The sequence below is a fragment of the Nicotiana attenuata genome, chromosome 11 (assembly GCF_001879085.1).
Source record: "Nicotiana attenuata strain UT chromosome 11, NIATTr2, whole genome shotgun sequence".
NCBI classification, from domain to species: Eukaryota; Viridiplantae; Streptophyta; class Magnoliopsida; order Solanales; family Solanaceae; genus Nicotiana; species Nicotiana attenuata.
This window is the reverse complement of record NC_031999.1, coordinates 54,433,294-54,492,831: the sequence shown is the minus strand read 5'-3', so window position 1 is coordinate 54,492,831 and position 59,538 is coordinate 54,433,294. Positions and strand designations below refer to the sequence as shown.

The 59,538-nt window shown below is 41.3% G+C and overlaps 2 protein-coding genes across 4 annotated transcripts; both read right to left on the bottom strand.

The window, feature by feature from the left end:
- LOC109234568 (zinc finger CCCH domain-containing protein 49-like) lies at positions 42,080-47,633 on the bottom strand. Its single transcript, XM_019400601.1, has 5 exons — positions 47,458-47,633; positions 47,220-47,345; positions 45,293-45,562; positions 44,509-44,732; positions 42,080-43,227 (listed from the first exon to the last, which is right to left on the bottom strand). The coding sequence occupies exons 2-5, from the start codon at positions 47,322-47,324 to the stop codon at positions 42,396-42,398; spliced, it is 1,431 nt and encodes a 476-aa protein (XP_019256146.1). The 5' UTR covers positions 47,325-47,345; positions 47,458-47,633; the 3' UTR covers positions 42,080-42,395.
- On the bottom strand, positions 52,129-56,830 carry LOC109234567 (50S ribosomal protein L22, chloroplastic-like). 3 transcript variants are annotated; one of them, XM_019400598.1, is made up of 7 exons: positions 56,723-56,806; positions 55,342-55,504; positions 55,059-55,141; positions 54,193-54,348; positions 53,263-53,373; positions 52,847-52,913; positions 52,129-52,765 (listed from the first exon to the last, which is right to left on the bottom strand). In XM_019400598.1, the coding sequence occupies exons 2-7, from the start codon at positions 55,457-55,459 to the stop codon at positions 52,485-52,487; spliced, it is 816 nt and encodes a 271-aa protein (XP_019256143.1). In that variant the 5' UTR covers positions 55,460-55,504; positions 56,723-56,806; the 3' UTR covers positions 52,129-52,484. The 3 variants fall into 3 exon arrangements, with proteins under 3 accessions (XP_019256143.1, XP_019256144.1, XP_019256145.1); XM_019400599.1 differs by having other exon boundaries at positions 55,342-55,499; positions 56,723-56,795; XM_019400600.1 differs by lacking the exon at positions 55,342-55,504 and having other exon boundaries at positions 56,723-56,830.

Below are 59,538 nucleotides of genomic sequence, written 5' to 3'. Positions count from 1 at the left end.
ATGTAAATTTCGGGTTTTCTCAAACATGTTCTCATGACCTTGAATTAGTTTTCTTTCTATCATGTATGTTTGTTTCTCATAAGTCTTTGGAAAAGACTTCTGAGCCTCTCTCAAGTGGTTTGCTTTCTCACCTCTATGTCTGATTCAATTCGAAAACCCTAGAATTTGGGGGTTTCTTGGCAATTTTGATTTGTGTGCGAGTTAGGGTTCTATTTTAGGACCCTGGACTCCCAGACTCGTTTTGAGTCTGCAAACTAGACTTATACCACTTTTGCTTATGATTCTGGACCTCTCTTTGATTAACTTCTCTTCCAAATAACTTGACAATCCTTTCTTGATTCACTTATTTGTGTGCTTTATATATGAAAAACTCCTCTTTCAAAAGGTTTACCAACTAATTGATTGATTCTGAAATCCTTTTAATAAGGCTGACAGATTGTCACTGATTTTCTTTGATCGAACTTCATTTACCTTTCCTGACTTGGTTCATTCTAATTGAACTTGTAATTTTGGTTTCATTGGCTGTTTGATTGACTCCCTTGCCATATTTAGCACAAACCGTGTACCAATGATTGTTTTCCTTAAATAACTCCTATGTATTTACCCTTCTTATGCTACTTTGAAAAGGTTTTAATTAAAACTCCTTTCCTTAACTGGCTTTTACCCGTTGAAATTAGAATCCCTTAACCAAAGGGAGATTGATTTCAATGTTATTTCCTTGCCTCTCTTACTTGTTTTCTGCACTATAAAAGGGACTGCCCTTCTGCACTTTTAAGAGGACGGACACACTACCAATCCTTAACTTCCAATTCAATACTTACACACTTGCAATACTGCTTTGAATTCAATACTCTTTCAACACTCTGCTTTGCTTGAAATCTTTGGGAACTACTTTGCTTGCAACTTGGCCTTTTCGAGATTACTGCTTTTACTTGTTTTCCCTGAGACCGGTATGTTCTGATTCAATTTTCTGCCTCACCCCCTATGTGTTTACTTTATAGTTTTAGCACTCTTGTTTACTTTGTTGTTCATGTTCAGTGATTAAACCATGTATGTTCTTTCCTTGCACCTGTTTCTATTGTGAATCCCTACCCCCTATTCCCTTTATGTGTTTGAGTTAAGGTTCTTGGCCTGGCAGTATCCAAATTACTGCCCAGGTCAGAACCTGGTCCTCAATGGATCCTAACTCCTCATATTTGGCTAACAGGCTGGTCAGGGGTGTGCCAGCACTCTTAATTGCTGGGCATGACCACCAGCCTGCCATGGCTTTCCCTAATTCCCCTCTATGCACTTACACTTACTCTTAGACTCTTAAGTTCTGCCCCCCTCCTATGAGCCCTGCTTTGGGACCTTGAGTTCCCTCTAAACTTGGACATTTGAGGGCTGGCCTTTCCACACTGCACCATGATCTAATTCTGCAATGCATTTGGGGTGTAAGCATTGCCCGGAGCCCCTTTGAGACTCTTGGGAACTTTGATACATCCCAAACATGAGAAAGGCTTTTGGAAATCTGATCCTGGAAGTTGGTTTATCTCATATTGTTGGATTTTGAGTCTGAATTAGGCTGTTTGGTTGTAGCTTGAGTTTCTGATGTAATTTTTTTTTACTTTTCTTGATTCACTCGGGTCTGTAATAATTTGTAATAACTATTGGGGATGGCTAGTGAAAAGGGATGGGAATGAATACATGCAAAGGGTAGATAACTTGCCTATAGGATTTTCTGATTCCTGCGTTCATATAGACATCATACTTATAGGTTACTTATAAATTCTTGCATTCACGTAGATAACTTGTTCATAAGGTTACTTATAAATTTCTACACTTCTGCATTCTCATCTTAGAAATTTTGCCTATAAGTTTTTTTTTTGCATTTCTGCATATAGAAATCCTGTCTCTAAGTTTCTGCATTTCCGCATATAGAAATCATGATCATAGGTTTTCTGCACTTCTGCATATACATGTCATTAGGCAAACTATCATAGGTCTAATAATAATCAACTTCATTCTAGATACCATGACTATAGGACTCTTGCATTTATGTAATCGTTTAAAACCAATAACGCTTAGAAATTATGTCTATAGGAGTAATCAACTGAATCAACTTCGTCTATTTCATCCATGAGTCTAAAATCAGCCACAAGGTCGTTTAAAATCTGCAGATCTTTTGTTTATAAAACCAATAATCTTTTCTTTAAAATCAGTACGCTCTGTTAGATATCATGTCTATAGGTCTCACCTAGGCAAACCATTAGTTGATTAATTAACTGTGTCAGTTTTGATAAACTACAACCAGACAAGGGTAATTCGGATTCCTCATCTGAGAAATATGGAATAAATCAGCCTGTCCTAACGCTTTAAATTTAATTCAGACCTAATCAATACTTGTAAGTCATGCTAGATAATTTGTTGCTTTGAATGAGGAGGCCTATTTGAGCCTTTAACTGCTATGTGCTTCCCCTTTTACTGCTTTATGTGTTTTTGTTTGTCGCACTAGGTTTTTTGTCTTTTTAAAACTCTGAAAAGCCAATCTCCTTTCCTTTTAGGATTAGTAGTCCCAACTGCCTCCGGGACTGATAGGATTGGGCCGGGTAATAGCATGCAATAAGTAACGAGACCATTCCGCGATTTAATACCTTAACGGGGTGGGAAAGGGTAGACATGGATATGATGACCACGCGATAACACCACGTGTATAAATGATTACCGGGTGTTGCGTGGGGTGATCCATGTTATTTATAAACCTAGGACCCCCTTCCCTCTTTACTTGTTTATTTTCTTTTTTTTTTCCAGAATTTTTATAAAAGCTATAAATTTTCAGTTCTTAAAACTCCTTCTTTTACTTCAATCCTTTAAAAGTCTCTTTTAGATATTTAATGTCCAGCACTGTTTTTTTCTCCGAACCTCCGCCTCTTTTACTCCTTTGTTTGATTATTTGTACCAATTATTTGACCCCCCTTTCTGCACTTATACATCTTTCCTTGTTGCAATCATTATGTGAAAGTTGTCTTGTTTGCTTACTTGTTGTTTCCATTCAAAGTCACAATTGTAGCATGGCCAGGAACCACACTAGTGGATCTTGGGGGGTGCCAAACACCTTCCCCCCGAGATAATTTCAAGCCCTTACCCATTCTCTGGTTCTTCTTCTCTTTTGAATTTCTTAGTGTCCTAATGCACTTAATCATTAGGTGGCGACTCTTCTAAATTGCAAACCCAATTTCCAAAAGGAAAAGAGTTGTCCGCCCAAATGTCATAAACCCGATTTCGCCTTTAGAAAAAGGGGGCATCGACACCACCCAGTCAGCTAGGGGTCGCCCTAGAGGGGGACGTCGATCATGCGGTGGTCAGTCCCGTTTCTATGCACTCCCAGCCAGATCTGATGCTATTGCTTCACATGCCGTGATCACAGGTATTGTCTCAATTTGCCACTGAGATGCCTCTGTATTATTTGATCCTGGTTCCACTTTTTCATATGTGTCATCATACTTTGCTCGTTATTTAGATATACCCCGTGAGTCTCTTGTTTCATTTGTTCGTGTATCTACTCCGTTGGGCGATACTATTATTGTGGACCGCGTATATCGGTCATGTGTGGTGTCTATTGGGGGTTTGGAGACTCGAGTGGACCTCTGTTGCTTTCTATGGTTGATTTTGATGTGATATTGGGCATGGATTGGTTATCTTCTTGTCGTGCTATTTTGGACTGTCATGCTAAGACAATGACGTTGGCTATGTCGGGTGTGCCACGAATTGAGTGGCGATGTTCGACGGATTATGTTCCCAGTAGGGTGATTTCATTTTTGAAGGCCCAACGGATAGTTGGGAAGGGTTGTCTTTCTTACTTGGCCTTCGTGAGGGATGTCAGTGCAAAGACTCCTACCATTGATTCACTCCCGGTATTGAGGGATTTTCCACACGTGTTTCCTGCAGACCTTCCGGGCATGCCACCGGACAGAGATATTGACTTTGGTATTGATTTGGTGCCGGGCACTCAACCCATTTCTATTCCACCGTATCGTATGGCACCGACGGAGTTGAAGGAGCAGCTTCAGGAACTCCGACGGTATATTGTGATGCTTCTCGAGTTGGTATTGGTGTGTGTTGATGCAGGAGGGTAGAGTAATTGCTTATGCATCTCGTCATTTGAAGCCCCATGAGAAGAACTACCCTGTTCACGATTTGGAGTTGGCTACCATTGTTCACGCGTTGAAAATTTGGAGGCATTATCTCTATGGTGTGTCTTGTGAGGTGTTTACTGATCATCGTAGCCTCCATCACTTGTTCAAACAAAAGGATCTCAATTTGAGGCAGCGGAGATGGTTGGAGCTGCTAACGGACTATGATATTACTATCTTGTACCATCCGGGGAAGGCCAATGTAGTGGTCGATGCCTTGAGTAGGAAGGCGGTGAGTATGGGCAGTTTGGCGTATATTCCTGTTGCGGAGAGACCTCTTGCAGTTGATGTTCAGGTCTTAGCCAATCGGTTTGAAAGGTTGAATATTTCGGAGCCCAGTCGGATCTTAGCTTGTGTGGTTTCTCGGTCTTCCTTATTTGATCGCATCAGAGAGCGCCAGTATGATGATCCTCATTTGCTTGTCCTCAAGGACAGAGTTTAGCACGACGATGCCAGAGATGTGACTATTGGTGATGACGGGGTATTGAGGATGCAGGGCCGGATATGTGTGCCCAATGTAGATGGGCTTCGGGAGTTGATTCTGGAGGAGGCCTATAGCTCGCGGTATCCCATCCATCCGGGTTTCGCGAAGATGTACCTGGATTTGAGATAGCACTACTGGTGGAGAAGAATGAAGAAAGATATAGTGGGATTTGTAGCTCGGTGTCTCAATCGTCAGCAGGTGAAATATGAGCATCAGAGACCGGGTGGCTTGCTTCAGCAGATATACATTCCAGAGTGGAAGTGGGAGCGGATCACCATGGATTTCGTAGTTGGACTCCCACGGACTTTGAGGAAGTTTGATGCTATTTGGGTGATTGTGGATCGACTGACCAAGTCCGCGCACTTCATTCCTGTGTGTAGGGCTGTTCATAAAAACCCGAAAAACTGAACCAAACCGAAAACCAAACCAAACCGACCAAAAAACCGATACTTTTTGGTTTTGAATTTTAAAAACCGATCAAATTTGGTTTGGTTTTGGTTTTAATAAAAAACAAAACTGAAAAAAACCCGAACCAAACCGACTAAAGGAGTAGCTATTTCAAATTTATTATTACACCTATATATATGTATATTTTTATTCAAAGTTTAAAATGGTAAATGTTAATAGTTTGCACTTTTAGTATAGTTCTTTACCTTTACATTCTAGTTTGATTGGTAGTTTACTTTTGTTAAGTGTAAGAATCTATTTCGTGTTAAAAATAATATATTTTTAATTGAGTCCTTAAATTATTAATCACTATTTGATTTAGTTATCATCAATATATTTTTGTAAACAATAGGTTTCTTAAATGGCAATTGATTTGATAGTGTTATGTTAAAAATTTGGTCGCCGGAATATGTGTTTGGTAGTGTATGTCTTATATTTAAGAAAAAATCGACAAATAACCGAAAAAACTGAGAAACCGACAAAACCCGACATAAATCGGATCGAGAAAAAACCGACTTAATTGGTTTGGTTTGGTTCTAATATTTGAAAAACCGACTTAGTTTTGTTTCTTTTAGGTGAAAAACCGATCCAAACCGTTGCATGAACACCCCTACCTGTGTGTACTACCTATTCTTCAGAGCGGTTAGCTGAGATTTATATCCGAGAGATTGTTTGCCTGCATGGTGTCCCAGTTTCCATCATTTCAGATAGAGGTACTCAGTTTACATCGCAGTTTTGGAGGGCCGTGCAGCGAGAGTTGGGTACTCAGGTTTAGTTGAGCACAACTTTTCACCCTCAGATGAACGGACAGTCCAAGCGCACTATTCAGATATTGGAGGACATGTTGCGCGGTTGTGTCATTGATTTTGGTGGTTCATGGGATCAGTTTCTACCGCTCGCGGAGTTTGCATATAACAACAGTTATTAGTCGAGTATTCAGATAGCTCCATATGAGGCTTTATATGGGAGACGGTGTAGATCTCCAGTAGGTTGGTTTGAGCCGGGCGAGGCCAGGCTTTTGGGTACAGACTTGGTTCAGGAGGCTTTGGACAAGGTGTAAGTGATCCAGGAGCGGCTTCGCACAGCGCAGTCGAGACAAAAGAGTTATGCTGACAGAAAGGTTCGTGATGTGTCTTACATGGTCGGGAGAAGGTTCTACTAAAGGTTTCACCCATGAAAGGTGTTATGAGATTTTGGAAGAAGGGCAAATTGAGCCCTCCGTTCATTGGGCCTTTTGAGGTGCTTCAGAGGATTGGGGAGGTGGCGTATGAGCTTGCCTTGCCACCTAGCTTGTCGAGTGTTTCATGTTTCTATGCTCCAGAAGCATATTGGTGACCCGTCTCATGTTTTGGATTTCAGCACGCTTTAGTAAGGCGGTGATTTGACTTATGATGTGGAGCCAGTAGCTATTTTGGAGCGACAGGTCCGAAAGTTGAGATCTAAGGATATAGCTTCAGTGAATGTGCAGTAGAGAGGTTGGCCCGTGGAGGAGGCCACCAGGGAGACCGAGCGGGAGATGCGGAGCAGATATCTTCACCTGTTTGAGGTTTCAGGTATGTTTCGTGATTCGTTCGAGGATGAACGTTTGTTTAAGAGGGGGAGGATGTAACGACCCAGCCGGTCGTTTCATGAGTTACAGTCCCGTTTCCCCCATTTCTGCTTCTTTATGTGTTGTTCAACTGTATTTCATCGTATCGTGTTGGTTGTTCAGTGTTCGGAGTAGTCTTGGAGTGGAATGAGACACTTAGTCTCTTATTTAGAAGCTTAAGTTGGAAAAGTCAACCGGATGTTGACTTGTGTGTAGAAGATCTCGAATGTAAATTTTGATGGTTCGGATAGCTTCGTTAGGTGATTTTGGACTTAGGAGCGTGTTCGGAATGTAATTTGGAGGTCCGTGATAGAATTAGGCTTGCATTGGCGAAAATGGAAATTTGGCGTATCCGGTCGGCAGTGGAAATCTTGATATTGGGGTCGGAATGGAATTTCGGAAATTGGAGTAGGTCTGTTATGTCATTTGTGACGTGTGTGAAAAATTTTAGGTCATTCGGGTGAGGTTTAATAGGTTTCGGCATCATTTGCGGAATTTGGAAGTTTGGAAATCCTTAGGTTTGAATCCGAGGGTGATTTGGTGTTTTGATGTTGTTTTGAGCGTTCCGAAGGTTTGAATAAGTTTGAATGGTGATATGTGACTTGTTGGCATGTTTGGTTGAGGTCCCGAAGGCCTCGAGTTGATTTTGGGAGGTTGTCGGATCAAGGATGGGATTTGGCGAAGTGCTGAAGATTGCCTTCAGCTGTCATAACAGCACCTGCGGAGTGGGGACCGCAGGTGTGAGGCCCGCAGAAGCGCATAAGTAGCCGCAGATGCGGCCATAGGTGAGAAGACATGGGACCGCACCTGCGAGATCGCAGATGCGGGGTTTCGACCGCAGAAGCGGTTTTTGAGGTTTAAGTGAAAACGCACCTGTGATAGATTTTCCGCAGGTGCGGCGTCGCAGAAGCGACTTCGGGACCGCAGATGCGAAAGTTCTGGGTAGAAAGTATATAAGGTCTCCTTCTCAAATTTCAGTTCATTTTCTACCATTTTTGGACGGCATTGGAGCTTTTGAGGGCGATTTTGAGGAGGAATTCAGGGGTCTATCTGCAAGGTGAGTGGCTTGAGCCCTAATACTTGTATATGTGATGATTTCCCGTTGATTAATCATGAAATTTGTAGAAAGTAGGGATTAAATTGGGGAATTAGGGCTTGAAATTGGAGAGTTTAATTTGAGGATTTGAGGGGTCATTCGACATCGGATTTTGATGGTTTTGGTATGTATAGACTCGTGAGTGCAAGGAGTCTCTAGTTTTGTAATTTTTATCGGATTTCGATATGTGGGCCCGGGGGCCGGGTTTGATCCAATTTGGGATTTTTGGTCTAATTTGATAATTTTCGTGTGGAATTTATTCCTTTAGCATATATTGATGATAATATACTGATTTTGGTTAGATTCGAAGCATTTGGAGGCCGAGTCGAGAGGCAAGGGCATCGCGGGTTAGAGTTTTGTCCGGTTTGAGGTAAGTAATGATTGTAAATCTTGTCCCGAGGGTATGAAACCCCGGATTTCACATCGTTTCACTATTTTGAGGTGACGCGCATGCTGGATGACGAGCGTGAGGCCGTGCACCATTGGGGATTGTGACTTGGTCCGTCTCGTAGCAACTATTAAGTTGCGTATTTGACTGAAAACTATTTGATACTTATGTGCTTTGGAAAGTATTACTATGTTTTGGTTGAATGCCATATTTGGTCCTCGTACCAAGCTGTTTGGACCCTTAGGGGCTTTTTACTACTATTCCTCACTGTTTTGAGTTAATAATTGTACTCAGTCATGCTATGTTTTACTGATTTCCTAACTCAATCTTATTTACTCCGTTTTGATGCATAAAATGATATTTTGGGCTGAGCACCCTGTTTTACTATTAGCCCGAGGGCTTGTGTTGTGAGGATATTGTGGGATCAGGCTACGCGCCGCAACACATTGTTACTGAGTTGTGATCTTGAGAGGCCGAGGGCCTGATTTATTATGCCAAGAGATGGCTTGTTATAGCGCTTGGGCTGTAGGAGCCCCTCCGGAGTCTGTACACCCCCAGTGAGCACGGGTACCCTGAGTGAGTGATATGATGTTGCCCGAGGGGTTGTTCTTGATTCATGTTGTGCCCGAGGGGCTGATTACGAGCGACTGTGAGGTTGCCCGAGGGGTCGATTCTAAGAGATGATGTGATTTATATACTGTCTTGAAAGCATACTTTACTTACTGTGATGTTATGACGTGGATTTATGTGTTTCTTACTACTTAGTCTTTATCTACCTTTATTACTTACTGAGTTGGCGTACTCACATTACTCCCTGTACCTTGTGTGCAGATCCAAGGGTTGCTGGACGTGATAGCGAGCGCTGATCTTTCATTCGTCGCGGATATTCGGAGTCGGCAAGGTAACTGCATGGCGATCGCAGCCTTGCTCTTCTCCCTCTTATCTTCCTTAGACTATATTAGTGTTTTCCAGAATGTGAGAGTCTTAGTTGTATTCAGATAGTCCTTAGTAGATGCTCGTGACTTGTGACACCCCGATGTCGGGCCTTTGTTCTTTTCGCACTTGTTATTTAGACTTATACTGTGAGATTTTATTAATTAATAGCTTAAAACATCTTTATTATGAAATATTGATTTGTTTTGGGATTGTGTTGGCTGGCCTAGTTTCATGATAGGCGCCATCACGACCGGATTGGTTTTGGGGTCGTGACACCCGAATCTCCTACAATTTAGCCGGCCCATAAAAACAACCCTAGGATCATTAATTATCGACTCGCCAAGACCGTTACTTGTGTTTTGGTGTTATAGGGTCATAAAACAAATATTCCGTCCGATTCCCAAATTTTCCTGTGCTATAGCCCATACCATTTGCATGGGTCTGGGCTTCTAGGCCCGAATCGCCTAAAATTTAGCAGGCCTATCAAAAACAACCTTAGATTCATTAGCCATCGCCTCTCCATGACCATTTCTCATTTTTTGGTATTTTAGGGCCACAAAACTGAAATTCTGCCCGATTCCCATATTTTCATGTGCTATAACCCACGCCATCTATGGGTCCGGGCGCCCGGGCCCGAATTGCCTAAAATTTAGCCGGCCCATAAAAATGATCTACGTAACATTAGTCATCGCCTCTGCATTATCATTCCTCTTTTTTACCATTTTAGGGCAATAAAACTAGAATTCCACCCGATTCCTAGGTTTTCGTATTCTATAGACCACGCCATCTGCATGGGTCTGGCGCCCAGGCCCGAATCTTCTAAAAGTTAGCCAGCCTATCTTAAACTACCTAAGGAACATTAGTCATCGCCTCGCCGTGACTGTTCCTTGATTTTTGCCGTTCTAGGGCTATAAAACTGGAATTTCGCTCGATTTCCACATATCTGTGAGCTATAGACCACGACATCTGCATAGGTTTGGGCACCCGGGCCCAAATAGCCTATAATTTAGTAGGCCCATAAAAAATGATCTAAGGAATGTTAGTCATCTCCTCGCCATGACCATTCCTATTTTTTGTTATTTTAGGGCCATAAAATTGGAATTTTACCCGATTCCTAGATTTTCAGGTGCTATAGCCCACGCCACCTGCATTTGTCCAGGCGCCCCAGCCCGAATCTCCTAAAATTTAGCCGGCCCATCATAAACGACCCAAGGAACATTAATCATCGCCTCGCCATGACCATTCCTCGTTTTTTGGCATTATAAGGCTATAAAACTGGAATTTCGCCCGATTCCCATATTTTCGAGTGCTATATGCATAGGTCCGGGCGCCCAGGCCCGAATCGCCTAAAATTTAGCCGGCCCATAAAAAATGATCTATCGAATATTAGTCATTGCCCCTCCATGACCATTTCTCGTTTTTGGGCATTTTAGAGCCATAAAGTAGGAATTCCACCCGATCCCCAAATTTTCGTGTTCTATAGCCCACAAAATCTGTATGAGTCCTAAACGCCCGGGCTCGAATCTCCTTAAATTTTTCCAGCCCATCTTAAGCGGCCTAAGGAACATTAGTCATTGCCTCGCCATGACCGTTCCTCATTTTTTGGCGTTATAGGACCATAAAACTGGAATTTCGCCCGATTCCCATATTTTCGTGTGCTAACTCACGCCATCTGTATGGATCCGGGCGCCTAGGCTTGAATCGCCTAAAATTTTGTAGGACCATAAAAAATGATCTAAGGAACATTAGTCATCACCTTGCTATGACCGTTCCTTATTTTTTGGCATTTTAGGGCCATAAAACTAGAATTCCAGCCGATTTCTAGATTTTCGGGTACTATAGCCCACACCATCTACATGCGTCCCGGCGCCCGGGCCGAAACTCCTAAAATTTAGCCGACCCATCATAGACGACCTAAGGAACATTAATCATCACCTCACCATGACCGTTCCTCTTTTTTTGGTGTTATATGGCCATAAGTTCGCCCGATTCCCTCATCTTTATATGCTATAGCCCACGCGATCTACATGGGTCCCGGCGCCCGGACCCGAATAACCTAAATTTAGCCGGCCCATAAAAATGACCTAAGGAACATATGTCATCGCCTCTTCATGACCATTCCTCATGTTTTGGCGTTTTAGGGCCATTAAACTAGAATTCCACCAGATTCCCAGATTTTCGTGTGGGTTACTGCATGGGTTCACGCGCCCGGGCCCGAATCGCCTAAAATTTAAATAGCCCATCAAAAATGACCTAAGGAACATTAGTCATCGCCTCGGCATGATCGTTCCTCATTTTTTGCTGTTTTAGGGCCATAAAACTTTAATTCCGCCCGATTCCCATATTATCGTGAGCTAGACCGTGCAATCTGCATGGGTCCGGGCGCCCGGGCCAGAATCATCTAAAATTTAGCAAGCCCATCAAAAGCGGCCTAAGGAACATTAACCATCACCTCTCCATGACCGTTCCTCATTTTTTGGTATTTTAGGGACATAAAATTGGAATTTTGCCCGATTCTCATATTTCGTGTGCTATAACCCACGCCATCTGCATGGGTCCTGGTACCGGGCTATAACAACTAAAATTTAGCCAGCCCTTAAAAACGATATACAAAAGATTAGTCATCGCCTTGCCATGGCCATTCCTCGTTGTCTTGGCGTTTTAGTGCTATAAAACTAGAGTTCCGCCCGATTCCTAGATTTTTGAGTTCTACAGCCCACACCATCTTCATGGGTCCGGGCGCCCGGGCCCCAATCACATAAAATTTAGCAAGCCCAAACGACCTAAGGAACATTAGTCATCGCTTCGCCATGACCGTTCCTCGTTTTTTGGCGTTATAGGGCCATAACTTAGATTCTCAAATTTTCGTGTGTTATAGCCCATGCCATCTGCATGGGTCCAAGAATTCGGGCCCGAATCTCCTAAAATTTAGCCAGCCCATCATAAACGACCCAATGAACATTAATCATCGCCTCTCCATGACCCCTTGTTTGATGGCGTTATAAGGCCGTAAAATTGGAATTTCGCCCGAATCCTATGTTTTCGTGTACTATAGCCCACACCATCTGCATGGGTATCGCCTAAAATTTAGTAGGCCCATAAAAATGATCTAAAGAACATTAGTCATCGCTTCACCATGATCATTCCTCATTTTTTGTCATTTTAGGGCAATAAAACTAAAATTCTGCCCGACCCTTAGATTTTCGGGTGATATAGCCCACGCTTTCGGCATGGGTCCAAGCGCCCGGGCTCGAATCTCCTAAAATTTAGCCGGCTCATCATAAACAACTTAAGGAACATTAATTATCGCCTTGCCATGATTGTTCCTCATTTTATTAGCGTTATAAGGCCATAAAACTGGTGCCCAATTCCCATATTTTTGCGTGCTATAGCACATGCCATTTGCATAGGTCCAGGCGCCCGGGCCTAAATCGTCTAAAATTTTACCGGCCCATCAAAACGGCCTAAGGAACATTAGTCATCGCCTCGCCATGACCGTTCCTCGTTTTTTGCCATTTTAGGGTCATAAAACTTGAATTCCGCCAGATTCTCATATTTTCGTGTGCTATTGCCCACGCCATTTGCATGGATCGGGGCGCCGGGGATTGAATCGCCAAAAAATTAGTCGGCCCATCATAAGTGGAATAAGGAACATTAGTCATCGCTCCACCATGACTATTCTTTGTTTTTTGTGCATTTTAGGACCATAAAACTGGAATTCCGCCCAATTCCCATATTTTCGTGTGCTATAACCCACGCCATCTACAAGGGTCCAGGAGCTTGGTCCGTATCGACTAAAATTTAGCTGTCCCACGAAAATTGATCTAAGGAATATTAGTCATCGCCTTGCCATGATCGTTCCTCCTTTTTTGGCATTTTAGGGCCATAAAACTGGAACTCCTCCTGATTTCCAGATTTTCGTGTGCTATATAGCCCACGCCATCTGCATGGGTCCGGGCGCTCGGCCTCGAATCACCTAAACTTTAGCCGGACCATAAAAATGACCTAAGAAACATTAGTCATCGCTTCGGCCTCACTGTTCCTCGTGTTTTGGCATTATAGCGCCATAGACCTGGAATTTTGCCCGATTCTCATATTTTCATATGCTATAGCCCACGCCATCTCATGGGTCCGGGCTCCTGGGATCGAATCACCTAAAATTCAACTGACCCATCAAAAACGACCTTAAGAACATTAGTTATCGCCTCGCCATGATCATTTTTAGGTTTTTTGCATTTTAGGGCCATAAAACTGGAATTCTGCTAGATTCCCAAATTTTCGTGTGTTATAGCCCATGCCATCTGCATAGTTCCGGGCACCCGGCACCAAATTATTTACAATTTAGCCGGCCCATCAAAATATACCTGAAGATCATTAGTCATCGCTTCGCCATGACCGTTTCTCGCTTTTTTATTTTTTAGTGCCATAAACTGGAATTTCGCCCGATTCCCATATTTTCGTGTGCTAGCCACGCCATTTGCATACGTCCGGGCACTCGGGCCCGAATTGTCTAAAATTTAGCCAGCCCATAAAAATGATATACGGAACATTAATCATCGCCTCACCATGTCCTTTCCTAGTTTTTTGTTGTTTTAGGGAAATAAAACTAGAATTTCGCCCAACTCCTAGATTTCGGGTTCTATAGCCCACGCCATCTGCATGGGTCCGGGCGCCCGTGCTTGAATCTCCTAAATTTATCCAGCCCATCTTAAGCGACCCAAGGAACATTAGTCATCGCCTCTCCATGACCGTTCCTTCTTTCTCGGCATTATAGGGCCATAAAACTGGAATTTCGCCCGATTCCCATGTTTTAGTGTGCTATAACCCACACAATCTGCGTGCGTCAAAGTGCCAGGGGACGAATCACCTTAAATTTATAAGGCCTATAAAAAAGGATCAAAGGAATATTATTCATCGCCTCGCCATGACCGTTCCTCGTTTTTGTCATTTTAGGGCCATAAAATTGGAATTCCAGTGATTCCTAGATTTTTCGGTTAGCCCACACCATCTGCATGGGTCTTGGCGCCCGGGCCCGAATCTCCTAATATTTAGCCGGCCTATCATAAATGACCTAAGGAATATTAATCATCGCCTCGCCATGACCGTTCCTCGTTTTTGACGTTATAAGGCCATAAAATTAGAGTTTCGCCCGATTCCCATATTTTTGTGTGGTATAGCCCACGCCATCTGCATGGGCCAAGGAGCTGGGTCGAAATCGCCCAAAATTTAGCCGGCCTATTAAAATGACCAAAGGAACATAACTCATCGCCTCGACATGACCGTTCCTTTTTTATTGAAATTTTAGGTCTATAAAACTTGAATTCTGCCCGTTTCCTATATTTTCGTGTGCTATAGGCCACACCATCTACATGGGTCCAGGCGCCCGGGCCTGAATCGCCAAAAATTTAGCCGGCCCATCAAAAATGACCTGAGGAACATTAGCCATCGCCTCGCCATGACCGTTCTTTGTTTTTGGTATTTTAGGGCCATACAACTAGAATTCCTTCCGATTCCCATATTTTCGTATGCTATAATCCACACCATCTGCATAGGTCCGGGCGCTGGGTCCCGTATCGCCTAAAATTTAGTCGGCGCACCTAAAATGATCTAAGGAACATTAGTTATGGCCTCGCCATGACTGTTCCTTGTTTTTTGGCATTTTAGGGAAATAAAATTGAAATTTCACTCGATTCCAAGATTTTCGTGTGTATAACCCACACCATCTGCATGGGTCCGGGCGCCTGGGCCCGAATTGCGTGAACTTTAGTCGGCCCGTATAAAACGACCTAAGGAACATTAGTCATCGACTCGCCCTCACCGTTCCTCATGTTTTGGCGTTATAGGACCATAAAGCTGGAATTCCGCCCGATTTTCCTATTTTCGTGTGCTATAGCCCACCATCTGCATAGGTCCAGGCGTCCGGGCCTGATACGCCTAAAATTGAGCTTGCCCATCAAAAAGACCTAAAGAACATTAGTTATCGCCTCGCCATGATCGTTTCTCATTTTTTGGCATTTTAGGGCCATAAAACTAGAATTCTGCCCGATTCTCAGATTTTTGTGTGCTATAACCCACACTATCTGCAAGGGTATGGGTGCCGGGCTCGAATCACCTACAATTTAGTCGGCCCATGAAAAAAAACCCTAGGATAATTAATCATCGACTCGCCATGACCGTTTCTCTTTTTTGGTGTTTTAGGGCCATAAAACTGGAATTCCACCCGATTCTCATATTTTCATGTGCTATAACCCGCGCCATCTGCATGGGTACAGGCGCCCGGGCCCGAATCGCCTAAAAATTTTGACAGCCAATAAAAAAAGATCTACGGAACATTATTCATTGTCTCGCCATGACCGTTCCTCGTTTTTTATTTTTTAGGACAATAAAGTTAGAATTCCACCCGATTCATAGATTTTCTGGTTCTATAGCCTAAACCATCTGCATGGGTCCGGCGCCCGGGCCTAAATCTCCTAAAATTTAGCCAGCCCATCTTATACGTTCTATGGAACATCATGACCTCTCTACGACCATTCCTCATTTTTCGGCATTATAAGGTCATAAAACTGGAATATCGCCTGATTCCCATATTTTCATGTGCTATAGCCCACGCCATCTGCATGGGTCTGGGCGCCCATGCCCCATTCTCCTATACGTAGGCCCATAAAAAACAATCTAGGGAACGTTAGTCATCACCTCGCCATGTTCGTTCCTCTTTTTTGTTATTTTAGGGCCATAAAACTAGAATTCCGCCCTACTCCTAGATTTTCGGGTGCTATAGCCCACGCCATCGTCTAGGCGCCCGAGCCCGAATCGCCTAAAATATAGCCAACCTATAAAAAATGATCTATAGAACATTAGTCATCACCTCGCCATGACCGTTTCTCATTTTTTGGCATTGTAGAGGCATAAAATTGGAATTCCACCGTATCCCCAAATTTTTGTGTGCTATAGCCCACGCCATCTACATGTGTCCGAGCGCCTGTGCCCGAATCGCCTACAATTTAGTCGACCCATCAAAAGCAACCTAAGTATCATTAGTCATTGCCTCGCCATGATCGTTTCTCATTTTTTGGTATTTTAGGGGCATAAAACTAAAATTCTGCCCGATTCCCATATTTTCGTGGGCATAACCCACGCCATCTGCTTGGGTGGGCACCCGGGCCCGAATTGTCTATAATTTAGGCGGCCCATAAAAATGATATACGGAACATTAGTCATTGCCTCGCCATGACCGTTCCTCATTTTTATCGTTTTAGGGCAATAAAACTAGAATTTCGCCCGATTCCTTGATTTTTGGGTTCTATAGCCCACGCCATCTGCAGGGTTCGGGGGCCCGGGCCCGAATCTTCCTAAGTTAGCCAAACAAACTTAAGCGACCTAAGGAACATTAGTCATCACCTCGCCATGACCGTTGATGAGTGTTTGGCGTATATAAAATTGTGACTCGTATTCTGTCAAATAATGGTATAGAAAGATGTCGAACCCACAGAGATTGATTTATCTATTCTACAGGCGTTTCTTGTTTTAATTACTATTTGAGAAAATCAGAGAGAGTTGAGTGGTGAATTATCAAACTAAAAATGCATGAATTGAGAAATAGAAAATATTTTATTTTTCACAAATATAATAAAAAGGTGTTGGGATCCTGACTTCACTTAATATTTTAATTATATAATAGATATACTCATTCTTCAATTTCTATTTCTCACAAATGTATAAATGCCTCTCACGATTATATTTATATATTATTACTTAAGTTGAACAATTAATTGCACTTCTCTCGGTTATACAAATTAATCGTCAAAATAGTAATATTACAGAGCCAGAAATATATACTTGAACTAAAGCATGCTCTTTTTAGTGACTCCCTTTCAGTTTTCCTACTTGTTATAACAGATTACTAATATATTCGCCTCTTTCGATTACAAATAAGTATAAAATCAATTTTAACATATAAGAGCTAGTTTTCATTAAATAGAAGTTAACATCTATCAATATCAAAATTTACTATATTACTTCTTCCGCCTCTTTCGATTACAGAATTAGTAAGAAGTTAACATGTAGTATGAAATAGATAGATGTTACAAATTAAATGAAACCTAACCATAAAGCAGATGAAATTCAAATAAAAAGCTTCAGCTCAGGCATGTGAAATTAAGGAATAATTTACTATTATATAAAAATATTAAGATCCGTCATTCTCCCAACACATGGTAAGTTACTCCATACTGGAGCTAATACTGCTAATGAAAATATTCTTGTCCATTAGATAAGAAAATAGAAAGAAATATTCAGAAAGAATAATTCCCCCTATTTAAATAAAAGCAGGATATAGAGTAATTTGCAAAGCTAAAATTTATTAGGAACTAGAAACAAAAGCCACTGTAATGACTGGGTGAAAATTCAAAGAACTGAACAACTGACTGAAATGAAAAGGAAAGACTTTGAAATGAATTTAGTTGTCTGCTTAGCTCTCCTCTCTCGATGCCTTCATCATTTGCCGAAGTATGCTTTATAATCAAACCATAACAAGTTGGCTTGGTTATTTCTGCTTATTTGGGTTATGAAAGATTTTTTTTATTTTTGGATCTGGTTATGGCTACTTTGTTGTGGTAGATGGATTTTATGCTAGTTCATATTTTGTCGTAACTTGCTTTTTTTTTCTTGAAGTCTTATTGCTTTTGCACCAATTCTTCTCGTAAAATTTCCTGCGCAATCAAGTTAAATTTGTGAAAGAAACATAATAATTTTTATACTTTTACGAAGAAAGTTATACATTAAAATTAAGTAAAATTTACTTATCTAACTCTCCCGCAATTAAGCTTTTACTCATCCTCGAGGAAACATTTGTTTGTTGTTGAATAATTACACATTCGCAACTTTGCGACATCTAATGACTCCACCCGAAATTTCAATCCATTTGAACTTTGTAAAAATTATTTTCTTTATATCTCCAATTTTACTCTGCAAATATCACTGTACGACATCTTCGAGTTTTAGGAAAATCAAGAATACTGACTCAATTATTTACAATAAACCATAGGCTTGCCTTTGTTATCAATCGTCACTAATGTAGACCAATGTTGACTTCAAAATCTTTAATTAGGACTTTTGTTGGTTTGTAATGTTAGGCTGTGGGCTGGTAGGATAAAGGAATATTTTATAGTGACTTTCCTTCCTTCTGGCTTGGTTTGTTAAGCTAGATGACTTCGTTCAGCAAAAAATAGATATTAGTACTGATCACGAGGAACTAATTTATTTAGCCTTCCAATTTTCATATATGTGTTCTTTTTTTTTTGAATAGAACACGCACTCGTACCCATACATATACTATATACATGTTCTTATATATGTATATATATACATACATTTTTTTTTTCATTTTTTTTGAAATATTCGTTGGAAACTTCACAAGTATCCAAATTCTTTTCTATCATATACCAATGCAAGTTGCCATCTTTCAAACTCGTACACCACAATTACAGTAAAGAAAAGGAATGGATTTTTTTTGTTTGTATTTGTAGTAATAAAATCAGATGTACATGTGTGCATAATGTATAGATGAACAAGAAAAAGATATTTGAGGCTCAAAATAGGATACTAAAAATAATTTTCATTTGGTAGGATAGATCAAAAGGCTCAATCGATCCAAAGATAGTCTAATTCCTTTTCTGAAACCAGCATTTTTTTAGGATTTCGCCTTGACCAACAATAGAGGCAAGTTCTAGTTATTGATTATATTGTCCCGAAGTCTGACCCTGATGGCCTAAATACCCAATAAAAGAACCCTGGATGATTGGTGGGCAGTACGAAATCTCTGGTATGGCACTGAAGTAGGCACTGGAGGAACCCCGATAAACTGGTGGGCGATAAGAACTCTCCGGCATAGCACTGAAATAGGGTTATGCTGGAGCACCCCGAGGAGGTGGTAGTGGTGCTAGATATGTGGGCCTGCTAGGCTGACCCCTCCCAAAATTACCTCTGCCCCTAGCCGGGGCACCTCGAATCTCTCCCGAGAATCGGGTCCTCTTGTCCTGCTGCATCTGCTCTCTACCCCTCTGGCGGTAGCCCTCAATCCTCCGAGCAATCTCTACCACTAGCTAATAATCAATACCCATCTCAACCTCCATGCTAGCCCGAATACTGGGGTGTAACCCCGCAACAAATCTCCGCACTCTCTCTGCATCTGTAGGAAGTATCATAAGTGTATGGAGAGACAACTCAGAAAATCTCGCCTCATAATCGGTACAGACATCTGACCCTGCTCGAGCTGCTCAAACTAACACCGCAAATCTTCCCTCTGAGAGGGTGGAATATACCTGTCCAATAGAAGCCGTGTAAACTGATCCTAAGTCATGGGAGGAGAACCCGCTGGTTTGCCAAGAAGGTAAGACTGCCACCATCAACGGGCCCTGCCCTCTAGTTGGAAGGTAGTGAAATCTACTCCGTGGGACTCCAATATCCTCATGTTGTGCAGTCTGTCCCTGCACCGATCAATGAAGTCCTGGGGGTCCTCATGCCGCTCACCCCCGAAGATAGAAGGGTGTAGCCTAGTCCATCTGTCCAGTAGCTTCTGCGGATCGCCGTCCGCAACTGGTCTAGGCTCAGGTGCTGCAGTGGCAACTGGATGGGCCCCGCCCACGGGTAGTGTACCCGGAGTCTGGTATACTGCAGTTGCGTGCCCAGGAGCCTGAGCAGTAGGGGTCTGTGCTCCCCCTCCCATCTGAGATGTGGCTGGGTCTTCTTGAAATACACCATCTTGAGTCATAGTGTCCATGAACCGGAGCATATGGCCCATGACCTCCTGAAAGCTCGGTGCCATCATGAAATTACCGGGGCTGGCTCTGGAACAGGCACCTCGCCCTGCTCTTCCATGATGGGATCCTCCACTAGATTCACTGGTGGTGCTACTGGGGCAGCTCTGGGACGCCCTCGTCCCCTACCTCGGGCAGGTGACCTCCCCCGACCTCTGCCTCAGCCTCTAGCAACGGGGGGAGCATCTCCTCCCGGGTCTGGAATGTCTGCCGTACGCGTCCTCATCATCTGTAAGAGAATAGAAGAAGGAGATTTAGTATACCATCAACTGCACGATAGGAGATGAATAAAGAGTAGTTTCCTAACACCCTATAGCCTCTCGAAGATAAGTACAGACGTCTCCGTATCGATCCGCAAGACTCTACCAGATCTAACCATAACTTGTGAGACCTACGTGAACCTAGTGCTCTGATACCATGTTGTCACGACCCAATTTCCATTTCAGGTCCTGATGGCGCCCAACGCCGTTGTTAGGCAAGCCAACATTAATCAATCTAGTGGTTTTCCGTTTCAACAAAGTTACTAAGTGAATGTTATTTTTCTCAATTAATCAAGGTTTAGGAGTTTGCAAATAAAGCACAATTTAAGCGGAAACAACTGAGTAAAAATTGAAATCACGTAAGCAAATCCAAAATCATAAGTCTACTAGCGTGTATGCCAAGACCTGGTGTCACAAGTATGTAGGCATCTAGTAGAATATACAAAAGAATACTAGTCTAATGTCTGAAAGGAAATACACAGAAAATCTAATATAAAGAAGACTACAGCTGCTGCAGGACGGCTCAGAAGGCAGCTCACCGGGATGTCTCGAAAAGGGAATCCGATCTACGCACCGAAATGGTGACCAGATGCACCTGCCTCAAATCCCGTACAATCAAGTACAGAAGTGTAGCGTGAGTACATAAAAATATGTACCCAATAAGTATCTCGTCTAACCTCGAAGAAGTAGTGACGAGGGGTCGACTTCGGCACTTACTAGGACCAATCAATATAATAATATGAAGTTCCAAATTTAATCATAATGTATGTAGATGACAATAAGCTCAGAGCAAGAATAATAACTGAAAAATCCTTCCATCATATTTAAGAATCCAAGGCACTTTCTTCATTCAAATTCAACAATTTATAAAGAGCTCCAGTTCTATTATCACATACAAATACCACCGAGGATGTTCGACCCGATCCAACATAAATGTAAACTGTGCACTACCGAGGATCGAACGGCGCGAACCATAGATGCATCTATTAACCCGCCGAGGTGAACGGCCCGCTCCCATGAGAGTAGGGGAAATAGTCACCTCGCTCGCGGAATATACTTGCGACGCGGTTAAATATAAATATAACGTAAATTTTCTCAATTCTTTTCAAAATAATAATTTACTTGAAATCTTGAAATCCTCAACTTAGTTCCATTCAATGCAAATCAACAAGTATGTTCTGATAACGGTACCCACAAAGCATGGTGTAAGCCTAGAACTACCCGAACATAACAAGAATATTATCTACGTAAGGACTCTCGTCACTTCATACGTACGTAGCCCCCACAATTAATCATATATTAATTAAGTTCACCTATGGGGAAATTTCCCTCTTACAAGATTAGAAAAGCGGCTTACCTCGTCTCAAGGCCTACTTCCAAACTCAAGAATGCGCTCAAACCCTCAAATCGGAGCCGGACAATTAAAAACTATTCAAATAGTGTAAAAACCAATCATTACAGATTCAAATGTTCATATTCTAACTATTAAAGTGATTACCCAACCCCAAAGGCAAGATTCCTAAAATTCACCCCCGGACCCACGTGCCCGGATCCGGAAATTTTCGAAGGAAGTTGTTACCCATAACCTAAGGAACATAAATATGTTTATATTAAATTTCATGGTCAATTTCGTGGTAAAAATTTCATTCTTGTCAAACCCTAGGTTTTTCAGCTATCCCATGATTTCTATAAATTTTCTGGTTGAAGTCTACCCAAAATCTATGTATTGAACTCACAATAGGTAGAAATTACTTACCTCCAAAAGCTAGGTGGAAATCCCTCTCAAAAAGCTCCAATAATCGCCCAAAGAGTGAGAGAAAATGAGTGAAAATAACTTAAGTCACGTATTAATTGAACCTCACTGCCCCAGCGATTTTCGCACCTGCGGTGCATAGGCCGCACCTGCGGATCCGCTTCTGCGGACTAGGTGTCAGCTTCTGCGATATTGGTTGGGCCGGCTAGGATCGCTTCTGCCGTCGGGCTCCCGCTAATGCGGAAAAGGAGCCGCATCTGCGGAACCTGGGCTCCTCTCCTTGGCCGCATCTGCGAGGCGTTGTCCGCTTCTACAGTCTCGTACCTGCGGCTGACCAACCGCAGGTGCAGTTATGACAGCAGCTGGAGCTTTACCTCTTGCTCCAACTTTCAACTTGGCCCGTGCCTCGTCCGATTGACGCTCGCCCAAACTCTTGGAAAGCCCAAAACAACATTGAAACTAAGAATCACAACCTAAAACCAATTGAATCAAACTAATGAACTTCAAGTTCTTAAATTTACTTCCAATGTGCCGAAACGTACTTATACTACTCGGAATGACACCAAATTTTCTGTTCAAGTCTTAAATGACATTACGAAACTATTCCCAGTTTCAAAATTTCGTTTGGACCTCAATATCTCCAAAACCCACTCCAAACCAAATTTAAAGAACTTCAAAATTCTTCAAGAACCAACTTTCCCTATTAGGCGCCAAAACGCTCCCGGGTCATCCAAAACCCAATCCAGACATACGCCCAAGTCCAAAATCATCATACGAACCTACTGGAACCATCAAATCCCGATTCTGAGGTCGTTTACTCAAAATGTTGACCGAAGTCAAACTTGCCCTTTTAGGCCAATCTTAAGGAACCAAGTGTTCCGATTTCGACCCAAACTCTTCCAAATCTCGAACCAACCATCCCCGAAAGTCATAAATCAGTAAAAGCAAGTACGAAAAGTCTTATTTAGGGGAATGGGGTTCTAGAAAGCAAAACAACCGTTCTGATCGTTACAAGTAGAGTTCAACCATCCTCACATTTGGACTATTCATCCTCTTGGATGAACAATTTAAACGTTACTGACCGTTGTTTCATGTTTCATTATTATTGAGAAAGTCAAAATCAACTTCAAAGTCTCCAATCTCATCGCGTCGCAAACGAACAGAGGGTCACCCACCTATAAAATCAGCTGGACTTACTCTTTGTAGGACGAACATTATCGGAGGTGCTGTTGGTATTGGCAATGAGAGCTCCAGAGTTGGAAACAATCTTGCACCTTGGAGACTGCTACTTCCTGGATCTGCAAAAGAATAATGCTGAAAACTTGGATCACAGCATTAATAACAAGGCGCGTGAAATTTCCAATCATATAGATGGTGGGGGAAGTGGCTGCAAATTCATTTCGCAACATCTGATAAAGGAAAGATTGACAACTTTTAGCTTCTGCTAATTCAATCAGGACATGTTCCATATTTGCTGCTAACCTTTCTTTACGGATTTTTTGTTCACTTTTGTAATCGTCCAAGTGTTTTTTATTTCAGCTTGTTTTTTTTGTTCACTTTTGTAATGATACGGATTTTTTGTTCACTTTTGTATAGGATCAAGATCTTGTTTTTTCTTATGGACTTGCAAGCTATTTCCTGATTTAGTTCTCTTAAAAGAGGATATTTTTTTATAAGATTGCTTAATTTGCTTATGAAAGAGATGAACGGAGAAAGAAAAGGAAAGACAAAGGCAATCTAATTTTACATTGAAAATGACGGTGAAAAAGAATGTTTGTCTTTTGGTTTTACTTTTCTTGGGGTTAGATGAGTAAGGATTTAGGTGTCTTAATGTATTTATTGAGTTCAAAAGGTAAAAACATATGCTACCACTAACTTGGTTTTCTCGATCACTTTGTGTTATTTGACAGAGGAGGTGTGACTGGTTTTGTGATATTCTTCTTTTTTTATTTTTTTATTTTTTTATTTTTTATACTAAGATACACACACACACACACACACACATATATATATATATATATATATATATATATATATATATATATATATATATATGTATCAAATATCAATAATATTATAATATCTATGTACAGTGGGTAAACCATGTTAAAAAAAAATTATTTGATAATCTCAGTGTAATCTACATTAACAAGAATAATTTGATATTATTTTAATATAATACACACACACACACACACACACACACACACACACACACACACATATATATATATATATATATATATATAAAAATCAATAATATTTTTTGATATATATACTTCTGTATATATATATATATATATATATATATTAGTATTCAGAAGTATAATATTTTTATATATAATAGAGTAATAGTGTATATCTATTTGTGGATTTATTGAAGGGTGTGACCGGTTATAGAGGTGGGTTTCTTGGAGATTGAGGTAAAAGTTAAATAGTAATTAAATTGACAACATTGGGAAGGTAACAAGAGCAGGCATTTTAGGGCCATAAATCTATAATTCCGCCTCATTCCCATATTTTCATGTGCTATATCCCACACCATCTGCGGGGGTCCGGGCGCCCGTGCCTGAATCGCCTAAAATTTTGTCGACCAATAAAAATGACCTAAGGAACATTAGTCATCACCTCGCTATGACCATTCCTCGTTATTTGGCATTTTAGGGCATAAAACTTGAATTTTCCCTGATTCCCATATTTTCGTGTGCTATATAGCCCATGCCATCTGCATAGGTCCGGGCGTCCAGGCCCGAATAGCCTAAAATTTAGTCGGCCCATCAAAAACAACTTGAAGAATATTAGTAATCGCCTTTCCATTATCGTTCATCATTTTTTTTGAATTTTAGGGCCATAAAACTGCAATTCTGGCCGATTCCCAAATTTCGTATGCTATAACCCTTGCCATCCGTATGGGTACGCGCGCCCAGCCCTGAATCTCCTAAAATTTAGCCGGCCCCAAAAAACGACATACGGAACATTAGTCATCGCCTCGCCATGATCATTCATTATTTTTTGGAGTTTTAGGGCCATAAAATAAGAATTTGCGCCTGATTCCCATATTTACGTGTGCTATAGCCGACGCCATCTCCATGGGTCTGGGTGCCCAAGCCTGAATCAACTAAAATTTAGTCGGCCCGTTAAAAATGACCTGAGGAACATTAGTCATCACTCGCCACGACCGTTCCTTGTTTTTTGGCATTTAAGGGCCATAAAACTATAATTTTCCCCGATTCTCATATTTCGTATGTTATAGCCCACGCCATCTACATGGGTTTAGGATTCCGGGCCCGAATCGCCTAAAAATTATCCGGCCCATCAAAAACGACCTTATGAATGTTGGTCATCACGTCACCATGACCGTTCCTCGTTGCTTTTGCATTTAGGGCCAAAAAACTGGAATTCTTCCCGACTCCTATATTTTCGTGTGCTATAGCCCACGTCATATGCATGGATCCTGGCGCCCCAGCCCAAATCGCCTAAAAATTATCCCGCCCATCAAAAATGACCTAAGTAATATTATTCATCTCCTCTCCATGATCATTCCTCGTGTTTTTGCATTTTAGGTCCATAAAACTGGAATTCTGCCTGATTCCTAAATTTTCATGTGTTACAGCCCATGCCATCTGCATGGGTCCGTGTGCCAGGGATCGAATCGCCTAAAATTTTGTCGACCCATCAAAACCGACCTACGGAACATTAGTCATCTCCAGCCATGACCTCGCCATGACCGTTCCTCGTGTTTTGGCACTTTAGGGCCATAAAATTAGAATTTCGCCCGACTTTCATATTTTCGTGCGTTATAGCCCACGCCATCTAATGGGTCTGGCGCCCTGGCCCGAATCGCCTCGCCAAGACCATTCCGCATTTTTTTATTTTAAGGCCATAAAACTGAAATTCCACCCGATTGCCATATTTCGTGTGCAATAACCCACTCCATGTGCATGGGTTCAGGTGCCTGGGCCCGAATCACCTAAAATTTAGCTGGCCCCTCAAAAACGACCTAAGGAACATTAGTCATCGCCTTGCCATGACCATTCCTTATTTTTTGGTGTTTTAGGTCCATAAAATGGATATTCCGCCCGATTCGTAGATTTTCGTGTGATATAACCCATGTCATCTACAACGGTCCGTGCATCCGGCCCAAATCGCCTAAAATTTAGCCAGCCCATCAAAAACGACCTAAATATTATTCATCGTGCCGCCATGATCGTTCCTTATTTTTTAGCGTTTTACGGCCAAAAAATTGAAATTTCGCCCGATTCCCATATATAGCCCACGCCATCTGCATGGGTCTGGACGCCCAGGCTTGAATCGCCAAATATTCAGCCGCCTCATCAAAAACGAACTAAGGAACATTATTCATCGCCTCGCCTTGACTATTTCTCATTTTAGGGCCATAAAATTAGAATTTTGCCTGACTCCCAGATTTTCGTGTGATATATCCCACACAATCTGTATGGGTCCGGCGTCCTGACCGAATCGCCTAAAATTTAGCCGGCCCATCAAAAATGACCTAAAAAATATTAGTCATCGCCTCGACAAGATCGTTCCTGCATTTTTGGCATTTTAGGGCCATAAAACTGGAATTCTACCCAATTCCCATATTTGCGTGTACAATAACCCACGCTATGTGCATGGGTTCAGGCGTCTGGGCCCGAATCGCCAAAAATTTAGCTGGACCCTCAAAAACAACCTAAGGAACATTAGTCATCGCCTCGCCATGACCATTCCTCCTTTTTTGGTGTTTTAGGAACGTAAAACTAAAATTCCGCCCGATTAGTAGATTTTCGTGTGATATAGCCCACGCCATCTACAACGGTCCGTGCGCCTGGACCCGAATCGCCTAAAATTTAGTCGGCCCATAAAAAATGACCTACGGAACATTTGTCATCGCCTCGCCATGAGAGTACATCGTTCCTTGGCAAACTGGAATTCTGTCTGATTCCTAGATTTTCGTGTGCTATAACTTACGCCATCTGCATGGCTCCGAGCGCCCGGGCCCGATTAGCCTAAAATTTAGTCGGCCCATCAAAAACGACCTAGGAACATTACTCTTCGCCACGCCATGACCATTTCTCATTTTTTGACGTATTAGGCCATAAAACTCAAATTTCGTCCGATTATAAGATTTTCGTATGATATAGCCCACGCTATCTGCACGGGTCTAGGTGCCCGGGCCCGAATCCCCTAAGCTTTAGCTGGCCCATAAAAAATCACATAAGGAACATTATTCATCGTCTCGCTATGACCGTTCCACATTTTTGGTGTTTGAGGGCCATAAAACTGGGATTTCACCCTAACTCGAAATTTTTGTGTGATATAGTCCACGCCATTTGCATGAGTCCCGGCGCCAGGGCCCGCCTAAAATGTAGCCGGACTATCAAAAATGACCTAAGAAACATTAGTCATCACCTTTCCATGAACTTTCCTCAATTTTTGGCGTTTTAGGGCCATAAACAGGAATTTCACTCAATTCCCATATTTTGCGTGTGCAACAGCCCATGCCATATGCATTGGTTCGAGCGCCTGGGTCCGGCTCGCCTAAAATTTAACTGGCCCATCATAAACCGTTCCTATTTTTGGCATTTTAGGGTCATAAAAAATTGGAATTCCGCTCGATTCCCATATTTTTGTGTGCTATAGCCATGCTATTTGCATGGGTCCGGGCGCCCAGGCCCGAGTCGCCTAAACTATCGCCGGCCCATAAATAACGATCTAAGGAAAACTTCTCATCGCATCGCCATGAACGTTCCTCGTTTTTTGGTATTTTAGGGCCATAAAACTGGAATTCCGCCTGATTCTCATATTTTAGTGTGATATAACTCACGCCATCAACATGGGACTGGCACCCGGGCCCGAATCGCCAAAATTTTAGCTTCCCCATTAAAAAAGAACTAAGGAACATTACTCATCGCCTCGCCACCGTTCCTCATTTTTTGGCGTTTTAGGGTGATAAAATTGGATTTCCGCTCGATTCCCGAATTTTCGTGTGCTATAGCCCACGCCATTTGCATGGGCCCGAGCGCCCAAGCTCGAATAGCCTAAAATTTTGCTGGCCGATCAAACATGACGTAAGGAACAGTAGTCATTGCATCGCCATGACCATTCCTCGTTGTTTGGCGTTAGAGTTATAAAGCTGGAATTCCATCGGATTCCCGAATTTTCGTGTGCATGGGTGCAGGCGCCCGGGCCCAATTAGCCTAAAAATTTTGCCTGCCCATCAAAAACGACCTATGGAACATTAGTCTTCGCCACGCCATGACTGTTCCTTAGTTTTTGGCGTTTTAGGGCCATAAAATAGGAATTATGCCCGATTTCTATATTTTCGTGTGCTATTGCCATGCCATCTGCATGGGTCCATGTGCCCGGGCCCGCATCTTAAAAACGACCTACGGAACATGAGTCCGTCGTGCCATGACTATTCCTTATTTTTGGCATTTTAGGTCTATAAAACTAGAATTCCATACAATTCCCAAATTTTTGTGTGATATAGCCCACGCCATCAGCATAGGTCCGGGCGCCAGGGCCCGATTAGCCATAAATTTAGTCGGCCCATAAAAAACTACCTAGGGAACATTAGACATCGCCATGCCATGACCGTTTCTTATTTTTTGGCGCTTTAGGGCCATAAAATAGGAATTGTGCCCGATTCCCATATTTTCGTGTATTATAGCCCACGCCATCTACATGGGTCTGGTTGCCTGGGCCCGAGAGTCAACTAAAATTTAGACATCCCATCAAAAACTACCTAAGGAACATTAGTCATCCTCTCGCCATGACCGTTCCTCATTTTTTGGCATTTTAAGGCCATAAAACTGGAATCCTACCCGATTCTCATATTTTCCTTTGCTATAACCTTCGCCATCTGTATGGATCCGGGCGCCCAGCCCCGAATCGCTTAAAATTTAGCCAGTCCTTCAAAAATGACCTTAGGAAAATTATTAATCACCTCACCATGATCGTTCCTCATTTATTGGCACTTTAGGGCCATAAAACTAGAATTCTGCCTGATTCTCATATTTTCGTGCGCTATATCCCACACCATCTGCAGGGGTCCGGGCACTCAAGCCTAAATCACCTAAAATATTTCGTGCCCATAAAAAATGACTTAAGGAACATTAGTCATTGCCTTGCCATGACCGTTCCTCATTTTTTTGCATTTTAGGTCCATAGAATTGGAATTTCGCCCAATTCAAAGATGTTAGTGAACTATAGCCCACGCCATCTGCATGGGTCTTGGCGCCCGGGCCTGATTCGCCTAATATTTAGTCGGCCAGTCCAAAATGGCCTACGGAACATTAGTCATCGCCTCGTCATGACCGTTCCTCGTTTTTGGCGTATTAGGGCCATAAAACTGGAATTTTGCCCGATTCTCAAATTTTCGTGTGTTATAGCCCACGCCATCAGCATGGGACGAGGCAACCGGGCGCGAATTGTATAAAATTTAGCTTCCCTATAAAAAATGAACTAAGGAACATTAGTCATCGCCTCGCCATAACCGTTCCTCGTTTTTTGGCGTTTTAGGGTCATAAAATTAGAATTCTGCTCGATTCTCGAATTTTCGTGTGCTATAGCCCACGCCATTTGCATGGGTCCGGGCACCCAAGCTCAAATAGCCTAAAATTTAGCCGACCCATCAAACATGACCTTAGGAATAGTATTCATTGCATCGCCATGACCATTCCTCGTTGTTTGGCTTTTTAGAGTTATAAAACTAGAATTCCACCGGATTCTCGGATGTTCGTGTGTTATAGCCCACGCCATTTGCTTGGGTCCGAGCGCCCAAGCCCGAATAGCCAAAAATTTAGCCGTCCATTAAACACAACCTAAGGAACAGTAGTCATTGCCTCTCCATGACCATTCCTCGTTGTTTGGCGTTTTAGAGCCATAAAACTTGAATTCTGCAATGTTCCCATCTTTTCGTATGCTATTGACCACACCATCTGCATGGGTCTGGGCGCCTGAGACTGAATCGCCCAAAATTTAGCCGGCCCATCAAAAACAACCTAAGGAACACTCGTCATCCCCTCATCATGACCGTCCTTTGTTTTTTTGGCGTTTTAGGGCCATAAAACTGAACATCTGCCCGATTGTTATATTTTCGTGTGCTATAACCCACGCTCTCTGCATGGGTCCAGGCACCCGGGCTTGAATCACCTAAAGTTTAGTTGGATCATCAAAAATGGTCTAAGGAACATTAGTCAATGCCTCGCCATAATTGCTCCTCATTTTTGGCATTTTAGGATCATAAAACTGTAATTCCGCTCGATTTTTATATTTTCGTGTGCTATAACTCACGTCATCTGCATGGATCCGAGCGTTCGGGCCCGAAAATTAAGCCGACCCATCAAATATGACCTAAGGAATATTAGTCATCGTGTCACCATGATCGTTCCTAGTTTTTTGGCGTTTTACGGTCAAAAAACTAGAATTTTGCCTGATTCCGAGATATAGCCCACGCCATCTGCATTGGACTGGGCGCCTGGGCCCGAATAGCAAAAAATTTAGCCGCCCCATCAAAAACGAACTAAGTAACACTAGTCATTGCCTCGCCATAACTATTCCTTATTATTTAGCGTTTTAGGGCCACAAAACTAAAATTTTGCCTGATGCCAGATTTTTGTGTGTTATAGCCTACGCAATCTACATGGGTCCGAGCGCTCGGGCCCGAATCACCGAAAATTTAGCCGGACCATAAAATAATCTATGGAACATTAGTCCTCGCCTCGCCATTACTGTTCCTTTTTTTTAATTTTTGAAGGCAATAAAACTGGAATTCCGCCTGATTCCTAGTTTTTCGTGTGCTATAGCCTACGCCATCTGCATGGGTTCGGGCGCTCGGGCCTGATCACCTAAAATTTAGCTGGCCCAAAAAAAACCACCCAAGAAACATTTGTCATGGCCTCTCCATGATGGTTACTCAATTTTTGGCATTTTAGGGCCATAAAATAGAAATTCCCCCTGATTCTCAGATTTTCGTGTGCTATACCCCATTCCATCTAAATGGGTCCGGGCGACCAAGCCCGAATCGCCTAAAATTTGGCCGGCCCATCAAAAATGACCTAAGGAACATTAGTCATTGTTTCTCCATGACCATTCTTTTTTTTTTTTTTGTGTTTTAAGGCCATAAATTTGGAATTCCACCCGATTCTCACATTTTCTTATGCTATAGCCCACGCCATCCAAATGGATCTAGGTGCCCGGTCCCGAATCGCCAAAAATTTAGCCGGCCTATCAAAAATGACCTAAGGAACATTAGTCATCACCTCGCCATGATCGTTCCTCGTGTTTTGGAACTTTAAAGCCATAAAATTATAATCTCACCCGACTTCCAGATTTTCGTGTGCTATAGCCCACGCCATCTGCATGAGTCTGGCGCCATGGCCCGAATCGCCTAAAATTTAGCCGGCCCATCAAAACGACCTAAGAAACATTAGTCTTCGCCTCGCCAATATCGTTCCGCATTTTTTTTAATTTGGGCCATAAAACTGAAACTTCACCCAATTTCCATATTTTCGGGTACAATAACCCACGCCATGTGCATGGGTTCAGGCGCTTGGGCCCGAATCGCCTAAAATTTAGACGGCCCTACAAAAATGACCTAAGGAACATTAGTCATCGCGTCGCCATGACCATTCTTCGATTTTTGGTGTTTTAGGCCATAAAACTGAAATTTCGCCCGATTCGTAGATTTTCATGTGATATAACCCACGCCATCTGCAACAGCCCATGCGCCCCGGCCCGAACCGCCTAAAATTTAGCTGGCCCATCAAAAATGACCTAAGGAATATTAGTCATCGTGTCGCCATGATTGTTCCTTTTTTTTTGGCATTTTATGGTAAAAAAACTAGAATTTCGCCGATTCCCAGATATAGCCCACGCCATCAGCATGGGTCTGGACGCCCAGGCCTGAATCGCCAAAAATTTAGCCGGTTCATCAAAACGAACTAAGGAACATTATTCATCGCCTCGCTGTATTTCTCATTTTTGGCGCTTTAGGGCCGCAAAATTAGAATTTCGCCCGACTCCTAGTTTTTCGTGCGCTATAGCCCACGCCATCTGCATGTCCGGCGTCTTGGCCCGAATCGCCTAAAATTTAGCTGGCCTATATAAAACGACCTAAGAAACATTAGTCATCTCCTCAACAAGATCGTTCCTGCATTTTTTGGCATTTTATGGCCATAAAACTGGAATTCCACCCAATTCCCATATTTTCGTTTGCAATAACCCACGCCATGTGCGTAGGTTCCGGCGCCTAGGACCGAATCGACTAAAATTTAGCCGGCCCCTCAAAATCAACCTAAGGAACATTAGTCATCGCCTCTCCATGACCATCCTCGATTTTTTGTGTATAAAACTGAAATTCCGCCCGATTCGTAAATTTTTATGTGATATAGCCCACGCCATCTACAAGGTCCGTGCGCCTGGGCTTGAATCGTCTCAAATTTAGCCGGCCCATCAAAAATGACCTACGGAACATTAGTTATTTCCTCTTCATGATAGTACATCATTCTTTAGCGTTATAGGTCCATAAATATGGAATTCTGCCGGATTCCTAGATTTTCGTGTGCTATAACCTACGCCATCTGCATGGCTCCGGGCGCCCGGGCCCGTTTAATCTAAAATTTATTCGGCCCATCAAAAACGATCTAAGGAACATTAGTCTTTGCCACACCATGACCATTCCTCGTTTTTTGACATTTTGGGCCATAAACTAAACTTTCGTCCGATTCCCAGATTTTCATGTGCTATAGCCCACGCCATCTGCATGGGTCCAGGTGCCCCGCCCAAATATCCTAATCTTTAGCCGGCCCATCAAAAATGACTTAAGGAACATTATTCATCGTCTCGGCATGACCGTTCCTCATTTTTAGTGTTTGAGGGCCATAAAACTGGGATTTCGCCCCAACTCTCAGATTTTCGTATGATATAGCCCATGCCATTTGCATGGGTCTTGGCGCCAGGGCCCCAATCGCCTAAAATGTAGCCGGCCTATCAAAAACGACCTTAGAAACATTAGTCATCGCCTTGCCATGAACGTTTCTCAATTTTTAGCGTTTTAAGGCCATAAAATGGAATTTCACTCAATTCCCATATTTTTGCGTATGCAACAGCCCACGCCATATGCATTGGATCGAGCACCTGAGCCCGGATCGCCTAAAATTTAACCAGCCCATCAAAAATGAACTAAGAAACATTAGTCATTGCCTCGCCATGACCATTTCTCATTTTTTTGGCGTTGAGGGCCATAAAATTGGAATTCCGTTGGATTCCTAGATTTTCGTGTGTTATGACTCACGCTATTTGCGTGGGTCCGGGCGTGCGGGCCCGATTTGCCTAGAATTTATCTGGCTCATAAAAAATGACCTAAGGAACATTAATCGCTGCCTCGCCGTGACCTTTCCTCGTGTTTAGCATTTTGGGGCGATAAAACCATAATTCAGCTCGGTTCACATATTTTCGTGTATTGTAGCCCACGTCATTTGGATGGGTCCGGGCTCCTGATGCCACGCCTCGAACCATGGTCTGAGCGTAACACGGCACTCGGTGCCTGACTGCATGTGACCGAGCGAACCAACTGTATGGCTGAATCAACATGTGGTATAACTATGAGCTAGAGGTAAATATAAAACATGATAATCTACTAAAGAGTCTGACTGAAATATCATAGATGCGGAAAATACTGAAAGGTCTGCAAGTATACACAAGTAGCCGACAAGGCTAACAAAAGCCTGCTAATATCTGATTGACCGGGTTATAGTCTACGAATCCTCTAAAGACTACTGAAAATGCTAACTGTTTACCGGGACAAGGTTGTCGGTATACCTTATTAACTGAAATACTATAATGACTAAAACAAAAGAGAGATAAGGCCCCGAAAGACTGGGGCTCATCAATAGCTGATACGAGATATCCTAGCAAGCAGTATCGTCAACCTGAAAATCGTGCATCGCGAGATGCAGGCCCCGGGCAAAAAGGGACGTCAGTACATTTGAATTGCACTGGTATGTAAAACAACTGAAGAAAAGAACTGTAAATACTGAAACTGAAACTGAACTGCTAGCTGACAAACTGATAACTGAAATGATAACTATTGAAACCAACCGATGGGACTTCACATATTCAAAATATATCCTTACTACTCCTTTAACTCATTCATACCAAAGCCAAATTTTTACGGGGTGTTATATTATCTCCCCCTTGGAATCATTCGTCCTCGAATGATGGTCCTGGCTGCAACTTCGGCTATCTATGGACATTAAACGGGTGTGACGGAGATATGAGAATACTGAAATATCATGAATACATGTATATCAAACTGAACGAGCACGTGACCACTAAATACTAAGCTGAGTAAATACTGAAGGACATAGAGATTATAATATAAGTCCTGAATGGAAAGGTTAATGACCTTCCACATTTTCCTTTTGCTCTTAAAAGAGATGGGGATATCTGGACTTCATGTCCTCCTCGGCTTCCCATGTAGCCTCTTCAACCTTTTGATTCCTCCAAAGCACTTTTACTGAAGCAATTTCCTTAGTTCTGAGCTTGCCGATTTGACGATCAAGAGTAGCCACTGGAATTTCTTCGTAAGACAGGCTGTCTTTAACCCCTATAATCTCTGTAGGAACCACAAGTGATGGGTCTCCCATGAATTTCTTCAACATGGACACATGAAACACTGGGTGTACACCAGTTAGTTCTTGTGGCAATTCTAACTCATAAGCACCTGTCCGATCCTTCGTAGGATTCTATATGGACCAATATAGCGGGGACTAAGTTTCCCCTTCTTCCCAAATCTCATAACGCCTTTCATGGGTGATACTTTCAGAAACACCCAATCATCAACTTGGAACTCTAAGTCTCTACGCCGTACATCCGAATAGGACTTTTGGCGACTTTGAGCCGTCTTCAAATGCCTTTGTATCAAGTTGACTTTCTCCATAGCCTGATAGACCAAATCGGGTCCTAACACTCTACTTCTCCGACTTCGAACCAACCAATTGGTGATCTACACCTTCGCCCATACAGAGCTTCGTATAGTGCCATCTTGATACTAGAGTGATAGCTATTATTATAAGCAAACTCAATGAAAGGTAGATGATCGTCCCAATTACCTTTAAAATCAATAACACACGCCCTCAACATATCCTCAAGAGTCTGAATGGTACATTCTGCCTGGCCATCTGTCTGAGGATGAAAAGCGGTGCTGAGGTTCACCCTTGTACCCAATCCCTTCTGAAAGGATTTCCAAAAGTTTGCTGTGAACTGAGCACCANCATTTTTTTGCATTTTAGGTCTATAGAATTGGAATTCTGCCCAATTCAAAGATTTAGTGTACTACAGCCCATGCCATCTGCATGGGTCTGGGCGCCCGGTCCCGATTCGTCTAATATTTAGTCAGCCAATCCAAAACGGCCTACGGAATATTAGTCATCGCCTCGTCATGACTGTTCCTCATTTTTGGCATTTTAGGGCCATAAAACTGAAATTTCGCCCGATTCCCAGATTTTCGTGTGATATAGCCCACGCCATCAGCATGGGACTGGGCAACCGGGCCTGAATCATTAAAAACGTAGCTTCCCCATCAAAAAAGAACTAAGGAACATTAGTCATCACCTCGCCATAACCGTTCCTCATTTTTTGGCATTTTAAGATCATAAAACTGGAATTCTGCTCGATTCTCGAATTTTCGTGTGCTATAGCCCACGCCAATTTCATAGGTCCGGGCGCCCAAGCTCAAATAGCCTAAAATTTAGCCGACCCATCAAACACGACTTTAGGAACAGTATTCATTGCATCTCCATGACCATTCCTCGTTGTTTGGCGTTTTAGAGTTATAAAACTAGAATTCCGCCGGATTCCCAAATAGCCCACGCCATTTGCCTGGGTCCGGTCGCCCAAGCCCGAATAGCCTAAAATTTAGCCGATCCATCAAACACATAAGGAACAGTAGTCATTGCCTCGCCATGACCATTCCTCGTTGTTTGGCGTTTTAGAGCCATAAAACTGGAATTTTGCCCCGTTCCTATATTTTCGTATGCTATAGACCATACCATCTGCATGGGTCTGGGCGCCTGAGATTGAATCGCCTAAAATTTAGCCGGCCCATCAAAAATAACCTAAGTAACACTCGTCATCCCCTCATCATGACCGTCCTTTGTTTTTTTGGCGTTTTAGCCTATAGGGCCATAACACTGAAATCCGCCCGATTGTTATATTTTCGTGTGCTATAACCCACGCTCTTTGCATGGGTCCAGGCGCCCGGGCCTGAGTCACCTAAAGTTTAGTTGGCTCATCAAAAATAATCTAAGGGACATTAGTCAATGCTTCGCCATAATGTTTCCACATTTTTGGCATTTTAGGGTCATAAAAATGTAATTCAGCCCGATTTTTATATTTTCGTGTGCTATAACTCATGTCATCTGCATGGATCCGAGCGTTCGGGTCCGAATCGCCTAAAATTTAGCCGACCCATCAAATATGACCTAAGGAATATTAGTCATCGTGTCACCATGATCGTTCCTAGTTTTTTGGCGTTTTACGATCAAAAAACTAAAATTTTGCCCCGATTTCGAGATATAGCCCATGCCATCTGCATTAGTCTGGACGCCCGGGCCCTAATCGCCAAATATTAGCCGCCCCATCAAAAACGAACTAAGTAACATTAGTCATCGCCTCGCCATGACTATTCCTTATTTTTTTGGCGTTTTAGGGCCATAAAACTAAAATTTTGCCTGATTGCCAGATTTTCGTGTGCTATAGCCTACGCAATCTGCAAGGGTCCGGGCACCCGGGCCCGAATCACCCAAAATTTAGCCGGCCAAAAAAATAATCTATGGAACATTAGTCATCGCCTCGCCATTAGAATTCCTTTTTTTTAATTTTTGAGGGCCATAAAATTGGAATTCCGCCTGATTCCTAGATTTTCGTGTGCTATAGCCCACGCCATCTGCACGGGTCCGGACGCTCGGGCCTGATCACCTAAAATTTAGTTGGCCCATCAAAAACCACCTAAGAAACATTATTCATAGCCTCTCCATGACCGTTACTCAATTTTTGGCATTTTAGGGCCATAAAATAGAAACCATCGGACGTTCAACAGGTAGTCTCACGATCGGGCACTCATGCCCCGACATTGTCATAGTATTTCCGCCTGATTCTCAGATTTTCGTGTGCTATACCCCATTCCATCTACATGGCTCCGGGCGACCAGGCCCGAATCGCCTAAAATTTGGCCGGCCCATCAAAAATGACCTAAGCAACATTAGTCATTGTTTCGCCATGACCATTCTTCCTTTTTTTGGGAGTGTTTTAAGGCCATAAATTTGGAATTCCACCCGATTCTCACATTTTCTTATGTTATAGCCCACGCCATCCAAATGGGTCTAGGTGCCCGTTCCCGAATCGCTTAAAATTTAGTCGGCCCGTCAAAAATGACCTGAGGAACATTAGTCATCACCTCGCCATAACCGTTCCCCGTGTTTTGGCACTTTAAAGCCATAAAATTAGAATTTCGCCCGACTTCCAGATTTTCGTGCGCTATAGCCCACGCCATCTGCATGGGTCTGGCGCCCTGGCCCGAATCGCCTAAAATTTAGCCTGCCCATCAAAATGACCTAAGAAACATTAGTCATCTCCTCGCCATTATCATTCCTTATTTTTTTTTTAATTTGGGCCATAAAACTAAAACTTCACCTAATTCCCATATTTTCGTGTACAATAACCCGCGCCATGTGCATGGTTTCAGGCGCTTGGGCCCGAATCGTCTAAAATTTAGACGGCCCTACAAAAATGACCTAAGGAACATTAGTCATCGCGTCACCATGACCATTCTTCGGTTGGTGTTTTAGGGCCATAAAATTAAAATTTCGCCCGATTCGTAGATTTTCAAGTGATATAGCCCACGCCATTTGCTACGGTCCCTGTGCCCCGGCCGAATCGCCTAAAATTTAGCCGTCCCATCAAAAACAACCTAAGGAATATTTGTCATCATGTCTCCATGATTGTTCCTTATTTTTTGGCATTTTACGGTAAAAAAATTAGAATTTCGCCGATTCCTAAATATAGTCCACGCCATCTGCATGGGTCTGGACGCCCAGGCCTGAATCAAAAATTTAGCCGGTTCGTCAAAAACGAACTAAGGAACATTATTCAATGCCTCGCCATGACTATTTCTTATTTTTTGGCGCTTTAGGGCCACAAAATTAGAATTTCGCCCGACTCCTAGTTTTTCGTGCGCTATAGCCCATGCCATCTGCATGGGCCCGGCGTCCTGGCCCGAATCGCCTAAAATTTAGCCGGCCTATCAAAAATGACCTAAGAAACATTAGTCATCGCCTCGACAAGATCGTTCCTGCATTTTTTGGTATTTTATGGCCATAAGACTGGAATTCTACCCAATTCCCATATTTTCGTTTGCAATAACCCACGCCATGTGCATGGGTTCCGGCGCCTGGGACCGAATCGCCTAAAATTTAGCCGGCCCCTCAAAATCAACCTAAGGAACATTAGTCATCGTCTCACCATGACCATCCTCATTTTTTGGTATTTTAGGAACATAAAACTAAAATTCCGCTCGATTCCTAGATTTTCGTGTGATCTAGTCCACGCCATCTACAACGGTCCGTGCCCCTGGGCCCATAATCGCCTAAAATTTAGCCTTCCCATCAAAAATGACCTACGAAACATTAGTTATTGCCTCGCCATGATAGCACATCGTTCTTTGGCATTATAGTTCCATAACTCTGGAATTCTGCCGGATTCCTAGATTTTCGTGTGCCATAACCTACGCCATCTGCATGGCTCCGGGCGCCCAAGCCCGATTAACTTAAACTTCAGCCGGCCCATCAAAAATGACCTAAGGAAAATTAGTCTTTGCCATACCATGACCATTCCTCGTTTTTTGACGTTTTGGGCCATAATACTAAACTTTCGTCTGATTCCCATTATTCGTGTGCTATAGCCCACGACATCTGCACGGGTCCAAGTGCCCGGGCCCAAATCTCCTAAACTTTAGCCGATCCATCAAAAATGACTTAAGGAACATTATTCATCGTCTCTCTGTTCCTCGTTTTTGGTGTTTGAGGCCCATAAAACTGGGATTTCGTCCCAACTCCCAGATTTTCGTGTGATATAGCCCACGCCATTTGCATGGTCCCAACGCCAGGGCCCCAATTGCCTAAAATGTAGCCGGCCTATCAAAAATGACCTAAGAAACATTAGCCATCGTCTTACCATGAACGTTCCTCAATTTTTGGCATTTTAGTGCCATAAAACTGGAATTTCACTCAATTCTCATATTTTGCGTGTGCAACAGCCCACACCATATGCATTGATTCGAGCGCCTGGGCCTAGATCGCCTAAAATTTAACCGGCCCATCAAAAACGACCTAAGAAATATTAGTCTTCGCCTTGCTATGAATATTCTTTATTTTTTGGCGTTTTAGGGCCATAAAACTGGAATTTCACTCAATTTCCATATTTTGCGTGGGCTATATGCATTGGTTCGGGCGCCTGGGCCGAGATCGCCTAAAATTTAACCGGCCCATCAAAAACGACCTAAAAACATTATGCATTGCCTTGCCATGACCATTCCTCATTTTTTGGCGTTTAGGGCCATAAAACTGGTATTCCGCTGGATTCCTGGATTTTTGTGTGTTATGACCCACGCCATCTGCATGGGCCCAGGCGTCCGGGCCCAATTCACTTAGAATTTATCCGTCCCATCAAAAACTGACCTAAGGAACATTAGTCATCGCCTCGCCGTGACCGTTCCTCGTTTTTTTAGCAATTTAGGGCGATAAAACCATAATTCCGCCTGGTTCCCACATTTTCGTGTGTTATAGCCCACGTCATTTGGATGGGTTCGGGCTCCTGGGCCAGTATCGCCTAAAATTTTGCTGGCCCATTGAAAATGACCTAAGGAACATTATTCATTACCTCGTCATGACCGTTCCTCTTTATTGGCGCTTTAGGGTTATAAAAAACTAGAATTCCGCTCGATTCCCAAATTTTCGTGTTCTATAGCCCATGCTATTTGCATGGGTCCGGGCGCCTGGGCCCGAATCGCCTAAACTATAGCCGGCCATCAAAAACGACCTAAGGAACATTATTCATCGCATCGCCAAGACCGTCCCTCATTTTTTGGCGTTTTAGGGCAATAAAACTGGAATTCCGCCCGATTCTCATATTTTAATGTGATTTAGCCCATAGTGATGTTTGAGAATCGTCCTGAATTCCCATTTTATGGCCCTAAAACGCCAAAAAATGAGGAATGGTCATGCTGAAGCAATGACTATTGTTCATTTGGTCATTTTTATAGGTCAACAAAATGTTAGGAGATTCGGGGTCGGTCCCCTGAATTCATGCTAATGACGTGAACAACAAACAAAAATCATGGAATCGTCCTGAATTCCTATTTTATGCCCTAAAACGTTAAAAACAAGGAACTGTCATGGCGAAGCAATGACTATTGTTCATTAGATCATTTTTGATAGGCCCACAAAATTTTAGTAGATGCGGGATCGGTCGCCCATACAGATAACGTCCTATAGCACATGAAAATCTGGGAATAGTCCTAAATTCTTGTTTTATGGCACTAAAACGTCAAAAAAGGAGAAGCAATCATGTACTACTAAAAATCAGGTTTTAGCGACGGACAAATTATATAGCTAAACAGAAAAATTCGTCGCTAATCTCATTTTGCGACGAATTAGCAACGGATTATCAAGAAATTCTGCTAGTTACAAGCGTTTTAGCGATAGATCAGCGACGAAGTTCGTAGCTAATTCCAGTTTTTTTTATAGTGATGGCGAAGCAATGACTATTGTTCATTAGATCGTTTCTGAGGGCCCGCAAAAGTTTAGGAGATTTTGGGCCGGTTGCTCGAATTCATGTAGATGGCGTGGACAATAGCATACGAAAATCTGAGAATCATCCTGAATTCCTATTTTATGGCCCAAAAATGCCAAATGCGAGGAACGGTCGTGGCGAATCGATGACTATTATTCATTAGGTCATTTTTTATGGGCTCGAATAATTTTAGGATATTCGGTTCCGGTCCCCGGATTTCATATAGATGGCGTGGACTATAGCACACGAAAATCTGGAATCGTCCTAAATTTCAGTTTTATGGCCCTAAAACGCAAAAAAAAAAAATGAGGAACGGTCATGGCGAAGCAGTGAAAATTGTTCATCAGATTATTTTTTATAGGAACACAAAATTTAAGGAGATTCGGGGCCGCCCGCCCGAATTCATGCTGATGGCGTGGACCATAGCACAAAAAAATCCGGGAATCGTCCTGAATTCCTATTTTGTGGCCGTAAAACGCAGAAAAATGAGGAACGGTGGAGAAGCGATGACTACTGTTCATTAGGTCATTTTTATGGGCTCGCAAAAAATTTGGAGATTCAGGGTCGGTCCCTCGAATTCATGCAGCTGACGTGGACTATAGCACATGAAAATCCGGGAGTCGTCCCGAATTCTGATTATTGGCTCTAAAACGCCAAAAAATGATAAACCGTCATGGTGAAGCGATGACTATTTTTCATCAGATCATTTTTGATAGACCCACAAAATTTTAGGAGTTTCGGGGCCAGCCGCCCGAATTAATGCAGATGGCGTACACTATAGCACAAAAAATTGTGAATCGTCCTGAATTCCTTTTTATGGCCCTAAAACGCTAAAAACGAGAAACGGTCATGCAAAGAATGACTATTGTTCATTATGTTATTTTTCATGGGGCCGCATAATTTATTAAGAAACAATAAAAAATTTAACTATAGATTTACAAACGAAAATATTTTTTAATGGCGTTCAATTAGGATGGCGATGATCATATAAGCTCTCACTGATCATTGTGTACTTGCAATAATATGACATGTGCCTACACATAAGCTTGCTTAGCAAGGTGCATTTATACACATTTATATGCCAAGCACAAATATATGTGGGGTCTGGGAAGGGTAATGTGTTCGCGACCTTACCCCTACCTGGAGAGATAGAGAGGTTGTTTCCGATAGACCCTCGACTCAAGAACGTGTGGAGAGGAAGAGAAGGGAGAAGAAGAAGAAATAGGGGGAGGAAAGAAACAAGAAGGAGACAAAGGACAATAAGACAAAGGGAGAAAAGAGTAGCATCATGCCAAGCACAAATATAAAATTCATAAAAACCGCGGGGGACTTCTATGAAGGAAAAGAAAAAAAAAAGAGGGGGTAAATTGCGGTTTGCCCAGGAGCTGAAAGGGTTAAATGAGGTCATAGTGTAGGAAACTTGAACAGAACCAAATTGGCAGTGACGAGAAACCTAACACCAAAAAATTTCATTGGCACAACAGAATCAATACTTAATTCAAAATGGCTAAAAGAGTACAGACAACTTTCAGCAGTAACAGAGATGCTGGCCATGTTTACATTGATCTTCCTGATTGCAGATGCCTAACAAAACTGCAAAGATTAAGGCTGTTGTGCGGCTGCTGCTGCTGACTGAGGCGGCTGCAGATGTGCGGATTGCTGACCGCCAGGTGGTGGGGGTGCTGTAGCTTGATAAGGTTGAGGAGGATACTGTTGATAAGGTGGAGGAGGTGGTGGCATATACCCATAGGGTGGATAATAAGGCGGGTAAAATTGACCTTGAGGTGGTAGCCCATGTGGATATGCATGACGTTGTCCTTGTTGATTCTCAGAACCACTCTTATTTTCACCAGGACCTGACCCCGTAGCTGAACTAGAAGCCCCCTCCTGGGATTGAACTAGGGCACCCATCCTTTGTGGATCCATTGATGGATAATATGGTCTGTCTTGCTGAGGCATCGGGGGTATATTGAAGTAAGGCATGGATGGGGGTTGGTCCTGAGTTCCTGGTGGCTGAAAAGGCTGATTCTGCTGCTGTGATATGACTGCCCTAGGCAGCAATCCACTGTGAGTCACAGCTGCCTGCTGCCTTGCTTCATCAGGGACCTCGGACTCTGGCTTGGGTGCTTGAGGTCTCCCCCAGAGTAGCTTCAGTCTCAGGCCCTTTATCACCAGCTTGTTTGCTAGTTCCTCAGCTGCCTTCTCTGCACCTTCTCTGGTTGTGTAAGTTACGAAAGCACAACCACGCTGGACCACCATTTTGATGGACTCAATTTCACCATGTGCATAAAAGTGGTCCCTAAGGTCCTGTTCGGTGATTCTTGCATCAACACCACCCACATAGAGGGTTCTAATGCTCTCGTCGTCAGGGGCCTCCAATGAAGGCATTTCACCTGCTTTATTCAGTAGCTTTAAAGCCACTGGATCATTGACTCTGCAAGCATTACAGCACAGTAGAAACTTATCAGTTGAAAACAATATGAGCCAAAGAACATTCAGCAAGATAGTAATACAAATCATTTTTTCACTTTAAGTTGGAGAACAATGTAGGACAAAATAGATCTTTGTAGAAGAGGACAAAATATATGTAGCAGACATTTTATAGTCACTACAAACCACAAATCACAGTGTCACAAATACATGGATTCTTCCATACAACCAACACAACAAAGATAAGCAAAAGAAAAGTGACCAGCAAATTGATGCCATCAGTAAACAGCCTAGTCATCATGTAACCATGGAGAGACAAGGTAAGGTGTGTTTCGAAAGTGCATAGAGTATTTCACTGATTGCTTATGTGACAATGGTATTTTTCTATATTTACGCATCTAACTTAGTTATGTTGATAACCACGGAGTTGACTGGGTTGTAACAAGGATCCTTGCTAATTCAATAATCCTCCAGTTTTTGGTCAAACCTTAACCAAATATTGAAACGCATGAAAAAGCATTCACCCAAAATTTTCTTCTTAGACTTCCGCTGGTTGTATGATGCAAGGATTTGAACAGGCATAGTAACTAAAGATAATTAAGGAAGGCATAACCAATATACAAGCGGAAGGGACTAAGAAACCAGAAAGGAATAAGCCACTGAAAAAGTTAGGAATAAACTGCCAGCAGTAGAAAAGCAATTACAACACATCAGCATTTTTTAGCTGTAAAAACTATGAAAAAGCTATACAGTATATTGACAGCAGGACTTAAATGTCAGATTTGAGGTATTTACATGTTCACATATGATATTGTTTTTTTTATTTCAACGAGGTTAAAAGAGCGACTCAAGACAAGCTATTTGCCTCCTGACTTGACCAAGTCCAAGTTACTGTCTTCACATATTGAGATATATTTCACTTGAGTTGATTTGCTTCTCCTTCATTCCTTCTTACATGATAAAAAGAGGAGGCCTAAGCTCCAGGTTATTACCTATTTTTCTCCCACTTGTATGAGGGTGCTATTTTATATAATATCTGGTGGTCATGCATACAACACTGTCCGTCATCCTATATTAGCATTGCAGCTAAGGAAAACAGATAGCGTATTACAGTGACAAGTTAGCCTCCGTGGACTTATCAACAGAAAAGTGAACCACCCTTCTCTCACCCAACCACTAAATTTAAGATCCAACACCCTATCAGAAACATGTCAACACAGATATGTGAGCATCAATGGAAAGAGGAGAATTTCACATCAGCAATAAAGAAATAGGTTCGACATACCCATAGTAACGGTCTTTAATATTTTGCTGTGACAACTCTCCTGTCTCAGGCATCTCATGCCTGTAAGGACACTCCAGACCTCTTGTACATTGACCACGTATATAGAAACTGCAAACATGTGCCCGATTTCTCTTGTAGTATGGACTTGTTCTTTGAAGCTTCATGATAGTGTCATTTGGACGGACTTTCCCAAATGAAGATTCATAATCAATACCAGCTCTTGCCTGGTCAAAAATTAAACTATGACTTCGGGGAAAACCAAAATGTAAAAAGAAAAGCATCACAAACATCAGCTTTTTTGTCAACGTGCTTCTTTTAAGTTTTATAAACCCTTGGTTTCACCAGGTTTAATCTCTTCCTCCTAATCTCAAAAGTACGCCATCCCTAAGTTATTCCCTGCAAGATCTGGGGGAAGGGGGGAGAGTGACAAGACCAATAATAAAGACAGCTTCCAAAATTGTCAAAACTTAAGCTTAAAATAATTTAAGCTCAAAATTTGGACACTTATCAATCAAGTGTTGTTGTCCATTTGCAGTATCAACGTCTCGCCTTTTTTGGGAGGGGGTGGGGTGGGAAGACACTCAAAAGTATTACTGGTAAGTATATGTCCTCTTTAAGAAAGTAAATTCAGTTTTGAAAAACAAAAACAAAAGAGAGGGGCTAACACTTCAGCGAAATCATTCTATGTACTTATTTATATGAATAAATTAAAATGACATGCAAGTAATGAGTTAAAAAGCACGTCATAACAATAAATTGTGCTCCCACTTAGTAATTCACATACCCTGCGGTCGTGTTCCTCTGCAAAATATTCTCTATTTACGTCACTCTTCGGGATGGCATCATTCGAGTTGATACTGAGAGCAGTGTCTCGGACCTGAACTGGCAAACCATATTCAAGATCCAATAGGCAAACTTGACAAACATTCTTTAATTTGCTGCAGGTCTGACAGATCTCAGTCTTTTTGTATCTTGCATCCCGACCAGGCCTCCACCTAAACACTGTGAAGGGTCGCGTGCAGATCTTGCACTCCTTGTCATAATCTGCTTTTGTCTGTACAAAATCCATAACAAGATCAAAAGTCAGATAGTGAAGTTGGAGAAAGAAAGATTAAAGTAGAGAACGTGCAGCTGAAACAAAGTCAAACATCAGACTGATCCTACTGCCAAACTAGAGATAATCTTGAAAGGAATTAATCCTTACAACTATATGAAGAGAGTCAATATCGTAACAATGTGCCGAAAAGCTATGTTCCGCGGACTCTCTAAAATGTTACCGCACCCGTGTCGGATCCTCCAAAAATACACTATTTTTGGAGGATCCGACATGCACCCGGCAACATTTTCGGAGAGTCCGAGCAACATAGCCGAAAAGTAGCAGTGAATCAGGACAAGCTATAAATAGACAAAGGTCCAAGATAGAGCTCTTTCAGACTGCCACAACGATTCGAATGGAAGTGCCCCCACCTAACTATGTGTAAATGGAATTTAAAATACAGTTTGCTGAAGCTTGCACAAAACCAAGCAATTAAATAACTGCGAACTGAAATTAACAGTTCTTACCAATTCACACTTCACCAAGGAATTTGGAGAAAAAATTAAGCTGTGGTACCTCCATCGAAGGATCCAACCACATCCCCACATATTTCACATTCTTAAGGAAGAAATACATGTTACATATAACTTAATCCCATACGATTTCGAAATGGGGCTGCGACCTTTCATCAAGATTGATGACAGATTTACCCTTTTAAAATTGAATAAAGATATCCTTCTTAACTTACTTTTGCACAATGGAACACAAATTTTCCACGGTTATTAGTTATTCCTACTGTATTAATAAAATTGGGGTATGCAAAATAAATAATTTCTTCGGAATTCTTAAAAATTTACCCAAGAATTTCTGAAAATGAACTTTCAGATGTATTCAAAAGTAACAATACTATATTCACCTAGAACCATAACAATCAACCAATCATTCAACTATGCCTCAATCCCAAACTTTGTTGTTGGTTATATGAATCCTCAATATCCATCTGTTCTAGCCTCTTCGCACCTATAATCACCTAAAACTATGGCCAGAATTTTCGCAACTTCTTTGCCGAATACGGTTTTCTACACTTCACATCAGTAGCAGATTGGAGCAGTGCAAATATGAAACTTTCCTCTAGTAATTTCTTAATGGATTTAAGTTATTTAAACTGTCAATGGAATTTATTTATTTTTTATGACGGTGGTGTCTGAGCCAGTTTCGGCACACCTCGACTACTCCACTGGGTACCTGCAGGTACCCAGTAACTCAGCCCACCACGGCTTAGGTAGATGGGAACAAATCACTCAGTGTTGTTTGCCTCCGCTGGGATTTGAACATAAGACCTCATGGTTCTCTTCTCACTTCATTGATGATTGACCACTAGGTCACACCCTTGGGTGCTATCATCAACGAATTTCAATCTGTTGTACAAGGTTAGTTACCATTTTTACTAGGTTACTGATTACTAAATGTTTAATTAGGACCAGATTCTGTAAACATTTCTGACACCCACTGGGGCGTAGAACTTAAACTCTTTTTCGATTAGCAGCCAAGCAACCAAAGGCACTAATAATCATAACACTGCAATTCTGCTTCAAAATTCACAATGACGAGAAAATAATAAACCCTAATATCATTCACGAGCTCTATAACAACAAAAATTGAGCCAAAAAATTACCATCCGCACGTAAGGACTGTCGCCAAGACACGACTCGCATATAATAGGGAAATCAGATCGTTCCCATCCATCAGCTTCTGCATCTCTCAGCAACCTATGCGCCATCGATTATTTCTATATTTCAATCTTCCAAAAGAATAAGTATGAGAAAGCTCATTCCAAACGTTTTAATACAGATTTAAGTTGAAACAAAGTCTAAAGAAACAGGAATCTGAAAAGGCTTCAAAATTAATAGTACCTGATAATGGCAATTTAGGCTAGTGAAATTTAGTTAGAGACGGCGGAATCCTCGGTGGTCGGCGGCGGTGGAGAGAAGAAGCTTCCGATGAACGAGAACGAAGCAAATAGCCCTGCTTCAGCGGGAACAATAGAGAGATAAGAAGAATGGATTTCCGCTATCAATATTTGAATATATTCCCCCACAATTTTAGTAAAATTATCAAATTACCCCAACTTCAAACTAAATATTTACCCTGTTTACATCAAACAAATTAAAATTTAATCAAAATCAAGTGATAAATATGTGTAGGATATTTATTAATTTGGTGTAAACATGAAATGCAAATAATTTTCTCGAAGTTGACTGTTGACATTTTCCTATTGCTTCCTATATTTTGTTCATCCACTTATGTGGTGTGGTACACATTTCCTTTTAGTTTGTTTTAAAAGGATAATCACACTTTTATATTTAAAAATTATTTAACAATGCAATTCTCATTTTAGCCTTAGTTACATGACTCAAGAATCCACACTTGAAGTGCAGCCTTGGCGTAACTAATAAAGTTGTTGTTATGTGACCAGGAGGTCATGGGCTCGAGCCATGAAAACAATCTCTTGCAGAAATATAAGGTAAGGCTGCGTACAATAGATCCTTGCCGTCCGGCCTTTCCCAAGACCTCGCGCATAGCGGGAGCTTAGTGCACCGGACTGCCCTTTTTTAAGAAAGAAACATAGAAAAACACACATGAAATTCTCATCATCAATTATTTGATTGTTTGTAGTAGGAGCAATTGTCCTACTTTGCATATATTTAGTATCACCATCTAAGTACTTTAAGGGGTCAATTTGTGTGATGGATAAGCAAAAATAATTCTGAAATAAAATTTAGTATCGCCTTATCTCTTGTTTGGTTACTAATCGTTGCATAAGTTATCTCAGGATTAAAAATAGCGTAATGGCTTCCTGGCCACTTAGACTTGTAGGGCTTTTGAAAGCTGATACATAAACTTTGGATTTTCCCATTGGAACACTCGAACTCATGATTCACTTAACTAATATACACATTTGACCGTTGACCATGACCATGTGACAGTGACAAATTTGATGTGGACAAAATGCATGTCAGTCACGCAGAAAATGTGCGTGAATGCAATAATCTGATTAAAGAAAATACTTTATTAATAGGAAAAAAAATTAAAAAATGAAAAAGAAAAGGAAATTACATCCAGGTGCTGAAACTACATCCACGGCTGTAACAAAAATGGCGGGGCAATGGTGAGTTAGAACAGAATGTATCCATGAGGGGTTTCACGGAGAAATAACCGGCGTTATGTTTTAGAAGACTTGGTGAGGCGTCTATTTTTCCGAGCCGCCTGAACTTTTAAAGCACGGTGCTGCAAGTTGATGCCGTCCGATTAGATATCATCACCGGAATTTCCTCTGAGAGTTGCATTGGAAGTGATGGAGTTTGATTTTTGTAGCTCTCGCATCCAAGGTCCATCATATTACCAAGTAAATTGGGAAATTGGTGCCTTTTGTCCTCAAATATGAGATTTTCGAAGCTCTCTAGAACCATAAATTCCTATTGATTTTTTCTGGAATTCCCATAGTGGTGTTGTGAATTTGATTTAGAAATAAGAGAGAGAAAGAATACTGAAGAAAAAGAGAAAGAAGAAGTATAAAAATAAGGAAAGGATGGAAGTGGGTGTGTACGGAGAAGAAGGGAGAGGTGGGTGAACGGAGTAATAGCTTCAGGTCTTTTTCTGTCACGACCCAAGTTCTCTCTCTGTGACCGGTCGTGACGGCACCAAGTCTCTACGACTAGGTAAGCCTAACAATTTGCGGAAAATGAAATAAAGATACGAAACTAACAATTAACAGGTAATATAATAAAGGAGTTTAAAATGCCGCTTGGCATATACAATAATAACACTCTCGAACTGAACATAACACTCCCAAAACCCGGAATCTCATGAATCACAAGCTAAAGAAGTACATGATGTTTCTAACTCCAGAAGTCTAAAAACAGAAAAATACAAGAAGTCTATAACTGAAGGGAGGCAGAGAGGGAATACTAGGTCTGCGGACGCGGCAGATATACCTCGAAGTCTCTGGATCGTCTCGCCTCACTGGAAGTATGGCTGAGAAGAAGAACCTGGATCTGCACACGAAAAACATGTGCAGGAAAGGGCATGAGTACACCACAGCGGTACCCAGTAAGTACCAAGCCTAACATCGATCGAGTAGTGACGAGATCAGGTCAGGGCCTTACTAGTTATATACATAACAAGATAAAACAGTACGAAATATGGCAGTGAAGATAATTGCTAACAGTCAATGAAATGAAAGCACAGGAAAAATCATAACTCAGTACACAGAAAAAGCAACAGGGGATCTCCCAAGATACCATCCCGTAGTCCCAAACGTAAATGTACAGAGGATCTCCCAGATACCGTCCCATAGTCCAAATCGTAAATGTGCAGGGGGATCTCCCGGGATACCGTCCCGTAGTCCCAAATATAAATGTGCAGGGGGATCTCCCGAAATACTGTTCCGTAGTCCCAAGTAAACATGCAAGGGGATCTCCCGGAATACCGTTCTGTAGTCCCAAAATAGATACACAACCAAATCAATATACACAACAATCTCAATCAGAAAGTCTATAGTTCTATTCAAGTTCGTATCAAAGAAATAGGTAATTCCTACCCTAAACATGCTACACAGAGTCTAGGTAGGAAGTTAAGCAGATAAGACAGTTAAGGCACGTAAGCATGCTTTCCTACGCTAAACTGGAGGCTACATATACTAGTATTGCTCAATTTAAAGGAAAACATAGACAGTTACTTAATGAAAATGGGATTTTTCAACAATTAGCACGTGTACGCACGTGTCACCTCACGTACACGGCATTCATACAACAACGGTACCAAAATCCTAAGGGGAGTTTCCCCACACAAGGTTAGGCAAGCCACTAACCTCGAACCAAGCTCAAAATCAATCTGATATCACGCTCTTGCCACGAGTATCCAATTCCGAGTGGCCCAAATCTAATCAAATCAATTACATAACGTAAATATAGCTACAAGCAACGAATTTAGCTAATAAATTTAAAGTTACGGCGAGAAAATAAAAAAATGCCCAAAAATCCTCCCCGGGCCCATGTCGGAATCGGGTAAAAATCACAAATTATGAACACCCATTCACTCACGAGTTCACTCGTACAAAAATCATCGCAATCCGACGTCAAATTCCTATTCAAAACTCAGTTTTTCCATTGGGGAACTTTTTCTCCCATTTCCGAACTTCCACCCTCAAATTCTTTAATTAGATGAGGAAAACAGCAATAGATTAATGTATTAGAACCAAATTAGAGTTAGAATTCGTTACCCAATAGTTCTTCAAAATCTCTCAAGAAATCGCCTCCCACCGAGCTCTAAAAGTTCCAAAATTGAAAATGGGATAAAACCCTCGACTTGGCCCTTTTTCTGCCAGAGATCCCGCTTTTGCGAGAAGGCCACCGCATCTGCGGTCCTGCACCTGCGGAAAAATCATCACAGGTGCGGAAATCACTTATCCGGGCTGGGGCCGCATCTGCGGTTCCTGATGCCCAAGTCCATTTTTGCTTCCGCGGTCCACTCAGCCGCTTCTGCGGCACCGCACCTGCGGTCCCTCATCCGCAGGTGCGATTATATCAGGTTCAGCAACTTCAGAAATTTGTCTAAGTCCAAATCAAGCCCGTTAAGCATCCGAAACTCACCCGAGGCCCCCGGGACCTCAACCAAACATACCGACGAATCCTAAAACATCATACGAACTTAGTCGAGCCCTCAAATCACATCAAAAAACGTTAAAACCACGAATCACCCTCCAATCGAAACCTAATGAACTTGAAATCTCAAAATTCTACAACCGATGCCGAAACCAACCAAACCACATCCGATTGACCCCAAATTTTGCACACAAGTCATATTCAACACTACGGACCTACTCCAACTTCCGGAATCGGATTCCGACCCCGATATCAAAAATTCCACTATCGGCCCGAAACTTCAAAAATTCAACTTTCGCCATTTCAAGCCTAAATAAGCTACGGACTTCCAAAACACAATCCGGACACGCCCCTAAGCCCGAAATCACCCAAAGGAGTTAACGGAATTGACAGAGTTCCATTTCGGGGCCGTCTTCACACAGCTCCGACTACGGTCCAAATTCTAAGACTTAAACTCTCATTTAGGGACCAAGTGTCCCAAAACACTCCGAAACTCAAAATGAACCATCCCAGCAAATCACAATAGCAGAAATAGACACAGGGGAAGCATTTAATAGGGGATCAGGGCATAAATTCTCAAAACGACCGGCCGGGTCGTTACATTTTATCTCTTTCTTTTTCTTTTTTTAATTTGTAACTTCTTTTTTGCTTATTTAGTATTTAGAAATAGGACCCACAAATAACACATGTCAAGTAATAAATAGTCTAGTATATGACGTGTTGTACATGTCAGCGCAATTGATATACACGCACTACTAGATGTATTTATTAGTACTCATTCTGTCAAGTTCGAGTGTTCAAATGGAAAAATTCAAAGTTCATGTATCGGCTTTCAAAAGCCCTACAAGTCTAAGTGGCCAGGAAGCCATTACGTATCATGATAACTTATACCTGCCAAAGGCTAGAATAGTAATCCTAAGATAAGTTATCCCAAGATAAAGCAGTAAAATTGACAATCCCAGGATTAATACAACATACCAAACAATCAATAAGAAATAATATCAGGATAACTAATCACAGCGTAACTTGTCCAAACCGAACGACCCCTAAAGGCCATAAAAGGACATGAAGTTTGAGGCACTTGAGATGCAAAATAAAGGGAGGAAGGTGCCTACAAATTAAGCTGAAGATCTCGACCTAAGCTGCTATTACCAGGGATGTATGAGAGAGAACATTTGAAAAAGAAATCCGACAAGAGGCACATTATTTCATCCCAAACTGATTTTTATGGAACTATAGAGCTTTCTAGTGAAGCTGAACTACCAACATAACTGTGCTCAAGCAGCAGCAGCACCTGGTCCATTGCTCTTAGCTCTGCCTTTGCGGTCCCATATTGGAGTAGTCTCAATGAGCTTATGAGGAACTAGACGCCTTTCGCGTTTGGTCATCTTCTTGAAATTGTGTACTCTCAACTTAGCTATCTCGGCCTCCTCCTCAGGAGTTATCTCCCTAACTACAATGGTCAGTCTACATTCTGGCCTCACTTTTATTCCACACTTTCCTTTAGCATGGTAGGACACCCTTTTTTTGAAAAGTCCTTTCCCAACAAAAGCCTCAGCTGCACCAAATATGAAAAGAATGAATCAGTCCAACATTAGAAGTAAGAGGAGAGCATAGACCGTCAGTTTGCCTTTTTTACCAACAAGAAGACGATCTGGATCAAATCCATAATTGTGGGTTGCATTTGCCCGAGCTGAATGTATAACCTACAAAAAATGAAAGGTTCCTATTACATCACACCTGAACTGTAAATAATCTTTTGACTTCAGGAGCCATGTTTGGCAATAGTCCTACAACTTTAAGGTTGGTCTAATGTGGTGTTTGGGAGTCGCACTACAATGGAGGTTACTATGCAACACAGAATTCTTTATCGCAGTATAAATCTGGTAGCCACATTAGAGAATGCTCTTAATAAAGAAGGAAACGTTAAGGCCGAGACTAAATTTTGAATTAGAGCCTGCTTATAAACTATAGTTGCATGATTCATAAAGGAAACAATTTCCTTTCCTTTGATCTTTTTTCGTGCAACTACAAGACGCTTGTCAGAAGTCTCACCTGATAGACAGTTTTGGAAGCTCGTTTTACAGTCACTTGCAACTGCAGTAATGCATCTTCAACACGCATCCCACGAACTAATGCTGCAACCAAATTGATCTTCTTTGGGCTCTGAAAGGGACATGTATCATAGAAATCAAAGGAGGGCATGGTAAGATTCCTCACTCTTTTTTTGGGTAGGAAAGAGATTTTTGACAGAACGAAGGAGTAAAAGAAAAAGAATCGAAACTCGTCAAGTAAAAAAGAAACAAAAAAGGAGATTAAGCAATACTTTAAAAATGGGGATCGATGAAACAATCAGGTCCCAACAATTTTGTTGGAGCAAAGTATTCTTTCACTAAGTTATAAATTGCATCAGAACAATACCTAAGACAGGCCCCAATTGTCACATGCATTCCAATGGGACAAAAGTCTGCTTACACAAACAGCATGAAACAAAATATATATGTATTCATATAAAGTCTCTATTTTTCAATATTACCTCATATTTGCATTTTTAATCACACTGTCCTCCCCAGTACCAAAAATATTGAATCAAGAACCAGTCAGAACAAGTGCTAAGACATTCTAAAATCCTAACATTCTCCTTTGTTCTCATATACTGCAGGATATAAAGTAGTATTCCCTGTCATGTTGCTAAATCAGCAGGCTTTGCCTCCTAATTTACATAAAAGCTTGAGCAATATTCTAAAAGACTTTATCAAGTACCAGTCTAAAACATAGAGGTCGGCAGATTTAATATGTAATCAAGTAACTGGGAGATTACTTTCCAAAAAGAAAAGGAAGTTTACCAGGAGATTAGTTAATAAGAATGACAAGACTCTCTGTAACCACATTTACTCACCATATCGTAACTCATCATGTAAATTCTGCTAATGTGTGAGGTAAATTAGATATTCACCATATCTAAAAGGCTGTGACATTTCATACCTGTTTTATCCCCTTCAAAACTGCTTGAACTGTTGAAGGTTTAGAAGTTGCTTTCTCAGCTTCTTTATTTCCAGTATTTGATGTTAGAAGCGGTGTTAATGGGGAAGAAATTGGTGTGGTTGAGTCTGCAAGTAAGGTCCTTGAACTAGAGAGCCCCTAATCAGGAAAAAAAATAGGAAAAGAAGAGAAAAAAGCAACATTTAGAACTATGAAACAGTTTAACTAATTTGAATTTTATTTAATAGGAAAAATGTTCTACAAATACAGCATGCAGAGAAGCAGTGATTGTAATCGAAGATAACAAAGAGTCACAAACTGTAGCCATCTAAACTTGCATATTTGATGTGAAGGATAGCTGTCAAACTGGCTACACATTCTCGGAAATGGCTTTTGTAAATATGAGAAAACCTAAAAAAATGATGAAACGGTGATTTTAATTCCTAATAGAAAACCTGTAATATAAGTATCGTCATGTATATTACAGGAATTTTATGTACAGATGGGTTTATAAATATACCAATTGGGAAATAGTTGATTGCACGACCATAAAGGATTAGAAAACGAGTTTATATTGAACTAAAACATGATATATAAATAGACATAACCTGTGAAGGTGCTATATTTTAAATAAACAGGCTCACTCAGTTACTGCTTAGGCAAGCACCTGTAACACTACAAATAGAATGTTTTGTAAAATAGATAGTATGCAATATGATATGTTGTTTCGACTATGAGAAATCAAAACAACAAAAGTTTATTAAAGAAAAACAAAAAATGGTGGGATAAAGATTCACGGCCACAATGCCACCTCAATTCACTATACAAGGCCACATACGTATATGAAATAAATGATATTGTAACATTACCAAATGCTGTAGATACTGGTATAACGGCCTTGAGATGCCAGATGAAACCGTATTCCGCAAGCTTGGTAAGTAAGGTGCCTCACCTAGAAATTACATGTTGCTCAACCATCAAAAGTTGATATATGACTTGAGAAATAAAAAAGGAAAAGCAACTGAAGGAAGACAGTGAACACAACCCTGAACCCTAACTTGGCGTGCTTCTATTGACAGGTCGCATTAACTATTCACTGTGAGATGTCAGCAAAATCAATTCATCAAGCGTAAACAGAAAAACAACCATTACCAAGCACTAGAGATGACTTTGAGTGATAATATGAATTTAAAGGAACAGTTCGACTTTGTTGACATCTCTTCCCAGCTTGATGAAGCATGCACTGAAGATGCCGTTGCCAGCCCACCATTTTTTCAGCTTACAAAAGGTCTCTCAATCAACAAGTCCAGCTACACTATATCAGTTCATCGATGAAGAGAAAAGCACAATAAATTTCACACTAGTACGATGAGATAATGAACCACACTATGCACATAGCAGGACAATGTTCAGTCAAAAAACATCAGATCATTCAAATTAAATGCACAATCTGGAATCAATTCCCTTGTTAATAGGAGCTATTATTTCTTTAGCCTTCATTGGTCTCTATAGAACAGAAAGATATGAACCAACTGAAGTAACAAAAAAATAGCACTTCATCAATGAGTTTTGAGTAATCACATATGTTTGTTTGGAAGGACTTTTCACCAAGCACATGTTCTGCAATTTAAACATGTTTACTAAAAGTTAGAGTTAGCTTACACTTAAGAATAATTTAAATTCAGAGTCGAACATAACAATTGGTGAAAGATTTCTATATAGGCAAAGTTATAATTTCACTTTCTTTTTATAAGCACTTCACTAAATAATCTAACTTAGGATGAAGGGGAAACAAGAGAAACATTTCAGATTGCAGCACTATAGAACTACTTTTACACGCAGCACTCATTTATCTGGAAAATTGGGACCAGCTATATAGCAACAACAACAACAAAAAAAAAACCATTGTAATCCCATAAATGGGGTCTTGGGGGTAGTTGCACGCAGACCTTACACCTACCTTATAAAGATAGAGAGGTTGTTTCGAATAGACCCTCGGCTCAATTGGGACCAGCTATGCTTAGTGGAATTCAGTTCTCACGTAAATGAGAAATTTTCTATTCAGCTGCTATTATATGAGAAATAAAGCAAATTAAAATTCCTTCTTATCCTCTCCTAACATTTCTTCTCTTCCAAAGCCTTATAAACCTAACACCCTCAAAAAATTTAAGAGCAACGCCTTTTGAATGCAACTGATTTCTGTATATGCAAATGTGAGCAACAATATATTTCTCAAGTGCAAAATTAGCTCAAATAAAATCACATGACTAACTAATAGTAGTACACACACGTTTTCAAGCTCAAATTGTGACTTTAACATTGAATAAACCCCACAAGATCTAATAGGCATTTTATCAAACAGGTCATACAATAGAAACTCAACTATAATACCACCTCAGTTACCACTCAAATCAACTCTTTGAATAATCAAATCACCAAATGAAGGGGGAAAAGGAAAATAGTAATGTATATTAACTGGTAAAAGTTCACAGAGAAAGACAAAAGTGGAAGTTGACAGTTTTTTGAACCTTACATGAATTCGTCACAGAAAAAAGATGATGGAAGCTGATAACTACCCGAGCAAGTTCTGGCCGAATAGATCCAAATTGGGGCATTGACGTCAATTTATTCGTTTAGGCCTCTTAAGTTTGATATCCATAGTATATCTTTATATATAGTATAGAAATGACACCAGGTAGCCACTCTAACATATTATATTTTAGTATAGAAATTACATCAGGTAGCCACTCTAAGGCCTCATTTGTTTGCACTTAATGCATGTCTGAATCTTAATCATTCAGATCTCAGATATTAAGTGCGTTTGTTTTTAAAGCCTGAATCTTAATTATTCAGATCTTAATCACTAAGTGTGTTTGTTTTTTTTACTTCACAACCACTTAAAGGGTCTGAATAGGTCTGTATGATTAAGATCTATAACAGAGACTTAATTTCATTAAGATGCTATCAGATATTCATTATTAACTGCTGCCACCGCCTACCATTATCAACTACCACCATGCCACCACCACCACCATACTCAATCACCACCACCACGCCACCATCATCCTCAATCATAGCCGCCACAATTACCGACCATCACCACCCACCATCCCCACCACTCCGACCACCATCATTCTCACCCACAACCAACACTCATCCACCTCAACTGCCACAACTAACCACCCCATCACCATCAACAACCACATCCGGCACTGCCCCGTCATTTTAACGTACCACCACCCACCCACCCACGTTCCTCAATCACAACTACTACCACCACCCGCCATTATTGACTATCACCACTCACCACTACCACCGTCAATCATAATCGCCACCACTACCAATCACTACTAGCTACTAGCATTAACCACCATCATCAACCAAAACTACCACCAACCACCGCCTCTAGTCAGCATTCACCCGTTAGCCACACCACCAACAACTATCATATTTTAAAAAATATATATATATATTATTAATAGAATATTAGATTAGTTAGTGTTTCATTTGAATTTTATGTTTATTAATTTTCAAATAAAGATAAATTTTATACATTCAGATGTTAAAAATCAAACAGTCTTAATTATTTAGTATTCAGATCTTAATACATATCTTAATATATTCAGATGTGTATTCATATGTTTTAATCTTAATACACATCTTGATATTCAGATGTGTATTCAGATTCAGATGTCTTAATTTAAAAAAAAACAAATGAGGCGTAAGGGTTGCTATTTAAAAATTAGTCAGTATGTCCTGAATTTCAGATTTTCAATTTAATTTTTTTAGGTCCAGAATTGATTAGAAGCTAAGATTTTTTGTTTAAAATTTCGGACAAAATAAATACTGACTATTCTTTAAATAGCATTCCTAAGAATGGCTATCTGTATACATGCCCCGATACAAAGCTTTGTGATAGCACCCAATTTTTTCGATTCGGCGGTTCAATCTCAATAGTGCTTTTCGAGGCTCACCTGAATAAGTAAGGCTCTGTTCGTCTGGGCGACGATGGGGATAAAGAGTAAGGATTAAAGTCCCCTTAGCTCTGTCAGGCACTGGACAGAGGTTAGCTCTGTAAATGTGTAGAGCCAAGTGTAGTGGTAAAGCTCTGTAAATGTATAGAGCCAAGTGTAGTGGTAAAAATAGCATGGGCTAGCCAGTTTTCGCGCTGGTCATTCAAAAATAGCCAACGTTTGCAAAGTCATTGAAAAATAGCCACTATTTTGCTGCAACAGGGACTGGTCCAGCATAATATACTGGAGATCAGTACACCTGTGTATGAACTTCAAATATATTATGCTGGAACTCCAACACGCGGAAAGTTCCAGCATAATATACTGGAGAATGGAGCACCTGTGTATGAACTTCCAGCATATTATGCTGGACCGGTATATTATATTGGAACTCTGGTATACTTATGCTAGAACTCCATTATAATATGCTGGAGTTCCAGTATACTTATGCTGGAACTCCAGTATATTATGCTGGAACTCCAGTATATTATGCTGGAGTATTTTTCGGATTTTGAACAGTGTTTTCATTCAGATTTATCTTTACATGAAAAGTGGTTAAATTTCGATTACTTTTAAAATTGTGGCTATTTTTGAATGACCACTTGTAAATCTGAATATTTTTTAATTTCTCCCCACGTGGTGTAATAGTAGGCACTTCTAGGCCCATTAGGAGCATTTGCATTTATATCCAATTTTATTCTATGTCCAATCTCTACTTTTTAGGCTCAATTTAGGAATAAGACACTTTTTACCAAAGGCGATTTTATACTTAAGCTCAAACTCGAAACTTGTGATTAAGAATGGAAGAGTGCTTATCAAATCATCGCAGCCTTTATTGTTAAGATCGAACTTCTAGTTTTAGTTTCGGACCTCCATCCCAAAAAGAATAATGCAATTTGGAGCCTAACGGTCAACATGTTTAATATTTCAATGTTACTTTATTGGATTTCTAAATTTATGCATGTTTTAAAAATTATATTAAAAAAGTACTTCAAAATGCTACGTCTAGTTTTTCAATTAATGAAGTCTTAAAAAGCGTAGTTTAATGCTGGAGCGGAGGTGGAGTGCGAGATGCGGGTTCGGCCGAACCCAATATCTTTTGTTCAAATCATGTATTTGTTTTAAGAATTCATTGAATATATACAATTTTTTAATTTAGAACTCAGTAACTTAAAAAGATTACAATTCCGAACCCATAAGCTTCCAATTCTGACCCCGCCTCTGGTTTAATGCATCTATAATGTTGTCACTTAAGGAGTTTGTGGTTGCTCTTTCCTTAACTAGAGGTCTCGGATTCGAGCCCTGGTTATGAAAAATTCTTTGGTACGAAGCGCTC

What these genes read in the sequence shown, in the direction of transcription:
- LOC109234568 (XM_019400601.1), bottom strand. Translation starts at nt 47,324, where the DNA reads ATGGCGCATAGGTTGCTGAGAGATGCAGAAGCTGATGGATGGGAACGA. An exon ending in ACAGTCCTTACGTGCGGATG is followed by an intron (nt 45,563 to 47,219) that starts GTAATTTTTTGG and finishes GATTTTGTACAG; the next exon opens with ACAAAAGCAGATTATGACAA. An exon ending in ATTAAAGACCGTTACTATGG is followed by an intron (nt 43,228 to 44,508) that starts GTATGTCGAACC and finishes TAATGCTTGCAG; the next exon opens with AGTCAATGATCCAGTGGCTT.
- LOC109234567 (XM_019400598.1), bottom strand. Translation starts at nt 55,459, where the DNA reads ATGGTGGGCTGGCAACGGCATCTTCAGTGCATGCTTCATCAAGCTGGG. An exon ending in TTTTGAAGGGGATAAAACAG is followed by an intron (nt 53,374 to 54,192) that starts GTATGAAATGTC and finishes TGTCCCTTTCAG; the next exon opens with AGCCCAAAGAAGATCAATTT. An exon ending in TCCAGATCGTCTTCTTGTTG is followed by an intron (nt 52,766 to 52,846) that starts GTAAAAAAGGCA and finishes TATTTGGTGCAG; the next exon opens with CTGAGGCTTTTGTTGGGAAA.